Here is a 54768-nt window from a genome sequence, read left to right as displayed (position 1 = left end):
CACTGGGAAAAACCTGAAATGTTCAGTGGAAAATTGAGATGAAAATGGATCTCCCCCCTCCCCCAACACCTGTTTTCCAGCATGAGGATTAACGTCCCTCACACCAACCTGCAGCAAGCCCAGAGCAGGAAACCTCCTCACATCTCCCCCCGGGCACCCCTCTCCGTCCTCTTACAAACACAGAGCGGTTGTCACAGATCTACTCGGGGGTTCGATGCCCCAGCCTTTCGCAAAGCTGCGCCTAGGGCTTGGCTAATAACAGACGCGCTCCCAAGAGACTGCGCATACGCTGAGGCATCAGACCCCCGTTGGATCCGTAGCACCCACGTCAGCGCCATCAAAGTCAACGGAAGTCAGGCCAATTTGCGTCAGCTGTGGGGGGCCTGGGCCTGCCCCACCACCTCTGAGGTCCGGTGGATGGGCTCACGTTCCTCATCCCTCAGCTGGCCGTGGTTGCCAGGACGGAAGAACCCTGGATCGGGGATAAGGAAAGGGAGGGCGGATCTGTTGCATTGTTGTCATAGGCAAATACAAAGACACTGGGGCAGCAGCCCAAGAGATCTGCCTCTCCCCATAACCTCCCACCCTATTTATCTATGACATCAATGTGACCACTTGGGGGGGGGGGGGGAGGAGAGAGGAGCCATAGGTGGGCGGAGTCTGTTATCTAGCAAGAGCAGCTGCTGGACTGCGGGGGCGGAGTCTCGGTCAGGGCCCCATTCTTGCTGTTGCTGACGAGGGTGGAGTTGGTGTCCAGGCTCTCGTTCATCTTCTCGCAGATAATGTCCACCAGGCGCTCAAAGACCTGCTTGACGTTGATGTTGTCCTTGGCGCTGGCTTCGAAGAATTCAAACCCTGGGGGGAGGGGAGGGGAGGGAAGGGGGAGAAAGGAGGGAATGAGAAAGAACAGAAGGAGGAGAAAATCGTGTGTTGGTGACTGAAAGTACACACAACGCACAGTCAACCTGTGGAACTCCTTGCCAGAGGATGTTGTGAAGGCCAAGACTATAACAGGGTTCAAAAAAGAACTAGATAAGTTCATGGAGGATAGGTCCATCAATGGCTATTAGCCAGGATGGGCAGGGATGGTGTCCCTAGCCTCTGTTTGCCAGAAGCTGGGAATGGGCGACAGGGCATGGATCACTTGATGATTCCCTGTTCTGTTCATTCCCGCTAGGGCACCTGGCATCAGAAGAGAGGGTGGGCTAGATGAACCCTTGTTCTGACCAAATATGGCCATTCTTATGGTGGATCCAGCAGGAGGATTTGAACCCTTAGCCTTCAGCATGAAAACCCCAGTCCCTTAACACCTGAGCTAACAGAGCAATAACCTGATCACCCTCTACAACTACCTACAGTTCTCTGGCCTGTGTGATGCAAGAGGTCAGACTAGCTGATCACAATGGTGCCTTCTACCTTTCAGAGTAGCAGCCGTGTTAGTCTGTATCCGCAAAAAGAACAGGAGTACTTGTGGCACCTTAGAGACTAACACATTTATTAGAGCATAAGCTTTCGTGGGCTACAACCCACTTCTTCGGATATATATATATATATGCATCCGAAGAAGTGGGTTGTAGCCCACGAAAGCTTATGCTCTAATAAATTTGTTAGTCTCTAAGGTGCCACAAGTACTCCTGTTCCTTCTACCTTTGACTATATGGGCTAGCAGTAGTAGAGCTTTTATCTGTTGACATTGACCACTAGGGGGCGAGGTGACACAAAAAACAAGAGTTTTAAGGGCGGAGAGATGATTGGGAGAGGCCCCTTCTGTTCATGGAGAAGTTTGTGATTGCAGATAAAACGTTAGCCAAGTGCCTGAGGCCTCCAGCCTTATTTAGGTGCCTACCGACTGCTGATTTTAACGGGAATTTGTTCTATCAAATTGTTGCAGTTGGAGGGGAAGAAAACCCAAACCAAAAAACAAACAAAAGAACCCCCCAACAAAACAAAAGAAAGAATTGTTTTTTAAATCAACACATTTTAGTTTTTCCGTCTCAAAATTTCCTTCAATTGTGTTCTTTAAAATTAAACAAAAGAGGTTAAAAATGCTCAAAACGTCTGCCTCAAGTCGAAACGAAATAGTTTTCAACTTGCTGAACCTTTTGAAAAACGTTGACCCCCCCCCACGAAAGTTCAGTCCTGGGGTTTTGGAATTGTCGACAAACGGAAAAATCCGTTCCAGGTTCTCCAGCCGCTGCGGGGCTGGAGGGCACCTACCTAGCTCATCAGCCAGCCGCTTGCCATCCTCCGTGGCCACCACTCGGTCGTCCTCGAGGTCACACTTGTTCCCCACCAGGATCACCTGGGCGTTATCCCACGAGTAGGTCTTGATCTGGGTCGCCCTACGGAGCGGGGGTGGGAATTGAACTCGGGTCTTGCTTACAAGCCGTGCCCATGCAGCTGTCAATCACCTGCACCCCACCCCACTCTGACTCCTCCCCCCCTTATAAAAGAGCACGGTTACAAATCCAATGTGTCTTTTATCGCTGGGGTCCCTGCACCGCCCCGTCTTAAAGGAACATAAGTCCCACACCAGCCAGGAATTTGCACTATATATAGGTTCTTCCATGGGAGGGATTGAACGCATCCTTCCCCCCTCCTCCCTACCCTCCCAACTCACATTGTTTACTATCCTTTTGAGGTCAGGACTCCTGGGTTCTATCCCCAGCTCTGGGAGGGCTTTGGGGTCTAGTGGTTCGAGCTGTGGGGCTGGGAGCGAGGTCTCCGAGGGTCTATCTATGCCCAGGCTTAGGAGGGGAGAGAGGCCTAGTGGGTAGAGCGGAGGGGGGGTGGAAAAGATGACTACTTTGGGTGTCTCTGCTACCTTGTGCCTTCACTACCTTGTGCCTCAGTTTCCCCTTCTGTGAAAGAGGGATAATAATAAATACCGACCCGTTTGTAAAGCACTCGGAGATCTTTGGAGGGAAAGTGCATCGGTCAGTGCTCAGCGGCGTTAAACTCAGTCCCAGGAAGAAACGGCATCCGGTGGACTTTGTGTGAGTGACAGCAGCCGTCCGAGGGCTCCCCTCCCAGAACAGAATCTCGGAGCCCTGACTCCCAATCCCCTACTCTAACCACTAGACCCCACCCTCCTTCCAGACCCAGGGCTAGAACCTCGGAGTCCTGACTGCCAACCTCCCGCTCTAACCACTAGACCCCACCCTCCTTCCAGAGCCAAGGAGAGGACCCAGGAGTCCTGGCTTCCACTATATCCCCGGGCTAAACCCCTTCCCTGTTCAGCCTCCTCCTCCCTAAACCCGGTGACTCACTGTCAATCTGACTCATGGGTGGCCCCAGCAGATTTGTGCCTCTCCCTGCCTGAGGCTGCAACTGGGCGCGGGGGTGATGACAAACAGCCCCCAGAGAGGGGTGAAGCCAGGAATAGGGAGCAGTGAAAAGTGGGGGGGGGCAGAGCCCCATCTCCGAGGTCCTCCCCTGACCCCACCCCGGTTTTCCCCATAGTTCAGTGCAGTGACCTGCCTCTTCCATCCCCGACACTGCCCCGCCCCCCATAAAAGATCTTAAAAATCCAATGAGTCTTTACGGATGGGCCCCCTCCCCACCACGCCATGTCTTTAAGAAACATGAGCGCTGCAACCTTATCAGGAGTTTCCAATAGAGGCAGGGCCTTCCCCGGGGCGGGAGAGATTGAGGGGGCTATATCCCCTCCCCCACTCACACACGGTTTGCTTTCTGCTTGGCTGCATCAGTTACACGCAGCGCAGCTGCCCTCTCTCAGGCGGACGGGCTCAGGCTCTCAGCAGACTCAGGCAGGGTCGCTGCGTCAGGCAACTCCACCCTCTTTTGAGCTATCAGCTCAGGCTCTCGGCAGACTCAGGCAGACGTCCGTTTTGCTCGGCTCAAGCTTTTCTTCACCACCAGCACCAGTCAGAGAGCTCATTTTCCCCCACGGAGATCTTGACCTCAATCCCTGTGACCCCCAGGGAGCCAGGAGCCCTAAACAGGGGCCCCCTAGTGCCTGTAACTTCACTCAGCCCTGGACACAACTGGCTCTCATGGTACAACGCAAGGGAACATGGGGTCTCTTACCAGTCCTGCACGGCGTTGAAGGAATCCTGGTTGGCGATGTCGTACATCAGCAGAAAGCCCATGGCTCCTCGGTAATAAGCCGTCGTGATCGTCCTGTATCTCTCCTGCCCTGCGGTGTCCTTTAAACAATCCCGTCCCCCCAACACACACAAATAAGAGCCGCTTCTTTGCAAGAGCCCCAGCTGCGCAGGGGCAGATTTCAACCCGGAGGTAGCGCTGCGGGAGGCTTGGGGGTTAATGCTCCCCCTCATTACCCGCCAGAGACTCCCTCCCCCCGTGCCTCAGTTTCCCCCTCTGTAAAACAAGGGATAACCCCAAGCTCCCTGGGGCAGGGCCCCTCTCTCCCCAGGTGTCCACAGGGCTGCTTCAGTTCGGGGCCGTGACTCAAGTGAAGCGATGCATTGTGGGAGGGTGAGAAATGTCAGCTGGTCCCTATCTGCTTGGCCTTGTACGGCTCTTATCTACTCTCTGGAGCGCGCGGAGACCAGCGATGGGCCTGTTACTGTGGAGACCAGGGAGCGCACAGAGGGCCGTGACAGAAGGATCTTTTAATTAAAAGGCCTGGAAGCATCAGGCTGGTACCAGGAACTGGAGCTAGTTTCCATGACAGCTCAGATGCACGTAAGATGCACTGTTTGCATGTAATTAAAAAAAAAAATCGATTAATAAGGGAGCGGAATGGGCTGCTGTTAAAAATAAAACACAGGCAAGCCGGACGATCCCATTTCTGGGGGCTTGTCTGGATGGGGTGGTCAAGGAGGGGACGCGTGGAGGGGTGCGGGATAGGGAAGAGACAGGGTGGGATTCTAGTCAGCCCGCTGCAGAAGGCAGGATGCGGGATGGGTAGGAAAGGGAGCGGATTGAGGCCCGATCTCTCTGCAGAGTGCTTTGCCGGCGAAGCTACAGCCATACACAAAGGGCTTCTCGCGGGGACCCGGCTTATCCCAGGAAAGCCGTGCGCTCCGCCAGGATCGCTCATTCCACCCCACCCGACCGAAATCAACGAGCGCAGCAAAAGCAACGTCGCGTCTCCGTTAGGGTTTCTGCTGGGTCGGCCAGACGTCACCCGTCCACAGGGCACGGAGTAGCAGAGCTCTGCCGGCGGACATCCGGAATGGAGAGTTGGCCTTAGAGCTGATGGGACATCGCAGGTTTTAACCTGTGGAACTCATTGCTAGGTGATGGGATCAACGCTAGGCCTTAAACTAATCTCAGTTAAATTAGTCGAATTTAGAGGCTCAGCGCCCTGGGGCAGGGACTGTCTTTTTGTTCTGTGTTCGTGCAGCGCCCAGCGCAATGGGATTATGGGCCATGGCTGGGCACCTAGGTGCTACCGTAATACACCTAATAATGTACAGTGCCCAGCACAATGGGGTTCTTGGCCATGGCTGAGGCTCCTAGGTGCTACCATAATACACCTAATAATGTACAACACCTTGTGCAATGGAGTTATGGGCCACACGACTGGGGCTCCTAGGTTCTACCGTAATACACCTAACAAATAATGTACAGCACCTACCATAATTGGGTCCCAGTCCATGGCTGGGGCTACTAGGTGCTACCGTAATACACCTAATAAATAACGTATAGTGCTCGGCCCTATGGGATCTTGGGCCATGGCTGGACTCTTAGGCACTACCATAATACACCTAATAATGTACAGCACCCAGCGCAGTGGAGTCCTGGGCAATCACTGGGGCTGCTAGGTGCTATCATAATACACCTATTTATTGACCTCTCTCTTTTTTGGAGGGTCAGGCAGAGTCTGCAGAGAGGCGGAGACACTTCCACTGATCCTTTTGGGAGGTGGCAGGAAGGCATCTGTCCATCCTCATTTCAATGAACCCCTCTCCATTCAGCTGTGTCCCCTTAAAGCAAAGCACAGGCTTAAATACTTATTTATGAGGTGGATTGTGGTAGTGCCTCAGCGTCGAGGCCCAGGAACCCATGCGCCAGGTGCTGTACATCTGCAGAACAAACAGATGGACCCTGCCCCAAAGAGCTTCAGATCTAATTAAGCAGGGGAGTGACTCCAGCAAAGCCAAGCCAACGGGTTAACCACGTGCTACCATAATGTCGCTCCTACACGTGCTCCTGATCTAAATCGCCCATCCCTCCTAGTGGTCAGGTCAGCGCCCAGAGAGGGCTTCCATTCGCTAACGCTGCTCCTCTGGGTCTCTCCCGCCCACCACAGTGGGGCAAGAGGTTGCAGTGGAAAAAAAATACACTGGGCCAAATTCCCTGCTGGCTGGAGTCTGTGGAGTTACGGCCTGCAAAGATTCAAGCCACAGCATGTGCAGAGACCGCTCAGCCTTATAGAAATCCCCAGAGCAGGGCTCCGGCTGGCCAGGCAGCCTTTCTCCAAAAGCGGCATCTTGTGGCAGTGAGTTCCACAGGCTAACTGCATTGACAGAGGGTAAATGAGGAGGCAGACATAGTTCAGGGGTGGCATTAGGAGGCCGGTGAAGTTCCCACCTTGGAAAAATCAGTGGCAATAAGTTCCACAGGCCAAAACAGAATAAAAAAAGGGGGACAGATTGGGTCTCTCGGTCCCCAGGCTGGCAGGGGAGACCCCAGAGGATTTGGGGGCAGGGGGGAAAGAATCATTTTTGGGTGGAGAGTTTGCATGATGGTGCCCAGTGGCATTTACCGGCATCAAGGTAACACCAGCTGCTGCCCGAGCCAAAGCGCACGCAGGCTGGTGCCATTACCATGGTGACTGCCAGAGGCCTTCAGCAGACTCTGACCCCCCTCCCTCCCCGCAAAAGCCAGTGACAGCTGCAGCTGCCGCATGGGGAGGGGAGGGATGTTTACCCTCAGCACCGGGGGATCCGGCTGCACTTAGGGACTTCGCCACAGCTGCCGGCCATGGAGATAACAGGAAAAGAACGCGCTGATCCGGTCCCGCCAGCTGGGACCGTGGGACAGGGGGGCCACTGGGGCCTCAGCATGACGTGGGCCCGATCCCCACTCGGCCATAGAGCCAGTGGAGTCAACGGGCCAGATCCCCGGCCGGTGTGAAGTGACCTAATGCCACTGACTCCAATAGAGCGAGGCTGAGTCACACCGGCTGGGGGCCAGGGCCACGTTGCATTCGAGAAATAAAGAGTCTTAAAAAGTGTCACTCTCCACAGAATGGGTCACGGGGCCTTTCCCCTCTAGGGGGCGCCAGTTCTGGGCTGGGCCCAGGGCAGGGGACTGGCTGGTTCAGGGGGGCTGGGAATGGGGCACGGGCCCTTTCCCCTCTAGGGGGTGTTGGCTCTGATCCGGCCCCAGGGGACTGGGGAGACTGGCTGGCTCAGGGGGGTGGGAAATGGGGCATGGGGCCTTTCCCCTCCAGGGGGTGCTGGCTCTGATCCGGCCCCGGCCTCGGGGGAAATGGGGGGATTGGCTGGCTCAGCGGGGGTGGGAAATGGGTCACAGGGCCTTTTCCCCTCCAGGGGGTGCCGGCTCTGATCTAACCCCAGGGCAGGGGACTGGCTGGCTCAGGGTGGGGCCTCTTCCCTATATGGCCGCAGCACTGCACAGAATGGCTTCCTCCAACAGAAGAGGGAATGAAGTTTTAAAAAGGAAGCGTTGCAGTACTCCAGTGATTACGGTAACAGCCCCCTCCCTGTGGGTGGGAAGCGTGGCTATTTCACGCCCATTTGCTACACACAAGTGCTGGGAGCCGCCAAGTTCTGATCCACTCCCTGCGGGGGAGCTGGCCCAACACCCCACCACGCAGGGCAGAGCCTCTCCAACTGCCAGGCCTCTAAACCGCCGCCTCCTGGGCAGTGGTGGCTCAGGGCTGGGGGCTGGCTGCAGGGGGGCTGTACAGAACGGGTGTTGGGGGAAGGAGTGCGCCCCACATGGGGCCAGAAGTCCCAGGAATCTGGTATTGAAGGGTCGGCACCTGGCGAGGATTGAAAGGAAAAGGGCCGTCAACCCTCATGCTTCAGGGCACAGGCCGATCCCCAGCTCGGGGTCAGGAGGAATTCACCTGCGATATAGTATTGGACGTCTCTCTCTCTCTCTCTCTCTCTCTCTCTCCAGTGTCTGGTGCTGATGCCAGAACATACAGGGTGCTGGATCTCTTCTGGCCTGAGGCCCCTGATCGATAAGCGCGGGGCCGCCTGGGCCATAACTTATCCTCATCAGCTACTATCAGTATTACGGTAACATTGGGCATCCCAGCCGTGGCCCAGGACCCCATTGCGCTAGATGCTGTACAAAACACAGCACAAAGAGACAGTCCTGCCCCCCAAGAGATAAACCGTCCCGCTGGGATCCCTCAGGCCTCCATCCCTCCCCCCCCAGGGTCCCACTTCCCTCCCCTCCTAGGCGCTCACCCAGATCTGCAGCTTGACCCTCTTCTCGTTCCTATAGACCGTCTTGACCTTGAAGTCGATGCCCACGGTGCTGACGAAGGCCGAGGTGAAGGAGTCGTCGGCGTAGCGGAACAGGAAGGACGTCTTCCCCACGCTGCTGTTCCCGATGATCAACAGCTTGAACATGTAGTCGAAGTTCTGGTCGGCGGCATCTTTCTGGGCCTGCCGGGTGTCGTTGGCGGAGGCCATCTGGGGGGCAGAGAGGGGGCGTCAGCATCAGCAAGGCAGAGGGGTTCTACTCCCAGGTCCGGGTGGGGAGTGGGGGTCTAGTGGTTGGGGCAGGCTGGGAGCCAGGACTCCTGGGTTCTCTCCTGGCTCTGGGAGGGGAATGGGGGCTAGTGGTTAGAGTTGGGGGGCTGGGAGCCAGGACTCCTGGGTTCTCTCCTGGCTCTGGGAGGGGAGTGGGGGCTAGTGGTTAGAGTTGGGGGGGCTGGGAGCCAGGACTGCTGGGTCTCATTCCCAGCTTTGCCAAGGACTTTACTCTGTGTCTTTGAACAAGCCATTCTGCCTTGCTTTCCAGCAAAGAAAAGCCCCACAAGCATTCCTCTCCCAGGCCGGCTGGACATGCAGCATTTGTGAGGTTTCCAAAAGCGAGGATGTGACCCCGATTATGGGTGTTTGAGGGGATCCCAGTTCCTTCTCCTTTGGAGAGCTCTTTCTGGGAGCAGCCAATCCCCGGCGATCGGCAGAGATCCCAGCCCAGAAGAATCATTTACCACCAGTAACACACAGATCATCACCGGATCTTTGGAGGAGTAGATTGTCAAGCCCTTGGGGCGGGGCCAGTCTCTCTGTTCTGGGTTTGTACAGCGCCGAGGGCAATGGGGTCCTGGCCTCTGACCGAGGCGCTACCATAATACACCTAATAAATAACGACTCCCAGGTTCTAGTCCCAGCTCAGACCTGCTGAGTGACCTTGGGCAAGTCACTTCCCTCCTCCGTGCCTCAGTTTCCCCTCACACCCGTTGTCTCATATGTCGAGTGCTCTCACAACGCAAATAAGAGCCCCAGCCATGGCCCAGGACCCCCACTGTGCCAGGTGCTGTACGTTATTTATTAGGTGTTTTGCAGTAGCACCCAAGAACCCCAGCCATGGTCCAGGACCCCATTGTGCCAGGCGCTGTACATTGTTTATTAGGTGTATTACGGTAGCACCCAAGAGCCCCAGTGTCTCAGGTCCTGCACAAAGACATAAGAGGCTAATTAGCTCGCTATGGGGTTGTATTCCTGTAGCAACCAGCACAATAGGACCCTGACCTTGCTTGGCGGCTTCTAAGCCCTACTGTAGAAGGATGCAAATGCAGCTCTCCCAAGCTAGCAACAGCGCCGTATTATTGCCTAGGCAGACAAGGCCTAGGCCTAGGGCGGCAAATTTGCAGGGGCGGAAGCTCCCCTCCGCGCCCCGCCCCCCTGCTCCAGCTCACCTCCGCCTCCTCTGCAAGCGCGCCGCCGCGTCCTATTTCTCTCCCCTCCCAGCGCTTGCGCCGCGAAACAGCTGTTTTGCGGGGCAGGGAGGGAGGGGGGAGGAGGGGGAACGCCGCGCGCTGCTGGGGGAAGAGGCGGGGCCGGGGGCGGGGATTTGTGGAAGGGATCCAATAGGGGAAGGGAGGGGGCGGAGTTGGGGTGGGGACTTTGGGGAGGGGGTCGGAATGGGGGCGGGAAAAGGGCAGAGTCGGGGCGGCAATTATTTCCCGGCCTAAGGGCGGCAAAATTATTAATCCGCCACTGGCTAGCACACTAACCACTGAGCCATCCTGTCTCCCATTGCAGTGACCTTGTCCGAGCTCTGGCATAGCCCAGGCCGGAGAATTTCACCCAGCTGCTCGGGGACTTGCTCAGGTCCCCGTTTCCTGTTGCGCCCTGCGTGCCCTTCTCCTCTGGCAGAGACAATGCTTCTGTACCGGGCGGGATCGGGCTGGGATGCGTCACACCTGACCGGGGCGGGGTGTGCGTAGGAGGCTAAGCTCAAACATGGCTGTTTGCTAACTGGGAAGTGGCAGGAACTGTGGCTTTTGCTTCTCACCCCTACTTCAAACCAAACCAAAACCAAAACCAAAACCTGTTTACCTAGAGGGAGAAGGGAAGAAATCCACACCCGGAGGCAGAGGGGGGGCTGGCTCTGAGAAAAGAACGGCGGGCGTGGGGTGAAGGTGCTGGGCTGCAGGAGATCTGGGTTCGAATCCTGCTTCTGCCACTGGGTGAGACCAGGGGCGAGTTGCTGGTATTTTTCAGAGCTGGCCAAGGTGGGGGCTGAGTGGGGCCGGTTGAATATTATCCACCCAAGCTGTTTTCTGAGGGGAAATGGAGTTTTTCGACGAAATGAAATCTGTCCAGAAAAGCCTCTGCTTCCTGCAGAAAAACTGGATTTTTCCACCGCAAACCAGAAGGCCCGAAGCCCAAGAGACGTCTGTTGACAAACGCCAGCGCGCTGCCTCAGGGGAGCTGTAGTGCAAGTGCCTCCTGCCCCAGTTCTACCCCGGGGCCCAGGTCATCACTTGGACGACATCGCCCATGATGCACCAGGACCGGGCACTCCCATGATGCATCACCTCTGCTCGCTAAGAGGGTTACCGGGCTGCTTCATGGGAGTTGTAATCTCTGACGACCAGGCAATGGAGTTAAGTTCACGGCTCCCACAGCAGACGTGTGTTCAGCCCCCAGCATGCGCTGGGGGGCCCGATCCCAGCTGGGGGCCCGATCCTGGGGGGGGGGTCCGCACGGCCCCCACGCTCAGTTAGGGTCTCTCAGTGCTACCGCAATGCCCGTCCCTGCTTAGGATTCTCATTCGGCCGCAGCGCTCTGGCGGTGGCCTCACCCGACGCACAGAGGGAAGCGAAATGCCCCAGGCCTGCCAGAGCTTGCAGACGGGGTTAAAAGCTGCCAGGCGGGAGCCAGCAGGACTGGCTTTGTAACGGCTCTTGCCAGGGTTGAGTGAGTCACGCTCCCCGCCCCCGCCCCAGCAGGCTAGAACAGCTGCCTCTTCGCCAGGGCCTCCAACCCAACCAGCCCGACCAGTTCGGATCCCTGCGGCTCCGGGCCAGGCAAGCGAAGTAACCGCTCCGGTTCCCCAGCTTGTGCTCACAGCCACTGGGCTCTGCCCTCCGAGAGCTGCCGCATAGTGCCGTGGAGAGGACACCAGGCTGAGGCCCAGGGCAGCTGGGCTCTATTCCCAGCTCTGCCAAGGACCTGGGGCGAGGCACGTCCCCTTTCCGTGCCTCAGTTTCCCCTCTTGTCCTTTCCTTGTTTAGACAGCGAACTCTTTGGGACAAGGACTGTCTGGCTAAGTGTCTGTGCAGCGCCCGGCACCAGGGGTGCTGATTTCGGTCAGGGTCTATATAGTGCCCAGGACAATAATTTGCCCTTGAAGCTGGGATCCGACTCTCTTCATTTCATATGAAAAAAACCCAGTGTATCCTCCCTAAACCAGGGCCACCCAGAGGAGGGGGCAAGTGGGGCAATTTGCCCCAGGCCCCGGGCCCCGCAGGGGCCCCCATGAGAATATAGTATTCTATAGTATTGCAAGTGGTTTGAGCATTGGCCTGCTAAACCCAGGGTTGTGAGTTCAATCCGTGAGGGGGCCATTTAGGGATATGGGGCAAAAATCTGTTGGCTGATTTAATTGGGGATTGGTCCTGCTTTGAGCAGGGGGTTGGACTAGATGACCTCCTGAGGTCCCTTCCAACCCTGAGATTCTATGATCTCAACTTTTTTTTTTATGGAAGGGGCCCCCGAAATTGCTTTGCCCCAGGCCCCCTGAATCCTCTGGGCGGCCCTGCCCTAAACGTACAGCCCTCACTCTCCCAGGGCAGAGCGAACTGGCTGAGAATTCACAAGGAAATTGATTAACTACTTTAGGAGCTAGAATTAATCTAAAACTGGGTCCTCAGTGATCTTAACCCCTGGATAACGCAGAGCCCTCGAACTTCCCATCCTGGGAGCTTGTGCCCAGGCTGTACCTGAAGCAATTAGGTTGCAATTAAGCAACGTTGTTAATCGTTGCATGTAATAACGCTCATCATAACAGGCTCGGCGGGGCCGTTATGACGTCAGAGGTAGCTTAACCAATCCCCGCCCTTCTTCTACCGCTAATTTGCATGACACAGTGTCACGGGTTGGAGGGAGATTGGCGGCAAGAGTTCTCATTGGTAGATTGCTTGCCCAATCACTGCCGTTTAAAGACCCTGGCTTCATGCTAGTGGGGCATCATGGGACGGTTGTCTCCATCCTGCTGTGCGTGGAGGCAATGCTGCCGGGGAAACTGAGGCAGGGGGCGCCCTGAGATCATAGAGCCACTCGGACTCACCACCGAGCTCTTTCCATCTGGAGCGATGAAATATCCCACAGTAGCGCTCTCCTCGGGGTTGTGTCAGGGGTGGGAGCTGGCATGGAAGGGTGGAGGGAGGAGGGATGCAGGAGGGAGTGGAGGGGTATCGGGTGGATGGGCAGGGCAGATGGGCACTGGCATGGAGCAGCCCACGGAGGGGTATGCGCTGGATGGGCACTGGCACGCAGCAGTGCAAGGGAGGGATGGCATTGCTTAGGGGCCGGCAGGCAGCAGCGACTGGCGGGGTGGCATTGCCGGGAGTTGGCACGCAGCCATACCGCGCCAAGGCATGGGCACGGCCAGGGCAGACGCAAGCCAGGAATCTTGTGCCGACGACCCGAGCAAACCGGCCTCGGTGCAGGGCCCAGACTCACAGCCTGGGCTCTCTGCCCTGCCAGGTGGAGACACTGGGGCAAGAACTAACAGGGAGGGGATCGGGGGGGGGGGCACTCAGCCCAGAGCTGCACAGTCCCTCTCTCCCCTCGCCCGGTCTCACATCAGGCCATGCAGCCTCTAGGCCAGACCCCCAGCTGGTGTAGACCAGCGTTGCGCCACTGGAGTCAGCACAGCTGGGCCCGTTTACACCAGCCGGGATCTGGCCCTTTATAAATGTTGATTTTGCAAAGCGAAGGGCTTGTTTATTTACGGCTCTAATAGGGGCCGCTCCCTGCAATTTACAGCCAGAGGGAGCCCAGGCAGAGCGAAGACAAACTGCTGGGGCCAGCTGCCCCACTGGCATAACCTGGCATCAGCCGGTGACTCCAGAGGAAGGGGCCGATTCCCCTTTAAGGCCCTGCATGGCCGATCCTTGCCTGAAGTACCACCTCTTACGCGTGATCGAGTCACCCGGCGGAGCTGGCCGGCCTCGGTCCAACGCACCGTTGTGCATGGCGCAGATTCTCTGCAATGATCTGCAAGGCCGCCCCACGATCCTGCTTCCCGCTCGCCTCGCACTATTAGGTGTATTACGGTAACAGCGAGACACACCCTGCCCCCAGATAGAGATCGAGGGCCCCATCTGCATGGACTCAGAGAAGCAGCCCCTGGGAGGGGGCAGGATCCCTGTACGAACAGCCCCAACACACCACCCCAGAGGCGGCTGCATCTCCGTACCAGGTGAGGGACCCCTCTCCCACCACAGAAGGGGTGGAGGGCAATGGCAGATGTTTATACAGGGATCCTTCACCCGGCGACAAGATGCAGCCACTTCTGGGGTGAGGCACGGGGGCTGCTTCACCCAGAGTCCCTGCGCAAAGGGGTGATTCTAGCAGGGGCTTTCCCCCCCCCCCCCTGCACAGCCTAGAGGGGCCAGAACATGACTGAGAATAGGAGAGAGCAGCTTGAAGGGGTTAAAGTGGCAGGGCCCGGGATGCTGGGGGCAACAGAACATGGCAGGGCAGCTCTGGGGTGGGCACAGCGGCTGGGAAATGAAGCCCAGGCCAGACAAGCTGAAAACCCAAGAAAACAACCAACCAAAACCCGGCCGCGGAGACACAACGCAGACAGGAAGGGGCTGGGGGCCATCACAGCTCGAATTAGCCACCTGCCGCCAGGGGCAGGGTTGTCATGACAGCTGGTAGTAAGAGGGTGTGACTGGAAGGTACCATGTAGGGCCGAAGAGCTTAGCCATGCCTTGCTGATGATAGACAAGGATCTCACCTGGTGCTGAAATGCAGCTGCCTCTGGGGTGGGGTGTGGCAGCTGTTTATATAGGGATCCCTCACCTAGAGCCACCATGCAGCCGCCTTGGGGTAGGGCACAGTGACTGTTTATACAGGGATGCCTCACCCTGCACTGAGATGCAGCTGCCTCTGGGGTGGGGCGCGGCAGCTGTTTAGACAGGGATCCTACACCCAGGACTGAGTGACTGGGTCTGGGGTGTGGTGTGGGGCACAGCGACTGTTTATCCAGGGTTCCCTCACCCTGCACTGAGATGCAGCAGCCTCTGGGGTGGAGCACGGCGGCTGTTTCACAACGCACAGCAACACCGCACAAGAAGCGAGGATACCGTATCCAATCGAAGCGCTGTGTGCGCGGGGGGGGGGGCATTTTAAGGGGGCACCAGCAGCTGGAGTTCATGGGGGGGGGGGCGGAGATCCCAGCAAGACCGCGGCTCCTGCCTGCGGAGAGGTGAGCCTGACCGGAGGGGAAGGCTGGAGGGACACGTGGCAGAGTCTTCAAGGCAGGAGATGTTTTAACTCTGGGGGGGGGTCTATCCAGGCCCTGATGGATTCTCATCCCCCATCCCTCATCCCCCATCCCCATCCCTTCCTCCCCCATGGATTTTCAGGGGGCTCCAGGGGCCCCCCACTCTGGGAAGGAGGCACTTGCTAGGCACCAGACATTTGCAGATCAGCCCAGACCAATACACCGACCAATGCCCGTGATTATCCCCCATCAGCTCAGCTCCCCTCTGTGGAGACACGCCAGAGACTAGAACTGGCCCAGGGCCACAAAACCTACAAGAGCCTCCCAGCTCGGGGGAGCCCTTGGGGGGTTTAGCCTCCGACACAGACCCTCTTTAGCATCCGTTCTGCTGTTGCCACCAAGGAAACACTCGGCCTGTTTCCTAGCCAGACACACAGCACCAGCGAGAGAAGGCCTCAGACGTACACTCCTTGCAGCATCTGGGTGACCAGACAGCAAGTGTGAAAAATCGGGACGGGGGGGGGGGGGGGGTAATAGGAGCCTATATAAGAAAAAGACCCCAAAATCGGGGCATCTGGTCACCCTACCTCAGGATCTCAGCTCCCTGCGTCGCTACCCTCGATGCTACCCCGAGCGTAGGCATGATTTGCACCCAGGAAGCAGCAGCTACCTACCCCTGTGACCCCTCCGCTGCCCCAGTGCCTCTCTGGGGCTGCTGGCTCCTTCCCCGGGATCTCGGCTTTCACTGATAGGAACAAGCCCCTGGCCAGCTGCGCTGGGGGGGGGGGGAACCTCAGAAAGGGGAATCCCTCACAGGGGCGAGTCTGGCAGGAGCGCACACGGGGTGCGAAGGGCGCCGCTGCCTCGGATGCCCCCGCGATGGCTGGCTGACGGCCGCCATCAGTAACGTCCCTCCTGTGAGAACGGGGGCTGGGAGGTGCACGGAGGCAGGATGGCCCAGTAGTTAGTGCACTAGCCTGTCTTGGGAAAGCCGAGGTCACTTCCCTGCTCTGTCACAGATGGCCGGGGTGACCTTGGGCAAGTCACCGCTCTGTGCCTCAGTTTCCCCATCTGGAACATGAGGACAGTAGCGCTGCCCTGCCTCACAGAGCGGGCTGGGAAGATACATACAGTAAAGATTGGGAGGCGCCCAGATACCGCAGTGATGGGGGCCAGGTAATCACCTTGACTAGCTAGACCTGTGCAAGCCACGGTTCACATTGGTGCCACACGGGGATGGAGTTTGGGAGGGGCCACCCCTTAATTCCCCCCCCCCCAATCAAAGAACTGAGCCCATGGGCCACGCTGCTCCCCCACCCCACCCTGAACGGATCATGGCCCCAGAGACCCAGCGGGCAACAGGATCAAACCCGGAACCACAGCGCCATCCACTGTGGGTGGCAGCTCATGTGGGCGGGACTTAGTTTGTGGGCGGGGCATGGAAAGGCCCCTCCCTCCAGTCTGATACTGGTGGAAGTGGGCATCTGGCTGCAGGTGTGAGGGCGGTGTGATCTGTGCCCCGTCACCATGAGGGGCAGGCAGCTACCCCGCCGGGAGAAATCCCCGGCAAGGGAAGGCCTCAATTCTGCGAGAGATTGGAGCCGCCCTGCCAGGCCAATGCCCTGGCCATTATCAACATCCTGTCCCCGCCCCTTTCCTTCTCCAAATGGCTCCTGTTTCGTGACAGGGAATCCCCGCCCCCGCCCCTACGAGTGAACGGTGCACGTGGACCATGCGTTCCCTGGGGCTCTACGCTCCCTTTGCCAGTATTCTGGGCCCTGCCCCTGGTGTCAGTGAGAGCAGCCTCAGGGCTGCTCCAGTGCTGCTCCGCCCCTGGGAAGCGGAGAACAGCGTAGGGCATGCTGGCCATGCCCCCATCGGCCCCCTACACCAGAAGCAGGGTCGGTGCAGGGTCCTTAGGGGTCAGAGACACCCCTCCTGCAATGGGGGAGGGGAAGGGGGAATCTGAGTGTAGAACCAGACCCCATCGCTTTCCACTTGCCACAGAGGCCGTGGGTGAACGAGAACCCAGCCAGGCCCACAGATCCAGGCTGGTCACCCAGAGATCCTCAGACCCAATGTGAAATGCCCTGGAGACACACAGCCGCCCCTGAGGTGTACCCAGGAACTGGGGGTGCCCCTGGCTCGGGGAACCTCCTGAATCAAGTCTCGGGAGAGCAGCCATTCCCCTCTGGTTCCCCTGCTGCTGATCCCTGACTGGAAAGCAGGCAACTGCTTCCTGCCAGCCTCCGAGCTGTCACCCGGGCTGCTTTATTGCTAGCTTCCTGCAGTCTTATCAATCGAAACTGACTTGGCAAAGTCCCTGTGACTCACCCAGGCATCTTCCGAATCAGAATTCGGTTCAGTGCCCCCCACTACCTGCAGCACCCCCTCAGGGCCAGGAGTTTCCACAAGCGCTCAGCGGTGGGTGGAACGGCCCCAGGAACAGCTGAGTGACCCCAATTTACGCCCACGGAGGATCTAGCCCGTTATCATTTCTCTGACAGCAGCACCTGGAAGTCTCAACGGAGATAGGGGCCCCCTCATGCCAGAAGGAGAAGCTGCCCAGACCCCGACCGGGATCGGGGCCCCCCGTCCTGCCGGGCGCTGCCCAGACCCCGACCGGGATCGGGGCCCCCCGTCCTGCCGGGCGCTGCCCAGACCCCGACCGGGATCGGGGCCCCCCCGTCCTGCCGGGCGCTGCCCAGACCCCGACCGGAATCGGGGCCCCCCCGTCCTGCCGGGCGCTGCCCAGACCCCGACCGGGATCGGGGCCCCCATGGTGCCAGGAGCTGCCCAGACCCCGACCGGGATCGGGGCCCCCATGGTGCCAGGCGCTGCCCAGACCCCGACCGGGATCGGGGCCCCCCGTCCTGCCGGGCGCTGCCCAGACCCCGACCGGGATCGGGGCCCCCCGTCCTGCCGGGCGCTGCCCAGACCCCGACCGGGATCGGGGCCCCCCGTCCTGCCGGGCGCTGCCCAGACCCCGACCGGGATCGGGGCCCCCCCGTCCTGCCGGGCGCTGCCCAGACCCCGACCGGGATCGGGGCCCCCATGGTGCCAGGCGCTGCCCAGACCCCGACCGGGATCGGGGCCCCCATGGTGCCAGGCGCTGCCCAGACCCCGACCGGGATCGGGGCCCCCCGTCCTGCCGGGCGCTGCCCAGACCCCGACCGGGATCGGGGCCCCCCGTCCTGCCGGGCGCTGCCCAGACCCCGACCGGGATCGGGGCCCCCATGGTGCCAGGCGCTGCCCAGACCCCGACCGGGATCGGGGCCCCCATGGTGCCAGGCGCTGCCCAGACCCCGACCGGGATCGGGGCCCCCATGGTGCCAGGCGCTGCCCAGACCCCGACCGGGATCGGGGCCCCCCGTCCTGCCGGGCGCTGCCCAGACCCCGACCGGGATCGGGGCCCCCCCGTCCAGCCGGGCGCTGCCCAGACCCCGACCGGGATCGGGGCCCCCCCGTCCAGCCGGGCGCTGCCCAGACCCCGACCGGGATCGGGGCCCCCCCGTCCTGCCGGGCGCTGCCCAGACCCCGACCGGGATCGGGGCCCCCATGGTGCCAGGCGCTGCCCAGACCTTACCTAGGGCCCCCGTGGTGCCGAGCAGGGAGTTGCTGGTCCCTGACCCCGCCCTGCTAATCACCCCCCCGCGAACGCGCAGAGCCCCGGGGAATCCGCCCCCCCCCCGGCTCCTGCCATGTTACCTTCCAAGGTGCGCGCGGATCCCCCACTCGCGCGCCGCTGGGGGCTGGTTCCCCCTTGTCTGCTGCACCCGGATCTGCGGCGCTGGGGCCGGAGGAAGGTGTGTCTCTCCCAGACCTCAGCAATCGACTTCCCGCATCTGATCGGCCTCCCTGGGCTGATGTGGCTGCACCGGGGGAAGCCTGGCGCAGGCCCCCCCCCGCGATCCGGCGTGACGAGCGGAGCGGGGGCGGGTTTGCAAACAGGAGTCACCGGCCCCACCTGCGGGCGGTCCGGGGCGCCGGGCACGGCGCTGCAGGGGGGTGGAGCCGGTGCACGGGGCTGGATCGCGGGGGGCCCGATCCCCCGCTGGTGTCAATCAGCATCGCTCCATTGGAGTCAATGGGGCCAGATCCCCCGCTGGTGTAAATCAGCATCGCTCCATTGGAGTCAATGGGGTCAGATCCCCCGCTGGTGTAAATCAGCATCGCTCCATTGGAGTCAGTGGGGTCAGATCCCCCGCTGGTGTAAATCAGCATCGCTCCATTGGAGACAATGGGGCCAGATCCCCCGCTGGTGTAAATCAGCATCGCTCCATTGGAGTCGATGGGGCCAGATCCCCCGCTGGTGTAAATCAGCGTCGCTCCATTGGAGTCAATGGGGCCAGATCCCCCGCTGGTGTAAATCAGCATCGCTCCATTGGAGTCAATGGGGTCAGATCCCCCGCTGGTGTAAATCAGCATCGCTCCATTGGAGTCAATGGGGCCAGATCCCCCGCTGGTGTAAATCAGCGTCGCTCCATTGGAGTCGATGGGGCCAGATCCCCAGCTGGTGTAAATCAGCGTCGCTCCATTGGAGTCGATGGGGCCAGATCCCCAGCTGGTGTAAATCAGCGTCGCTCCATTGGAGTCGATGGGGCCAGATCCCCAGCTGGTGTAAATCAGCGTCGCTCCATTGGAGTCGATGGGGCCAGATCCCCCGCTGGTGTAAATCAGCATCGCTCCATTGTAGTCGATGGGGCCAGATCCCCTGCTGGTGTAAATCAGCGTCGCTCCATTGGAGACAATGGGGCCAGATCCCCCGCTGGTGTAAATCAGCATTGCTCCATTGGAGTGAGGCCGATTTGCTCCACCTGAGGATCTAGCCCATTGTTCCAGTAGCCACTCAACACCTGTCAGAGCTGGAGGCTCCCTTCCTGCCCAACCACAGTAAGGGACAATTTTCGCTCCGTTAGGTTTGTTTGTTTTAATCTCATTCCCACTTGGGACAGCTGGAAATTTCAAAACACCTGGATTTCCAGCCGAAGATCCTGAGTTCAGATCCGCTTTGGGGGAAAAAGCCATTTTCCCTCTAAATACATTTTTAAAAAAGTTTTGAACCCACTTTTTTCCCACCGGCTCTGATGGTTATTGTTATGTTCCTGGCGTACAGATAGAGAAGTTAGACAAAAGCATAAAATCCTTTCACAGGGCTGTTGCAATATAACACGGCTTTATTTCTCAGCATTCAGAATGACAACACACAAGAACCAAAAAAAAGAGAGAGACAAAACAGGCTGCTCCCTGCAGCCCCGCTTACCCCTTATTCTAAACCGGATCTCTGCAGACTGACAGCTATGACCAAAATTCCACACTTCCCTACAGAGCCCCAGTCTGCCAGCAGGACCAGGAAGCCCCTCACCCCCAAATTTAAAGTGCTAGCTTAACATTTGAAACCTGTTTCAATACACTGCGGTTATTAGCCTCAGCGAAAGGAGCTCTTGTGTCAACAACATGCAATGAAGGGGGAAGAGAGGCTTGCTCTCGGAACAAGCAATGAGGAATTACAAACCCTTGCATCAGAACTGACCTTGCACAATGCAAAGGAGCGAGCGAGCGCAAAGCTAGAACGCAGGGGCCTTATTGGCCATGTAGTTTGCAAGCTGCCCTCTCTCCCCTGGATCTCCCCAGCTCCCAATCCCTGCAAAACCCTGCCAATGACCCACCCTACCTCTAACTTCCTTCCAGCTATTCTAAAGGGCTGGCCATCTGCCTGCCTATTCCTCAGTTCAACTGGATCCTGGTAGGAGAAATTCTCACCCCAGAGGCAGAACGCGCTAATGGATCCAGTCCATGGGTCCCCAGATGCTCCATGCATTGCATGGCCTGTCTAAGTCCTGGAGGGCAGGGAACGGCTGTTCAGCGGAGGTGAGCGGGAGTTTTTCCACAAAAGTTTGTGCCCAATTCAAGTTCACCGAAACTCCTTGCAGGAAACGGATGCATTTTTGGGATTGACAAAGTTTGGAGGAAAACGACGCTTTGAAATGGGCAAAACATCCTGTTGGGGCATTTTCCCCCCAAGAATTCTGGTTTCCTGGTTGAGAACGACGGCTGGATTTGAAATTGAAGCGCAGCAGGGTACGAAGAAATGAAAACGGTCAACGTCAAAGTGCTGTGAAACGATCCGCGTGAAACTGGCGGATGGGCCCGACACAATTTTCCTTCCCAGCTTCTGTGAAACTTTTGGAGATTTAAACTTTTGCTCCTGATTTGGGACGGGAAAATTATCCGCTCTCGTGAAAGTGTTTGCAAGACAGGAAATCTCTTTCCAGCCCAGCTCCTCTGCTCCGACTGACTGGTAGGGAGGTCTCCGGGACCAACACCAAATGATGTAGAGGCCCCTTTCCAACGCCCCACACACTTCTGCGGCCTGTGCAGGAGCCCTCCCCAGCTGGTGTGGAACTGGCTTGTGGGGTGGCCAAAGCTGTTGTCAGCTCCTGGGGGTTATGGGAGTGGAAAGCATGAGTTAGAGCAGCCCCAAGGCTGCTGTTGCTGAGAATACAGATCAGACAGGACCCAGCACACAGATAACAGCAAGGTGGCTCAAAGCTCCGGCTGCCTCCAACCACTTCTGGGCATGTCCCAAACACGGGGAGCAGTTAGGGGAGAATTAGGTCTCCCAGGCCAATCCCCCCTTCTCGAGCCACTGGCTCCAACTTCCCTCCCAGAGCTGGGGTGAGAACCCAACAATCCTGGCACCCCTGAGCTCTGCACTAATCACCAGACCCCCCTCTCCTCCCAGAGCCAGGGGTACAACCCAGGAGATCTGACTGCTGCGTCACTGCTCCATGCTGCCTCTCGGCAGCAGGGTTGTTTGCCTGGCACGTTTCACCAACGCTTGGCTCACACGCTTGTGTACATGTGCCAGCTAATGGGCCCTCCCCCAGCACCGTTGCAGGGAAGGAGGGGAAGGGGCTATGCGTGAGTGAGTTCCTCCTTCGTAACCGCCTTCCCCAGGGTCAGCTGCCGCATCCTGTTTCTGCAGAGGTCCCCAGTGAATTGGAAAGGAGCCGTGGGTTCATGCCCCTGATGGCTTGGGTGAGTCACGTTATTGTGTTGGGCCTCAGTTTCCCCATTTGTGAAACAGGGATGATACTTGCTTTGTCTATTTGTCCCCTTGGGCAGGGACTGTCCCTCATTCTGTCTGTGTGATGGCCCAACGGGGGCCCCGATCTCAGCTGGCACCTGTGCAGCGCCCAGCCCAGCGGGGCCCCGATCTCAGTCAAGGTCTGTGCCGTGCCCTGTTCTCCAGTGTTGCCATAATAAGTAGTAAGTGACTTGCCCAAGGCGACTCAGAGAGGCTGCTTCAGAGAGAAAGGATGGCCCAGTGGATAGAGCACTCACCTGGGACTTGGGAGAACTGGGTCCAAGTCCCTGCTCCTCCCCTCACTCCTTGTGTGACCTTGGGGAAGTCACTTAGCCTCTCCGTGCCTCAGTTTCCCCATGCGTACAATGGGGATAATCACCCTCAGCCATGCGGAGTTACGCCAGCTGGGGGTCCAGCCCAGTGACCCCTAATGGAGCTGTGCCCATTTACACCAGGATCTGGCCTCAGTGACCCCCCCACAGTACAACCCCCTTTGCACCAGCTGGGGATCGGGCCCCCGCTTTCCGAGCACGCAGCCCCTCCACTGAGGCTGCCAGCGCTGCTTCCAGCAGGTTCAACCTCTGCAGCGTCTCTTCTCCAGCGCAAGCAGCCGGCAGCTCTGCCAGGGAGGATGAGGGATTGCTGAGCCGTCTCTCTGCGCCAGCCCTGCAGTGCAGCCACTCCCACGCCCTGGCTGCCCGGGCAAGGCTCGCCTCGCGCTGCCTGAAGGCAGGGTGCTGGAGAACTCAAGGCCCTGGGTTGCCCAGGGGCAGGGGCAGAATGAAAGCCCCATCCTCGGAGCCAGGCCCCCGGCGGGTGGAAATGGGCGATGCTCCATTGGAGCGCAGGCAGCTATGCCACTTGGCCTCACCGGGCATAGAGTTGCCAGGTAGCCGAACACCCAGTTGAAAAGGGACCCTCCCCAGCCCGGTGAACATGAGCGAGTGAGTGAGGGTGGGGGGAAGCGAGCGACGGAGGGAGGGGGGATGGAGTGAGCGGGGCAGGGCGGGGCCTCAGAGAAGGGGCGGGGCAAGGGTGTTCTGTTTTGTTCGGTCAGAAAGTTGGCAACCCTGGGCAACCAGCCCCCCCTCTCCCCCGGGAGGGGTCTGATGCTGAGCTGGCTGCAGGATTCGCCTCCTTCAGATACATCCCCATATGCTCCGCTACCACTGGGGCGGGGCCGCAGGACGCGCCTCAGCCCTGGTGCTTCTGGGCAACCTACAACCCAGCCCCCTGGGCAAAGCACCGCCCAGGGCGTCTCTGCTCTTGCTGGGCTCTTTGACGCCTCTGTCCCTGGTGGTAGTAACCCAGGCTCCCGCAGGCAGGTCCTGCTTAGTGAAATCCTCCAGCAGGGGGCAGTGCAGGAAGGCAGCGGCCTGGGCAGCAGAGGGTTACTGCCGCAGGCCAGCCAGCTACAGGGGGGTTAAGTGCAGCTCTCTGCCTTCCCTGTGGGCCCTGGGGGGCAGAGAATAGCCACAGTGTAGGGAGCCCCAACCATGCCCCTGATCTGCCCCTCTGCCCCCAGACAGAGGCTGGGACCAAGGGGAGGGCAGGGCCCTTAGCCAGCCCCACACCAGCCGGTGGCCATGGGAATCGAACCGGGGAGTGCCACCCCTTAAAGTGCCTGAACTAAAAGAGCCTGCTGCTAGCCCTCAACCTCCAGCCCCCACTAGAGGGGGACAGAGCACCACAAAGTGGGCGTGGCACACACCGAATGGGCGTGGCTCACACCCAACCAATTGCAGGACTGTTGCCCCGGCACACCAAAGCGCTAGCGCCACTCCCTTCCTCACTGGAGATCAAAGGGGGATATTTTCCCCCCACTGCAAATTTCTTCTCGTCCTTGAAATTTTCCCTCCCCCCCCAAAAAAACTGGATGATAGAAAAAAAATCTAGTCTCTCCCCCATTATCAAGCCCACCCCTGTGTTTTTAAACAACGAAAGGGAAGAACTCAAACCCTCTGAGAAACACCTCCGTGAAAAATCCTTCCTTTGGGGAATCGGCCGCGAGAACGCGACTTCCCACCTTTTCCACCCAGCGATTCCTCTCACGCCCCTTTTCCAAGCATCTCTAGGGACTGCGGATCAATATTTTAGGGGCCGGGTGCTTCTTTGTAAATGATATGCCTGAGCTCAGCCAGAAACTATGGTGGATTTCCCCCCCACACACACCCTGGACGTGTATAAACTTTTAAGCAGCGACCAACCCTAGATGATCACGTATAAGGCCGGAAGGAACCACTGTGCTGCGCCTGGCCTCTTGGATAACTGGATTTCTGATCGTCCCTTCCGGCCATAAAATCCGTCAGTCCTTCTTGGAAGAACAAAACCCCAACGGTTTGGCCGCCGTCAGTGATCCAATCGGAGCCGGTTCTCCAGGCTGCTGCAGCCAAAATCAGTCTCAGCGGCACCAGGGGGCGCTGCACCTTGAGGTGCCGGGGCAGGGGAGAACAAGTGGTGGGGCCCTGCTATTAATCCAGCAATGTCCAATGGAGGGGCCCCAGGCGTTCTTCACATGCTCAATTCTTGAAGACTTCCAGCAGGCTGGGTAATGCTCAGACAACCCACGCCACCTTGTGGCCAAATGAGCACAGCCCTTGCCCTTAGCAGGTGCCAAGCTGGCCCATCGGCTGGCCTGCAGTAGTGGAGGGGAATAGGAGACATTCTTCTCACCAGAATGTTTGCCACACCAACGGGGGGGGGGGGAATACACCAACCAGGGGGGTATCATTAAAGACCCCAGAACATTTTAACTATGATGTCCCCCCCAAATTCCAGTTCAAGTTACACCTTACCCCCCTCGATCCCCACGCACCAAGGTTCGGTCGCGTTGCTGTGCGCCGCCGTGACACGCTGCCCCCCAGAGGCAGTTGCAGTTCAGGGAAGACACATGGACAGCTTGCAAGGTTGCTCACAGGAAGCCTGGAGGTCCAAAGAAGTCCAGTTCAGGATGCGATGGGTTGGATCACAGAAACCCCCCTGGGAGCTGCCAACTGATGTGCCAAGACTACCTCCGCTCCTGTTTTCCCTGCCAGCTCAGGATTCCAGCACCCTGTTTTGCTGAGCCAGACACTCCCGTCTGCTCCAACAAAGACCCAGGGTCTGAATTACTTGCCCCAAAGCTGCAGCTTACCTGAAAACAGCTCACAGAAGTGTGCTTGTCTTTAGCACTCAGATGCCCAACTCCCAATGGGGTCTAAACCCAAATCAATCTGTTTTACCCTGTATAAAGCTTATACAGGGTAAATTCATAAATTGTTCGCCCTCTATAACACTGATAGAGAGCTATGCACAGCTGTTTGCTCCCCCAGGTATTAATACATACTCTGAGTTAATTAATAAGTAAAAAGTGATTTTATTAAATACAGAAAGTAGGATTTAAGTGGTTCCAAGTAGTAACAGACAGAACAAAGTAAGTCACCAGGCAAAATAAAATAAAATGCGCAAATCTATGTCTAATCAAACTGAATATGGATAATCTCACCCTCAGAGATGCTTCAGTAAGTTTTTTCCTCAGTCTGGACCCCTTCCAGGCCTGGGGGCACAATTCTTTCCCCTGGTACAGCTCTTGTTCCAGCTCAGGTGGTAGCTAGGGGATTCTTCATGATGGCTGTCCCTTCTCTCTGTTCCACCCACTTATATATCTTTTGCATAAGGCCGGAATCCTTTGTCCCTCTGGGTTCCCCCCCCCACACACACTTCTCAATGGAAAAGCACCAGGTTAAAGATGGATTCCAGTTCATGTGACATGATCACGTCACTGTAAGATCCCAAGCCTTCATTCCTCCCAGCCTGACTCCCAGGAAGGCTGCCTGCAAACAGAGCCATCCACAGTCAATTGTCCTGGTTGATGGGAGCCATTAAGATTCCAAACCACCATTAATGGCCCACACTTTGCATAATTACAATAGGCCCTCAGAGTTCTATTTCATATTTCTAGTTTCAGATACAAGAGTGGTACATTTATACAAATAGGATGACCGCACTCAGTAGATTATAAGCTTTGTAATGATACAAGAGACCTTTTGCATGAAGCATATTCCAGTTACATTATATTCACTCATTACCATATTTTTATAAAACCATATAGACTGCATAACGGCACACAGGATCCACCGTCCAGGCCTGGATTTTTATCATTTGTATTACAGCAATGCCTAGGCACTGCATTCTTGGCCCAGGGCCCCCATTGTGCCAGGCGCTGCGCATGCACCATGAAAAGAGACGGTCCCTCCCCCAGAGAGCTAGTCATCTAAGTAGGACTGGCTGAGGTTTTTTTGTTCATACCTTTCTTTCCACCCCCATGACAAAAAATGGCTAGTTTTGTCAACACACAAATGTCTGTTTCCAACAACCTTTTGCAGGCGTTTTGTTGAAACCAACTCCAAAAACTGCCAGTGGTTTGGGGAAAGACTTTCAGTAAAAAAACCCCAACATTTTAAAAAACAATTCGTTTTCCACCAAGGGAAAAAAATATATAGAAAAAATCCAATGAAACATAAATTCTTTCCCCCCCGGTCTAATTCCTCCTCCGAAAGGGGAAATAGCCAAATTCCCCGAGCAGCGTTGGAAAAGTTCTAGCCCAGGTCACAACATAGAAATCTGGACGCTATTTCTTTCGGTGGGTTTGTAAATACATCCTTTATTAATGGAAAACTTTAGAACAGAAAAGCAGCTCAGAGAATACGATTCTTTATTTCTATTGCAATAGCATCTGGGAGCCACAGTCATAGACTATTACCCTTGTGTGCACGGTGCTGTACAGACACAAACGAGCGATTTATTTCCCTCCAAAGCACCCCACTGGAAGGTGACTTTCATTTGGAGTTTTTCCCCCCTGATCAGTACAAACTGGAATAAAAAGCAGGGCGAAGAGCCCGTGGAACGTGCTCAATCTCTGCCTGCCAAGGCTCAGCAAGGAAACGGAGGGCAGCGAGAACAGAACAGGAAGCACGAAATAGACAAGAGGACGCCGGAGCGGAGCGCTCCGTAGAGCCAGCCCAAGCACTGCGAGTAAATCCCACAGAGGTTCTGATAAGGGGCAGCGTTGCCTAGTCGAGCATGACTCAGGAGCCCTGGGTTCTATTCCCCGGCTCTGCCACTGCCAGCTGGGCGACCTTGGGCATGTCACATGCCCTCTCTGTGCCTCAGTTTCCCCTCCTATATTTTGCCTGTTTCAACTAAGGTCTTGTCTAGTTGCCGTGCCATGGGGTCCCAACACAGCTGCTGCTGCCGCCGCCATAGAGCTAAGAACAATGAGCTCTCAGAGAGAGTGGGCATCCGTCTCCCACAGTGCCCTTTGAAAGAGCCTGGTGTGAATGAGGCCTGGGGACCTCAGCACAGGGCAAATTTCAGTCCCCAGCTGGTTCGATGGCACATGTTAGCAGAGGCAGCTTTTTAGCTGGCTCTGAGATTTTATTTTAATTTACAAAAAATAAAGAGATCTAGTTTATCCCCCTGCTCTGGGGCACTAGACCCCACTCCCCTCCCCCAGCTGGGTATAGAACCCAGGAGTCCTGGCTCCGGCCTCCCCCCCCACTGCTCTAACCCACTAGACCCCACTCCCCTCCCACAGCTGGGGATAGAACCCAGGAGTCCTGGCTCCCGCCCCCACCCCCCCACTGCTCTAACCCACTAGACCCCACTCCCCTCCCACAGCTGGGGATAGAACCCAGGAGTCCTGGCTCCCAGCCCCCCCACTGCTCTAACCCACTAGACCCCACTCCCCTCCCAGAGCAGGGGATAGAACCCAGGGAAAAGCACTGCTGAGTCACCAAGTTGGTTGCATCCCGTCCCACCCCCCCCCGCCCCACCCAGCCCAACACATAAACTTCCAGCTGGTGCCAGACGTGGGATACAGGCTTAGAAAGAGACACCAATCAGACCCCGGTGGGGGCATGGACTTCCAAGCCCCTCGCTCAATCAAGTCCCACCTAGTGGGTGGGCCCCCCCCGAGGACAATGCCGCCACCCCCTCCTACAGGCTGCTGAGGTGGAGCGCCATGCACAGCAGGTTGACTCCGTTGCAGGCGAGGCAGACGAGGTTGCAGAGGGACGACAACCCGTGGCGTCTGAAGAACGTCTGCCGCGCGGCCTGGTACTTGGGGTCCCTCTCCCGCAGCTGCTGGTACGTCTCACGCCGGGCTGCCAGCCCCACCTCCCCGCCCAGGCCGTGCTCCCGCTCGATGGCCTGCAACCGGAACATGGCCGCCGTAGTGGCCGGGGACAAGCCCAGGGCATTAACACTGGCCAGGAGGAGGCAGACGAAGTAGAGAGCACCCTGGGGGAGGGAAGAGACAGATTGTTGGGATGGTGGCATGGGACACTGGGCGGCAGGACACCTGGGTTCTGTCCCCAGCTCTGGGAGGAGAATGGGGTCTGGCAGACTGAACGGACGAAGCTGGAGATAGAACCCAGGCGTCCTGACACCCAGCTCCCCCCTGCTCTAACCACTAGACCCCCACTCCACTCCCAGAGCCAGTGTTACCTAGCAGCTCTGTGTTCTTGGGGAACCAGGGCGCAGTACCCAGCCTGTCTGACACACAAAAGACCTTCCCCTCCCACCCCACCTCTGCTTGAGCCAAAACCCATCAGAAGAAAGACTTACAAAGAGCATTGACAAGGCCGTGGGAGACACCCCTAAACCCCTGGGATAAGGGGGACAGGATTAAGGAAAGTCCCCGAGCCTCATTTGCATCGAAGATGGGGCAAGGAGGCACCTCCATGAGCATACAGAACGGAGAACAGAGATTCCAGGGCAAGAACCGCAGGGAACTCTGGGACCAGAGAAGCAGGGAACCACTGCATCATGGGGGATCTCTGCTCCAGATGTTAATGGACCCACGCCTGCACCCCCCCAGCTCAGCAGTGATCAGACCAATTCTAGTCATGAATCCTTGATTGGTATCCAAACTAGTGAAACTCCTTAATTGCATTGTGAGCTCCCTCCAAGGAACATCACCCATAGCCAGGAATGAGCAGCTCCCATGTCTAGCCTGAACAAAGCGACTTTGGTATTCTTCCTTGTTCACACACATCTAGTGTCTCCCTTGAACCATGGTTGTTTCCCTACAAAACCCCCTACCCACGCTCACGTAAGTGTTCTGATGCCTTGATCCAAACTCTGCATCAGTTCCACTGGGATTTCATCTTCTCCTGACTGACTGTGCTGGGGGCTCTGCCTGTCTCCAGCACTGCGGACCCTCAAGTACCACCTGGGACCCCCGATCGATTCAAGCGTCATGGAGTGGTGAGACCCCAGCTCTCTCTCTCTAGGTATAACCAAGGTAGCTCCCTTGGGAGGTGACTTGCAGCAGGGAGAAGTAGAGCTCCATATGAAAACACAAGTGACACATTGATAGAATTACAGAACCCCCCCCACCCCAGAAGAGTGACCCTAATAAATGAGCGTACCCCAAAGTAACAGGCAAAGCCAATAACATCAGGAATAGAACCCAGGCGTCCTGACACCAAGCCCCCCACTGCTCTAACCACTAGACCCCACTCCCCTCCCAGAACCCAGGCGTCCTGCACTTTAACCGCTTTCCCATTCTCAGCTAACCCTGGAAGTCACCGATGGCAGGGAGCGGACGTGAAGGGGTGCAACCCCCCCGCCCGGGGGTGGCCGGCTCGCGAGGGGCCGGCCGGCTCGCGAGGGGCCGGGGCTGTGCCTGGCCCCTCAATGGTACCTGCAGGGTCTCCCCAGTGCTCAGCAGCTCTCGGGGGTGGTAGCAGGCGAAGATGGAGAGGTTGAGGACGGCGCAGGCCACCAGGGTGTAGAAGTAGAAGGGGAAAAGCTTGCTCTGGACCAGACCGAAGGTGTGTCGGCTCACGCTCCGGATCAGCACAAACCCTAAGCCAAGGAGAGAGGAGGAAATCAAGGCATGCAGAGAGCATTAGGGCCATGGGGCTGGGAGCCAGGACGCCTGGGTTCTACCCCGGCTCTGGGAGGGGAGTGGGGTCTAGTGGTTAGAGCAGGGAGCCAGGACTCCTGGTTCTAAGAAGGGAGTACGGTCTAATGGTTACGGGAGGGGAGGGGCTGGGTGTCAGACTCCTGGGTTCTATTCCCAGCTCTGAGAGCCAGGGGGTCCCTTCCCAGAGACCCAGGCAGCACGTCCCACCTGAGATGAAGGTGACCCATATCTGCATCCCCCAGGCCAGAGACAGGATGAAGAGCTGAGCGACTTTGGCCAGACTGCTGGGCTCCCCTTCCATCGGCATCTCTGCTGCGTTTACAGACCTGGAGGCAGAGAGGTGGGGGAGACCCCACAATGAGCTCTGGGGGGCAGGGACGGCCGCTCCCAGCGCTCTCTGGGTCACTGCGGAGTAATGAGACCAGGCATAGGTGAGGTATCCTGGGCAGGCCCCTGAGGCTGATCCTGGCTGAGATCAAGAGCTGATCCCTGCCCCTAAGAGCTCAGTCTAAATAGACAAATAATAAAACAATCCTGAGCTCTTCCCAGCCAGAGCTCTCAAAGCACGTCACCATTATCCCCATATCCCACATGGGGAAACCGAGGCACAGAGCAGGGAAGTTCCCAGCTCTGCCACTGGTCTGCTGGGAGAACGGAACCCAGGTCGTCCCAGTCCCGGGCACTAGCTGCTAGACCACACTCCCCTCCCAGCAAGGTCATCACACCCAATTTAAAGGTGGGGAAACTGAGGCACGGAGCAATAAAACGACTTACAAAACCGACCCGAGAGGGGGTGAAGATGGCCGAGCAGCCAGGGGCTAGACCAGCAGGGAGGCCGGGCTCACTCAGCGCTAGTACAGGAGAGCACCGGGGCTGGCAAGTGGAGATAAGGGCGGGGGGGGGGGGCAGGGAGGGCTGTAGGGGGATGGGCAGAAGCCTGGTGTGGGATCATGGCTCCCACAGCCAATGGCCCAGATAGAGAAACGCTGCCCCGCCCTGCCCCCTAGAATCGCCGGGGGGGGGGGGGGGCGTAGCACGACAGACAGATCTATGGAGACCCATCGTGGGGGCCTCAGGACGCCTGGGTTCTCTTCCTGCTTCTGCCACTGATTCCAGGGCTAAGGTCACTTGGCGAGCCATCCACAGAGCTGGGCAGGGAACCCAGGAGTCCTGCCCCCCTCCCCCCTCCGGCCAGGGCTGGGAGCAGCGCCCGGGAGCGTGGGGTCGGGCACCGGGAGGTTCCCAGCCTTACACATGATCGCCGGGGGGGCGAGAGGGGGGCAAAGTCCCTGCCCAGCCTCAGGGCCCCACGAGAGCCAACCCGGCAAGCCAGGGACCTATGGGAGCCCCCCTCTGCGTGGCTGCTCCCCCGGCCCCACACGTGCTCCTTGCCCCACTCCTGCCTTTCCCGCCCCGTGCACAGATCGGGGCTGGGGGTCCGGTCCCTACCTCCCACGCCCGCGGGCTGCTCCGGCCCGGGCTCAGCTGTAGTGTCGCTCTGATCCCGCCCCCTTGCCCTCAAGGCTCCACCCCCTTCCTGGCTCCTGCCCAATCACCTCGCAAGGGGAGCTCCAGGCCAATAGGGACTGAGGGGGGGAATGAGATCATGCAGGGGGTGGGGCTAGAAAGCCACGCCCCTTGGCCTTTGTGATTGTTTTTGTTACATGGGGGGTGTGGCGGCCTGGGTGGGTCAAACCCCGCCCCGCGCTTTGGGGTCCACGTGGGCCACTGGCAGCGGGGCAGAGACCCGGGGGCGATGGATGCGCTCAAGGGGCAGGTCCTGACCACCAAGGTACCAGGGCAGCTGGGCTGAGCCCTGACCCAGCTCATCACCCCGGCCCCAGGCGGGCACCGCTGGCCCTCGCACAGACCCGGGGCTCAGACCCACCCCTGCCCAGATCCGGGGGGAACAGGGATCGCTGCACTGGAGCAGAGCAGGGGCCCATCGACCCTGGTATCCTGCCCACTGGAGGCGCATCAACCCCAATATCCCACCCCCTGGGGGCCCATCGACCCTGGTATCCTGCCCACTGGGGGAGCATCAACCCCAATATCCCACCCCCTGGGGGCCCCATCGACCCTGGTATCCCGCCCACTGGGGCGCATCAACCCCAATATCCCACCCCCTGGGGGCCCATCGACCCTGGTATCCTGCCCACTGGGGGAGCATCAACTCCAATATCCCACCCCCTGGGGGCCCATCGACCCTGGTATCCTGCCCACTGGGGGAGCATCAACTCCAATATCCCACCCCCTGAGCGCCCATCGACCCTAGTATCCCATCTCCTAGCCCCAGGTCAGACCAGGACCCATCGACCCTGGTATCCCGCCCACCAGCTCTGCCGGTACCCCCCCTGCTATTCCAGTCTAGGCCCTTGGCAGGTTGTATAATGGTGTGTTGATTTTGCAAGGCAGAGGTCACTGCAAGAAGGCAGGTTGCCGAGCAGCATCCCCTTTCCATTGCCAAACCGAGCAGATACCCCTCCCCTTTTCCGGGGGAGGGGCAGACGGGGGTATGTGGGTAGCTGAATTCTTCCCCTTTGTTTCCAGGAGACCACTCTGATCACAGTCTCCAAGGAGGACAAGAATAGGGGTAATGCACCCAGCTGCTACTTATCCAGGGCCTGCAGCAATGCAGGGCTGGTAAGTGACTCCGCGCTGCTTGGGACGGAAAGCGAAACCTGGTCCTTGCCCCATCGTGCCAGGGCTCTGAGTCTGCCTGGCTGCCCATCACCCCACTCCCTAGTTTGGGGCTCAGACAGAGGGTGATGGCTCTAACCCTCTTTGCGCTGCTCTTCTTCCTGTCTCCAGTGACATCGAGAGCCGCCTCGAGGCTGCTCTAATTCGTGCCCTGCCCAGGGAGCAGGGAAATGGCCAAGCTCTGGGCCTGCCCCCGATCCCGCCCCCCTTACTCTGCTTTCACACCAGCCGGGAGGCCCCTTGCCAAGAGGGATAGTCCAGGGGGCCTCTTCCCACCCCCTTTGTGGGGTCTAGTGCCCCAGAGCAGGGGGATAAACTAGATCTCTTTATTTTTTGTAAATTAAAATAAAATAAAATCTCAGAGCCAGCTAAAAAGCTTGAGCGTCAATGAGAATGGGGTCCCTGTCCCCGTCCCCCCCCAAAGGACACAGAATTCACCCCATACATACCTGAGCCACTCCCAGCCTCCTCCCCATGGGCTGAGTCCATCACTCAGACCCCTAGACAATCATCCCTGCCCCCCCCAAGCTCTCAGGGGCTAACGGGGAGAGCGGTGCTGTGGGTACAGGTTGACGGCCCCCTCTGATCCCCTCCCTGTAGAGCCAGCTGGAGACGGAGGCCTTCGAGACAAATGGTGAGAGGCGATCCCATCTCTGTGGTGGGGCGGGGGCCAGACCTGGTTGATCCTTTGTGGGGACCTGGAGGGCAGCGAGTGGGCGTGGCCAGCCAAGACACACCCCCTCCTCAGCAGGCAGTGGGGTGGGATGCCTTCTGGAGAGGGGGCCTGGCTCCCTGGCCCTGATTGAGGGGTGGTAGGAGGAGCCAGGGTGGACCCCATTAGGGGGCAGATGAGCTGGCTTTGGGTTGGCCCCGCCTGGGGTCAGGCTGAGGGGCAGTGTCCCAAGCCGGGTGGGGAGGAGGGCACGGTGTGGGATTGAGGGGGGACCTGGTCAAGACACCAGTGTTAGGGAGAGCAGCCTTGGGGCTGCTCTAACTCATGCTTGGCCCCGTCCATGGGCCCCTGGGGAGCAGAGAACAACCACAGCGCAGTGTACCCCAATCTGCCCCCTAGGCCAGTGCAGAGCCAGGGTGGCACAGAGAAGCAGGCTCGGCATGTTTTTAAGTCCTTCCTCGGGCTCCATCCCCATGCTCCCCACTCACCCCCAGCCGCCTTTGCTCTGTGGCAGGGATGATCCAGGCGATGCTCCCAGATTCCCAGAAGATCCTGAAAAACGAGCTGCAGATCATCAAAAGCCAACTCCATGCCCAGGCAAAGGTAACCACAGCAGGGAGAGGGGATTTGTTATGTGCATTATGGTAGTGCCTAGGGTTCCCCACTGGGCTGCACAGACCTCGACCAGGATCAGGGCCCCATTGGGCCGGGTGCTGCCCAGACACCTAATGCGAGCCAGTCCCTGCTCCAGCTTACAATGTAAACACACAAAAGGTGGAAAGGGAAACTGAGGCACATAGCAGCAAAGCGATTTGCCGAAGGCCACCCAGCAAGTTCAGTCCAGAGCTAGGACTAGAACCGTGGTGTCCTGTCGCCCAGCCGGGTGCCCCATGCGCTAAACCCCACTGCCTCTCCAGCCCAGCTCCCTTTCCATCTACACTCAGAGGCCCTGGGAAATAACCAGAGGCAGCAGGGCTGGGTGTCAGGGCTCGGTCCATGAACCCCCTCTGTTGCGTGTCTCTGTGACAGGCCTTCGAAGCCCTGAGCCACTCGGTCTCCCTGCTGGAGCAGGAGAGCAGCCTGCAGCAGCGAAAGATTCAGCAGCTGGAAGGTGAGACACTGCTCAGTCCCCGTCCGAGCCAGCTCTCCCAGCAGAGGGCTCTGCAGAGCAGGGGATTATCTCCAGTCATTGGATGATGGCGTCTCCATTGTGCTGGGCGCTGCATAGACACCCCCCGGACCGAGATCGGGGCCTCCGTGGCGCCAGGCGCTGCACAGTTCCCTGCCCCCGACCGAGAACGGGGCCCTGCCCAGTCATAGAGCAAGCAACAGGGCCTGCACTGAATATTTCACCATAGAGAGAGAGAAAGGAAAGAGCGTTATCTCCATTGTAGAAATGGGGAAACCGAGGCACGGGGAGGGACAGTAACTCACCCAAGGTCACACAGGGAGTCAGTGGCAGAGCTGGGAGTTGAACCTGGAACTCCTGAGTCCCAGCCTGGGGCCTCAACCACCGGCCCAGCCTGCATCATTTCCCAGAAGGGCTGGGATTGTCAAAGGCACCAAGGGCCGCTGGGCTCCTAATTCCCCTTTAAAACCTCCGCCTAGTACGTTTTCAGTAGCTCCTCCCCAAATAGCCCCTCTAGCTCCTCCCTTCTCTGTAGCTCCTCCCCCAAATAGCCCCTCCCTCATCAAGAGCCCCTCCTTCCTCTATAGCTCCTCCCCCATCCGTAGGTCCTCCCCTCAAATCCACATGGTAATGTTTGAGTGGGTGTAAAGCGCCCCCCTCTGCTCTCCACAGAGGAGTTGAGCCGAGCCTGCGGCCCAACCCAGGGGGAGATGTTCGAGCGGCTGGTGGACGGGAAGATCTTGGAGGTCTGGGCTGCCATGGCCAAGGAGGTGGAAGGGCTGCAGGAGTCTCTGCTGGAACGCTCCGACCACCGCATGATCCAGCGGGGGGACTCGCTGGAGAACCTGTCCTTGGACATCCTGGAGAGGTTAGACCGGGCATGGGGGGGCTGATTCCACAGCAAGGGGGGGCTCCCAGATCTGCTGCCCCCGGGATCCCAATACCCCTCCCCCGACTGGATCGGGGCCCTGTGCAGTCATAGAGCAAGAGACAGGCCCCGCACTGAAGAGTGTACCCTCTAGACAGACAAAGGAAAGCTCATTATCCCCATTGGAGAGATGGGGAAACTGAGGCACAGGGCGGGGCAGTGACTCGCCCAAGGTCACACAGGGAGTCAGTGGCAGAGCTGGGAGTTGAACGTGGATCTTCTGAGTCCTAGTCCAGGGCCTGAACCGCCAGCACCTGCCCCTCTCCCAGCAGCCCCATGCACCCATCGCCCGCCCGTGCATGGTCCCTGTGGGGCCAGGCATGGCACAGACACCTGGTGAGTGACAGTCTTTGCCCCAAAACTAACTAGATAAAAGCTGGGAGGGGAAACTGAGGCACGGAGGGGTCCCAGCTGCAGGGCTGGGAATAGAACCCAGGCATCCAGAGTTTCAGGCTGGGTCCCAAGTCGCTGGACCCTGCCTGCCCCCTGTGATGTTACCACATTGAGCGTCACGGAGCTTCCAGCCGCAACCGGTGGTGGTGGTTTCAGAGCAGAAAGGGGTGAAATCTTGGCCTCACGGGGCGCCTAATTCCTGTGTGGCCTTTAAAAATCTCCCCCAAGAACATTTTCAATGGTAGCCCCTCCCTCTTCAATAGCTCCTCCCCCAAGTAGCTCCTCCCTCCTCAGTAGCTCCTCCCCCCAGATTGACTGCCCTGGGCCCAGGATATCACCCAAGGGGGTACCCAGACCATGCAGCTTCTCCAAGCCCCTGTGGTGGTGGGAGCCCCCCGCTCTGCGGATTTCCCCAGCCCTACCTGGGGCAATGGTGCCGGGAGCCTGTGGCTTTCAGACAACTTTCCTCTTCCTGTAGCAAGAAATTCCTCTGGGAGGAGCTGGAGTCAGTGCAAGGTGAGATGAGGAGGATCCATCAGAAATTGAGTAGGTACCCAGCAGAATATCCCTTTCTTTGCCCCCAGCCCTCAGGTGTGCTATGGGTAAAAATCCCCCGGGTGGGTGCATGGCACAATCCGCCCTCCAGAGCACTCTCCAGCCCTGGACCTCCCAGCTGGGTCAGCTTGTCCGGAGGGGAAACCGAGGCACGGAAGGGCCTGGCACAAAGTTCAGGCCATGAGCCTGTGACAGAGCTGGGGATGGAACCCAGGAGTCCTGGCTCCTCGTCCAACCCCTCCTCCCCCATCCTAACTATTACACCACACTCTCTCAAGGAACCAAACCCAGATCTCTGCCTCCCAGGCCCAATGCCTTAACCCCGGGGTCACCTGTCCTCTCTGCCTTGTAGCCCTGCTGGGAGGCAGGTCTGCGTCATCAGCCCCGTTTTCCAGGTGGGAAAACTGAGGCCCAGAGGCGCCGAGCGCTCTGCTGAGGGCCCCACTGCAAGTCGAGGGGCTGGAGCAGCGCTGGGCTCCAGCGATTCCAGGCGGCAGGGCCACATGTGCCACTAGGAGCATCTGGTTAGCTGTGAAGCCCGTTCTGGGAGGGTCTGGGTGGGGTACGGGGAACCCTGAACTGGGGGCTCTGGTTTTTCTCTTCCACAGAAGATCAGGAGGACGATATAACCAAGAACCTCGTCAGCATAAAGAAAATGCAGGAGAATCAAGTGAAATGCAGGAAGGTGAGACATGGGGGCGGGGAGGAAGAGGAAAGGGGGTGGGGCTACACGATGCTCCTCCCCCTTTGCAGTCCATTCACAAAGCAGGCACTTTGCATCGTACGTCACCCAGGCACACACTGCTGCTACGAGAGAGCGCCCCCTATCGAGCCCCTGCCGCACTCCCTGCAGGACAGCACCCCCTAGTGCCGCACTGGGGCTAGCACTGGCTGCCAGAGGAGAGCGCTGCCTACTGAGCCCCCCCACCCTGCTTCCTGCAGGACAGCGCCCCCTAGCGCCACACTGGGGCATTGGGGTCAGCACTGACTGTGAGGGGAGAGCGCCCCCTGCTGAGCCCCCCCAAGCCGCATAGCAGATCTCTGTGCCCCAGTGTTTGCTAGAACAGCCCCCCTCTCTCCCCAGATCCTGTTGCAGCTGAAGGGCAAAGGGCCGGGCGCAGAGGGGGCCCCAGAGTCCGTGGGCAGAGGCAGAGATGGCAGGCCGGTCAAAGAGGAGCTGAATGATATATGGTAAGGGTGGCCAGGCCGGAGCTTGCTGCTGGGGAAGGGGCTGCCGTCCCCCAGCCCCTCTCCATGCTGATCTGTACTGGAGCCCCCCATCTGTCCTGTGCCCCCACCCCACACCTCTCTGGGCTCTCATTGCAGCCACTAGGGGGCAGCAGTGACTGCCAAGGCAGAGCGCCCCCTACTGAGCCCCTGCCCCGCTCCCTGCAGCACAGCGCCCCCTAGCGCTCTCTGCATCGCCTCCCTTTGCCCAGTGCTGAGGTGAACGTGGCACCACCCTGCCTGCGTCCAGATTTGAACCCTGGGCCCTGCAGGGCTATAGGCCAGAGCTAAAGGAGCAGCTCTGTGAGCAGGCAGCAGTAGTAGGTTGTTATGTTCTTTCACACATCAGTCACTAGAAGGCGCTGAAGAGAAGCCCAGGCTGGTCTTGGCTCAGGGGTCCCTGCGTAACTGGGGTATCCCAGCCCTTGCAGTCTGTTTGCACCATCACCTCAGCACCCCCCGGCCTAGTGGGAGGATGTGTTAACGGGGTCTCCCCGTACAGGTCGGCCGTCAACACCCTGCGGAACTCCATGGCCCACTGCAGCCTTCGGGGCAACGGCCAGGCGCCGGTGAGAGTCACAGGTGAGCGGGCTGGGAACCGGGCTGGGTGTGAGGTGAGGGTCGGGGGGCTGGGTGTGGGATTGGGGGCAGGGAAGTGGAAGGGGCTGGGTGTGAGGGGACGGGTGAAATGGGGGAGGGGCAGGGGGCTGGGTGTGAGATGTGGGGGACTGGGGATGTCAGTAGGGAGCTTCAGGGGGTGTATGTGTGGGACTGGGGTAAATCCGCATGGCTCCACTGGAGTCGAGGAGGGTCAGTTCTCAGCAGCTGGGGATCCGGCCCCTCTGTGTCGAAGCTCCCTTGGGCAGAGCCCCCCGCCCGAGTGCCCCCCCCGGACTGAGCACCCCCCGCCCCTCTTGCCCCGCCAGGCCGTCGGAGCCGTCGGCACCGCGTGTCCAGCTCGGCCAACCCGCCGGCCCCTGCCGCGGAGCCAGCCCTGCGCCTGTGCCAGGAGGAGAGCAGCTCAGACCACAGCTCCTGCGAGGGCCCCTGCCCCTAGGGGGGGCCGTGCCGGTAAGACCCCCTCTTCCCCGCCCTCCCTGCTGCCGGTCCTGGGCTCTGCTGGGCCAACCGGGCCAAACCCCTCACGGAAACGCGCCTGCACGGGGACTTGTGCCTGAAGCCCCCCGTGGGATGAGGCCCTGGGCAGCGGACCATGGCTGAGAACACAGGCGTCCGGCCACCCAATCCCGATCTCTGCAACCCCTCTCCCACTGTGGGGGAAGGCTGAGAACCCAGGCGTCCGGCCACCCCCTTCCAAAGGCTGCTGCCCCCTCCCCTGGGTCTCTGCAGCTGAGGGACAGTTGCTCATTTGCCCTCCTCTCTTTCCCGCAGGCTAAGAGCAGAGAGTGCCTGGGGTCTGCCGGGGCCTGGCCTATGGATGAGACAGAATTAAACAGCTGTTTGGGAGTGACTGGGCCTGGGGGCCTTCCGTGGTGCCACGCTCCTTAAGGCCAGATCGGAGGAACTCGGGGGCCCAACCCAGGGGATGGTTGCCTGGCCAGACACTGGATCCCCTGTCCCTGGTGGGCACCGTTCATGGCCTCCCTGTGTGATGCCCAGTGGAGGTGGAATCCCCTCCTCTTCTCTCACAGCCCTGGGGGTGAACCCGGGGTCCTGGCTCCCAGCCCCCCCTGCTCTAACCACTAGACCCCATTCCTCTCAGGGAGCTGGGAACCCAGGAGTCCTAGTTCCCAGGCCTTCCTGCTCGAATCACCAGACCCCACATCCCTGCCAGAGCCAGGGAGAGAACCCACGCGTCCTGGCCGGGCAGTTTGCTCTGTGTGAAGAAACCCCTCCCCCCCCGCCCCACCCCCGTACGGAAGGCGCGTCCAACGCCATGAACTGGGTGTGGAGAGTTTGTGGCTCTCGGCAGCTGCCGTTTCCTGACCAAAGGATTCAGAGGTGAGGGTTGCAGCCGCGCTGGGAGAAAGGAGGGTGTGAAAGCCCCTGCAGCCGATGCCTGTCCCAGCCCTGCGGGCTCTCCTGGCAGCCACTAGGGGCCAGCACTGACCGGGAGGGGACAGCGCCCCCTGCTGAGCCCCCACCCTCTCCCTGCAGCCCAGCGCCCCCTAGTGCCACCCTGGGGCAATGGGGCCAGCACTGACTGCCAGGGAACAGCGCCCGCTGCTGAGCCCCCGCCCTGCTCCCTGCAGCACAGCGCCCCCTAGTGTCACCCTGGGGCAATGGGGCCAGCCCTGCCTGCCAGGGGAGAGCGCCCCCTGCTGAGCCCCCACCCTGCTCCCTGCAGCCCAGCGCCCCCTAGCCCTGCACTGGGTCAGCACTGGCTGCCAGGGGAGAGCGCCCCCTGCTGAGCCCCTGCCCTGCTCCCTGCAGCACAGCGCCCCCTAGTGCCATCCTGGGACAATGGGGCCAGCACTGACTGCTAGGTTTCTTGCACCTTCTCCTATGGCAGCTGGTACCGTCCACCTTGACGGACGGGGATGCCCTTCTGCAGTGAATGAACAGAGTTGAACACAAGACGGGTCCATCAGATCTAATCTGACCTCCCTGGGGGGAGGGGGGGGGGAACGGACACCCTGCACATACAGGGCTGGGAGGATAGGAGGGGGAGTGAGGGGAGGCGGTGAGAGGTGGGGATGGGGGGAAGCCGGCTCCAGGCTGGGAAGGAGGGTCCTGGGGGTTCCTACTGTGGCCGTTCCAGCCCCTCTCGCCTCCACGCCTGCCCCGCCCTGTGGATCCCGGGCCGGAGAATTGCGTCCACCGGTTCCTGGACCCAGCTCCGAGTTGGAGCGTCTTTTAGAAAGTTCCACTGATCTCCAAGTTGTGAGACTCCACCACTGCCCTGGGTCAGTTCTCGGATGTTTCATTCCCCGCCCTCTTCAAAACGGGCCCCTTATTTGTCATCTGAACGTGTCTCGCTCTGGCTCCCAGCCGCTGGATCTCGCCGGACCCTTTTCTGCTGGATCCCAGAGCCCGCGAGGATCCGAAATCTCCTCCCCAGGCAGCTACCTGGAGCCGGGATTGAGTCACCGCTTAACCTTCGCTTGGCTCCGCTTCTTGAGTCTCATGAAGGGGGCGACGCGTTCTCATAGCCCCTGTGTGAAGCCATCTCAGTGGCCTTTTTGGAAGCGCGCACCCCAGAACGGGGCGCAGCACCCCAGTAACTGGCTCGCCTTAGGGCCCAATTGCCTCAACGACTCCATCAATGTTCAAAACCTTCCCGGCTGCCGGAACGAGAGGTCTCTATTTTCCAGGGGTGCTGGACCGCTTCAGCCCCCGTGCGTGACCCATTCCCGGCCCCAGCTGCAACAGATTTCACCATGCTGCCTTGCAAGCCTCTTGGCTAGTCCCTGGTTATTTCATAGCGATCGCTCATCTCCCCAGTCCTCCGTTTCCATCCCGTATCCTGCGGAGTTATTGATCGGAATCTACCTCCCGAAATGATCCCACGATCCTGGGTATATTCTTGACATTTGAGATGTTACAGCTGCTTCACTGGGGCATTTTCTGCTCTCCTGACTGGGGTTTTTCCCTCTCGGGGTGGGGTTTATTGGCTCTCACACTTCCCTTTTCCCATGCACTCCTAGATCCAAACTAGCCTCTTGCTAATTAGTATTTTTATTTTAGAAGCCCCAGCTGAGATCAGGACCCTGTTGTGCCAGTCCCTGCTCCCTGCTGAGATCAGGGCCCCCGTGCCAGGTGCTGCACACAGCTCCAAAGAGCTCACAATCAAAGGAGACACAGCAGGGATCATTAGCCCCATTGCACAGATGGGGAAACTGAGGCCCAGCAAGTCTGTGGCAAAGTTGGGAATTGGACCCAGGCATCCTGGCCCAGCGCCTAAGGCCCAAGGCCGCCCTGCTACACTTGCAAGCCTGCTCAGGCCAAGAAGCCATGGACAAGGAGCTTCCATTTCCCTCCGAGTTGGGGGTCCCACCAGGGCCAGGCCAGTCTGTTGCTAGGAGCTTCCCCTGCCAGCCTGGACCTGCTGTAGGGAGGGAGAGGAATTGCTCAGCCGCTGTGGGGCTGTAGATCCCTCTGAGCAGTGCTGGGGGTCAGGGAAGGTTCCCAGGTGTTCGCTCCTCCATGGGGCAGCTGTAGGGGGCGTGAGGGCGGGTTAGCCTCTGTGTTCCCTTCATGCAATGTAGGATTTAGCGCTGAACTGGGGGGCACGGGATCCACAGAGCTGGGCCTTCCAGCTGCTTGGATGCATCCAAGAAGCAGCAGATATTGCACAAGAAGCTGCGCTGGACCGTGCTGCGTTTCACACGAGCACTTGTGAACGGAACGTGCCATGTTTCTCACCAGCGTGCGGAAGTGGAACCTGCAGCGTCTTGCACAGGTGCATGGGAATGGACGCCCTTGTGTTTTACATGTGGGAATGGAGCAGACTGTTTTGCACAAGCACTTGGGAATGGTATCTGTTGTGATTTCCACAAGCACGTGTGAATGGAGTGGACTGTTTCCCACGAGCGTTCACGTTGTCCTTTTCTGTTCTCCTTGGCTTTTTCCAACCAGTTCTTCCCTCCCTGGATCCCCGTTAGCTCACACCTGCCTGAGAGAAAGCTGCCCTTACTCACACACTCCGTGCACACCCCGGGACACTTTCGGGGCTACCCAAGGGGTGTAGGGTGAGTCACAGCTGCCTGCTCACAGCTTGCCTTGTCTGTACCCAGTGGGGGAAACACCCCAAACTATGAGCTGCTGGCTCCGCAAACCCAGCTTTTCCCCTCTGCCGGCTCCCTAGGTGAGTGCTTGGATCAGAGCAGAGATAATCTGTGGCCAGCTCCATGGCCGGCATCACAGGTCCCTCCAGCCTGTCCATGCACCCTGCTGCGTTACACTCAAGCGCCCGGTCCCTCAACATCGGGACACCCGAAATGCAGGCGGATGTGTGCCTCTCTGGAAGCAGCCCCCCCCTTCAACACGCACGTAGCCCTGTGTATAGTCGTTACATCATGATGTGAGAACTTCAGTAACTCCGTCAGAGGTTACGGGGATATTCCAGGGGGGTGCAGGGGAAGGGGAGGTCCTGGGATGTGCAGCAGGTCAGACTAGATCAAGGGTCGGCAACCTTTCAGAAGTGGTGTGCCGAGTCTTCATTTATTCACTCTTATTTAAGGTTTCGCGTGCCAGTCATACATTTTAATGTTTTTAGAAGGTCTCTTTCTATAAGTCTATAATATATAACTAAACTATTTTGTATGTAAAGTAAATAAGGTTTTTAAAAACTTTAAGAAGCTTCATTTAAAATTAAATTAAAATGCAGAGCCCCCCGGACCGGTGGCCAGGATCCAGGCACTGTGAGTGCCACTGAAAATCAGCTCACGTGCCGCCTTCGGCACGCGTGCCATAGGTTGCCTACCCCTGGACTAGATCATCGTGATAGTCCCTTCTGGCTCTAAAGTCTACGAGTGTAAACCAGGGGTGGGCAAAGTTTTTGGCGTGAGGGCCATGTCGAGGTATGGAAATTGTATGGCGGGCCATGAATGCTCACAAAATTGGGAGTCAGGGTGCGGGGTGGGCTCTGGGGGGGGGGGCTGAGGATGAGGGGTTTGGGGTTTGGAGGGCGGGAGGGGGATCAGGGCTGTGGCAGGGGATTGGGGCACAGGGTGGGCTCAGGGGTGCAGGCCCCGGGCGGCACTTACCACAAGCAGCTCCCAGAAGTATGTCCCCGCTGTGGTGCCAAAGCGGGGCCAGGCGGCTCTGCGTGCTGTCCCATCTGCAGGCGCCACCCCTGCAGCTCCCATTGGCCGGGAACCGCGATGGGAGTCCTGGGGGCGGTGCCTGCGGACGGGGCAGCGCGCAGAGCCTCCTGGCCACGCCTCCGTGTACTACATAGGAGCTGGAGGGGAGTCATGCTGGCTACTTCCTGGGAGCCGCACGGTATGGGGCAAGCCCCCGACCCTGCTCCCCAGCGGGAGCTGAGGGCCAGATTAAATGGGCCGATGGGCCGGATGTGGCCCGCGGGCCGTAGTTTGCCCACCCCTGGTCTAAACCCGCCAGACGGTAATTTGACCCAGCTTAAGGGAAAGATTCAGACAGAAGCTGTTTCATGGACACACAGGCCCCGGGCTCACTCGGCCCCTGGGAGGGACCTTCCATGTGACAGCCCCCCGGGAGGGTTGCAGTCTCTCCATGGGGTTCGGTCCTCTGGCCCCGCCGTCCCCCTAGGACCTTTCCCCTAGGCCTGTCTCTCCCCCTCAGGGAGTCCACTCGCTCTGGACCCCAGGCCCCCACCCCGGAGGGACCAACGCCACCCTGATCTCTAGCCCGCAGCGACTCGCAGGGCAGCCAGCGTAACAGAGGGTTTATTGAACGTCTGGACTCAGCACAGGGGTTCTCAGGGCCCCGGGCCGAGCAACCCTCAGCCCAGTTCATCTAGGTCTATCCCACATCCAGGTGGACTCAGGCTGCTCTCTGCTCCCAGGCCCCCTCCATCCTACAGCCCCTCCTCCCTCCTTTGTCTTCGGTCCCAAGCAGATAGGTCACCTGGGCCCTCCCTCTTCTGTCCTTTGTTCCCACACTGGCTGGTCAGGTCACCTGTGTCCCACTGGCCAGAGCCGGCTGGCTCCCAAGATGGGGCGGGCCTCCCGGTCACCAGTTGCTAGGGTCCCCAATCTCCAATCCGTTGTCTGGGGTCCCGGCTGCTAGGTGCGGTCACCCCTGGGCCTCTGCAACAACAAACACTCTCTGCACCACCAGGTTAAACATGCAGCACCCCAGGGAAACGGAGATCCACACCGTGTTATGCAAAACACTGAGAGCCCCCAACTGGGTCACAAGCACCACGGTACAGGGCTTGGAAACATGGTTACGGCTAAAAGACAAATATAAACCACAGCCTGGCGCCTCTAGGGATTGACAAGGGCCTTCTCTGTATAATAAGGGTGTACCGGGGGCCCATTTTGAAGCTTTCGCCACAACCACGAGGGTGAGAAACTTCCTTTTGCTTTAAGACCGAAGGCTGAAATCATCCCATATCCACTGACTCCAGAACCTGGGGCTTTAAGGAAGCCAACAATGATCATGAGACTCACGAGCGTTGGCCACACTGGACGTCTCACCCAATGGTAAGTCTCCCAGCCCTGGTCCGCACACGAGAGCTGGGATCCTCTTTTCGTGAGACCCCCCGTCCCGGCCGAGTGTCACCTCCATAATGGCCCCCCATCTTGTCCCTTTCTTGCGCTTGTTATACAGCTCCAGAGCTTTTGTCCCTTTTCGTAACCAAGGTGTTTTATTCACGGCAATTGGCCGCAACGGGCTGTCACGGGGTCCCCGGGCGATGCTCTGGAACTGTTCCCCACAGAGCCAGTCAGGACTCTGGGGAGCCTCCTCTCCTTCGGAGCAGACCGTCTTCAGGGCAAGAAGCTCACACGTCTTCACCTCCTGGGTCTGACCTCGGAGCATTCAGCATATGCCCCTCCGTGCGCTTCCCACAGCGAGTCCGCCCAGGCGGGGTCCTAGGGAAGCCAGAGGGTCCTGCACCCCCACTTTGCAGTCAGACGTGACTCTCAGCCAGCCAGTAAAACAGAGGTTTATTGGATGACAGGAACACGGTCTAAAACAGAGCTTGTAGGTACAGCGGCGAACGGGACCCCTCGGCCAGGTCCATTATGGGGTTCAGAGAGCCAGACAACCCGTCTGCCCTCCCTCCCCGGCCCCAGCGAGCACCCAACTGAAAACCCCCTCCAGCCCCTCCTTCTCTGGGCTTTGTCTCTTCCCCGGGGCCAGGAGGTCACCTTTAGCTATTTCCTTGCAGGGGGGAAGGGCCCCGGCCATTTGTTGCCAGGGAGACAGAGTGTCAGTGATTTATGCACACTGGCCTTTATCCCACCACCTAGAGCCTTAAGAAAGGCATAGGGGAAACTGAGGCACCCACACAGTATTCAGAGGAAACATTAAGAACAGTCCCACTTCTTCACACAGGCCCCTAGCTAAGGGTTTGACTTGGGGTCTGTAAAGGTCCAAGCCTCTAGAGTCACCACTAGGCTGGGGTGAAAGATATCAATTGTTCTCACGCTCTGCGACTTGCCCGGCCCAGGTGCCCCGTCTCACCCCCGGCAGCTTGGGAACATGCTATTCTACACGCCCCAGAACGTTTCTGAAGGCCCTATCCCACAATAACCATGACTACCAGCTCTCAGCCGAGACCACGCTCATGGAAACAGCGTCAAGGTGGCACTCACTGGGCAAACACGGACCCTGGGTATAGGCTCATAACTGGGTCCTGGCCCTCTGTTGCCAATATGGGGCACTGCGGGGGGGCACGCTTCCCCGGCACACCTGTGACACACTCACAAAAGTGCTCTTGATGGGGCACGAGCATTGCAACCCCTGCTTGTGCAAGACACTGGGTGTGCCCCAGTTGAATGAGTGGGTACAGCAGGGGGGCTGGGAGTCAGGACTCCTGGGTTCTCTCCTGGCTCTGGGAGGGGTGTGGGGTCTAGTGGTTAGAGTGGGGGAGCTGGAAGTCAGGACTCCTGAGTTCTATAACCAGCTCTGGGAGGGGAGTGGGGTCTAGTGATTAGAGTGGGGGAGCTGGGAATCAGGACGCCTGGGTTCTATCCCCAGTTCTGGCAGCGGAGTGGGGTCTAGTGGTAATAGTAATGGGAGCTGAGAATCAGGCGTCCCAGTGCCCCAGTCCATAACTGGCAATGCTCATGGAGTGACCAAGGAGGAGGTGACGGTGCGACTAGAACCCAGGAAAGACGGCTGGGACGGCGCATACACAGCCTCAGGCCCGGAGAGAACGGCAGGGGGGTTCGACAGGGAGGTTAGCAGCGTGATCCCCAGCCATGCGCCCTCTCAGCTCAGGCAGCTGCCCAAAGCCCGGCCTGCACTGTGTGTGGGGTGTGCACAACCACCCCTCCCCCGAGCCAGAGGGATGGTCACCCCGGGACCAGTGTCAGCCAGGCCGACTGTGGGCCACAGAAACCCAGGGTCTCTCCCGGCCGGCGGATCCACCCCCCCCAGCAGCAATACCAGCCCTCAATGAATGAGGGCCAAGTATCGGGGAGGTAGCCGTGTTAGTCTGTATCCACAAACACAACGAGGAGTCCGGTGGCACCTTAAAGACTAACAGGTTTATTTGGGCCTAAGCTTTCATGGGTAAAAAAGCCACTTCAGACGCAACAAATGAGGGTGTCTGTTAGATACTCTCTAGGGAGAGCTGGGGATAGAACCCAGGAGTCCTGCCCCCCCCCCCTGCTCTAACCACTAGACCCCACTCCCCTCCCAGAGCTGGGGAGAGAACCCAGGAGTCCTGCCTCCCAGCCCCCCTGCCCCCCCCCCGCTCTAACCACTAGACCCCACTCCCCTCCTGGAGCTGGGGATAGAACCCAGGAGTCCTGGCTCCCTGCCCCCCACCATTATTCTGTTCTCTTCCCAGCTCTAGGAGGGGAGTGGGGTCTAGTGGTTGGAGCAGCAGGGCTGGGGGTCAGTGGCTTAGGGTTCTAGCCCTGCTCTGACTCTCTCAGTCACTAGGGCAAAGCCCCCCAGAGGGGGATAACCCCCCCCCGGTGGTGTGTGTGGAGTTGGGGGGGCACTTTAAGCCCTGTCCCACCCAAACTGCTCCCCCCAGATTATGTTCGACCCACACACACATTTTTTCAGCCCCCCTTAAGCACGGGGGAGAGGGCAATGCAAACCCCAAAAAGCAAAGGAACAATCCACCTGCAAAGGGGGGCGGCACGGGGGGGGCACGGCCCCTTCTCCCCGCCTGGACCCCCCCCGCGCGCAGGGGGCACATGCCTCATGTTAATGACGCCAGCTGATCACCCCCCCCCCCACACACGCTTCCACCCCCGCCCCTGCGCCGCCCCCTCGCTCCGGAGAAGCCGCAGCTGCGGAGCGGCTCCGGAACCGGGCGATCCAGCGCGATGGAGCCAGGCCGGCGGCCGGCGGAGCAGTGACCGGCCGGCGACGAGCCGCGGGGGCCTGGCTGGGGGGGCAGCGATGGCTGCTGCCTAGAGAGGGGCGGTGAGAGGGGCCGGGGGGCTCGGCAGGCCCCAGCGCCAGGCAGCGGGGGCCAGCGAGAGGCGCGGGGGGGTTAGATGGACAAATGCGTGTGTCGGGGCTGGATGGAGGGGCTATATATACTGGGGTGTATGGGGCTGGATGGATAGAGGGGGAGGGGCTGTATATACTGGGGTGTATGGGGCTGGATGGAGGGGGGGAGGGGCTGTATATACTGGGGTGTATGGGGCTGGATGGAGGGGGGGAGGGGCTGTATATACTGGGGTGTATGGGGCTGGATGGATAGAGGGGGAGGGGCTGTATATACTGGGGTGTATGGGGCTGGCTGGATAGAGGGGGAGGGGCTGTATATACTGGGGTGTATGGGGCTGGATGGATAGAGGGGGAGGGGCTGTATATACTGGGGTGTATGGGGCTGGCTGGATGGGGGGTGGATAGAGGAGGGTGAATATGGATGGATAGATAGATAGACAGGGGTGTTTGTGGGGATGGATGGATAGAGGGAGGAGGGGTGGGCTATATAAAAGGGGGTACATGGGGATGGCTGGATAGAGGGGGTGTATATGGATGGATAGAGGGAGAGGGGCGGTATAAAAAGGGGTGTATGGCGATGGCTGGATAGAGGGGGTGTATATGGATGATAGAGGGGGAGGAGTGGGGATATATAAAGGGGGTGCATGGGGATGATTGGATGGCTAGAGGAGGGTGTATGGAGATAGATAGATAGATAGACAGGGGTGTACATGGATGGATAGAGGGGGAGGGGCTGTATAAAGGGGGTTGTAAGGGGATGGATGGATAGATAGTGGGGGAAGTGCATTGGGATGTATACAGGGGGTGTATGGGGCTGGATGGATAGAGGGGGTGTATATGGATGGATAGAGGAGGGTGTATGGGGCTGGATGGATGCGGGGTGTATATGGATGGACAGAGAGGGGGAGGGGTGGGGATGTATAAAGGGGGCGTATGGGGATGATTGGATGGATAGAGGGGGGTGTATGGAGATGGATGGGTAGATAGACGGGGTGTTTGTGGGGATGGATGGATAGAGGGAGGAGGGGTGGGGATGTATAAAGGGGGTGTATGGGGATGGCTGGATAGAGGGGGTGTATATGGATGGATAGAGAGAGGGGGAGGGGGTGTATAAAAGGGGGTGTATGGGGATGGATAGCGAGAGGGAGAGGGGGTGTATAAAAGGGGGTATATGGGGATGGCTAGAGAGAGGGAGAGGGGGGCTGTATAAAAGGGGGTGTATGGGGATGGCTAGAGAGAGGGGGAGGGGCTGTATAAAAGGGGGTGTGTATGGAGGAATAGAGAGAGGGGGAGGGGGGCTCTATAAAAGGGGTATATGGGGATGGATAGAGAGGGGGGCTGTATAAAAGGGGGCGTATGGTATACAGAGATTTACAGCCCCCAGCCTGGCTCAGTCTCGGTGCCACTCTGTAGCCGGTACCGGTGCGATCCCTGGCCCGGGAGCCAGGCTCCTGGGTGACTCATGAGAGCGAGGGGCGAGTTGCTAGTGAACCAGGCTGGTGGCGACTCAGGCAGGGCGATGGAGCCGTGGCCCTGGCAGAGCTGGACGGGCAGGGGGCGGATCAGAGCCCGACTCTGCGCAGAAAAGGGGGGGCTCGGCAGGTGTGATGCCAGCTGTGGACCTGGACAGCGGGGCTGGGGTTGAGAGCTGGATCGGTAGCAGGGACCGTGTGGGGTTATCCGTGGGGGCTGGGAAATACGTGTGTGTTTGCGGGGGGGGGAATAATCTCTATGGATCTCTGCCTGCGGCCAGGGCAGCCGAACTGGGGTGTGAAATGGACAGGATAAGTGGGGGGGGGGGTATTCGCCCCGGGATCAGCTAGCTCGCCCTTCCCGGGAGGTGGGGGGTCCCACCCATCCGGAAAAGAACTGGGTGAAGCGGGGTCTCAGTTCAATGTAACTGAAGGTGTGTGTGGGGGGGGAGTCTGGAATGGAGCGACACCCCTCCCCCATTCCCCAAACACACAGGGCAGAGAGCAAGAAGGCTGAGATGAATTCAAATTGTTGACTGTATTTATGGTAGGGTCTCGCACCCGAGCGCGATCAGGGCCCCGTTGTGCTGGGCGCTGCGCACTGAGAGACGGTCCCTGCCCCAAGGGGCTTACAATCTACATAGACACAGAGTGGGAGGGGAAACTGAGGCACACAGGGGGCAGTGAGGTCACCCAGCAGGTCAGAGGCAGAACAGGGAACAGAACCCAGGAGTCCTGAGTCCCAGTCAGCCCCCAGGAGCGGGTGCTTGCTGGGTGCAGGCAGCTGGGGGCAGCACTGCCAGGCTGGCTCTGGGGAGAGGGAACGGGTCACTCAGCAGCGGCTGTTGCCCTCTCTCGGGTGTGTGGGCTGGGGGTAGATTGTACAGGTCATGCTGCTGCCTCATCCATGCTCTGTCCTCCTCCGCCGGGACTACTTCCAACCTCCCAGCCAATCAGCACCTCCCAGTGCAGCCCCTTCACCCAGGCAATGCCCTCCTGTCCACCTCCGCCGGGACTACTTCCAGCCACCCCACCAATCAGCACCTCCCAATGCAGCCCCTTCACCCATGTGCTGTCCACCTCCGCCAGGACTACTTCCAGCCACCCCACCAATCAGCACCTCCCACTGCAGCTCCTTCACCCAGGCAGTGCCCCCCTGTCCACCTCTGCTGGGACTACTTCTAGCCACCCCACCAATCAGCACCTCCCAATGCAGCCCCTTCACCCATGTGCTGTCCACCTCCGCCAGGACTACTTCCAGCCACCCCACCAATCAGCACCTCCCACTGCAGCTCCTTCACCCAGGCAGTGCCCCCCTGTCCACCTCTGCTGGGACTACTTCTAGCCACCCCACCAATCAGCGCCTCCCAATGTAGCCCCTTCACCCATGTGCTGTCCACCTCTGCCGGGACTACTTCCAGCCACCCCACCAATCAGCACCTCCCAGTGCAGCCCCTTCACCCATGTGCTGTCCACCTCCGCTGGGACTACTTTCAGGCTTTAGGTTTTAGTACCTTTACCCTGCAGGTGGAGGGATACGTAAAATAGACCCACCTCTATTTACCAATGTTTCTAAGCCAGAGTTTCTAGAAATCACGGGGGCAGCAGAGATCACCCCGTGGGGTGGGAGAAAGGCTCCTACCTTGGCTGATCCACACCTGGATCTCATCACACCCCCACGGTGGCTTGGCTCACATGCCCCATTTCAAGGGCGACCAAGCGCTTCCTGCAGGGAAACTCTGCTGGCACAAAACTCCGAAAGTGTGTCTGGTGCCCGCCCCCTCTCGCACTAGTGTGTCTGGTGCCTGCTCCCTCTCGCACTAGTGTGTCTGGTGCCTGCTCCCTCTCGCACTAGTGTGTCTGGGACCCACCCCCTCTCGCACTAGTGTGTCTGGTGCCTGCTCCCTCTCGCACTAGTGTGTCTGGTGCCTGCTCCCTCTCGCACTAGTGTGTCTGGTGCCCGCCCCCTCTCGCACTAGTGTGTCTGGTGCCCGCCCCCTCTCGCACTAGTGTGTCTGGTGCCTGCTCCCTCTCGCACTAGTGTGTCTGGTGCCCGCCCCCTCTCGCACTAGTGTGGCTGGTGCCTGCTCCCTCTCGCACTAGTGTGTCTGGTGCCCGCCCCCTCTCGCACTAGTGTGTCTGGTGCCCGCCCCCTCTCGCACTAGTGTGTCTGGTGCCTGCTCCCTCTCGCACTCGTGTGTCTGGTGCCTGCTCCCTCTCGCACTCGTGTGTCTGGTGCCTGCCCCCTCTCGCACTAGTGTGTCTGGTGCCCGCCCCCTCTCGCACTAGTGTGTCTGGTGCCCGCCCCCTCTCGCACTAGTGTGTCTGGTGCCCGCTCCCTCTCGCACTAGTGTGTCTGGTGCCCGCCCCCTCTCGCACTAGTGTGTCTGGTGCCCGCCCCCTCTCGCACTAGTGTGTCTGGTGCCCGCCCCCTCTCGCACTAGTGTGTCTGGGACCCACCCCCTCTTGCACTAGTGTGTCTGGGCCCTGCCCCCTCTTGCACAATGCACGTGGCTGGAATTCATTGCCTCTCGCAAAGGTAGGATTCCCCATCTCTCGCACGGGCAGACGGGATCAGATGATCCAACTGGTGGCCCATTTAACGGTTCTGTCCAGCCCCGAACGCATCTGCCCCCCCAGTTCTACAACACGGCGTCCTCCAGATGGCGTGCTCTGGTACATACGGGGTGGCGAGGAGATGCCGCACGGAGGATGCCGCTTGGTAGTGCCCGCGTTTCAGTATGTCACCCGCGGAGGTGCCACCCAGCTAGCACCCGGCCTGCGGCCCCGAATGGGGCCCAGAACCCGCCCAGTGCAGTGGCCAGAAGCAATTTTGGCAGCGGTGTTTCCTGTCAGAAAAGGCCATTTTGTCACAACTGAAAGGTGGATTTCCACCTCCTTTTTGACAGAAAAATTTGGAAACTGATCAAAATGGAGCCAGTCCTTCTGCTGCATACGATTTCTCATCCTCTTAAACTTTCACACTATATTACACTCTGTTTGATACATTTACATTATATATTCCATTATACTCTGATCTTATAAGATTTATTATTCTATTACCCTCGATCTTATTATTCTACTATATAGACTTTAGATTATGTTACATTTGATAGAGCTATAATCTAAATAGAGAAAATAGAATCTAATATCAAAGTGTAATAGAACCTAAATATAGAAAAAATAATCGATTCTATTTTATGAGTATATTTTCTCTATTTAGATTGTACTTCTATGCAAGTGTAAGAGAATCTAAACAGAGAAAAAGAATCGATGACACTTTGATATTAGATTCTATTTTCTCTGGTTAGATTCTATTAAACAATTTCTCATTCACCGCAGCAGATCTTGTGTTTTTGCTGTTTTACATTCCTCTCGCTTTCCCGTCGGATGCTGAGATCTCTCCTAGCTCCTGTTTTCGGTCCTGTTCGAACGCGTCAAACGTATCGAAACAGAGCGTCCGGCTGCTCCCGACCGTCCGGCGTTGTCCCGGAACTTCCGTTCCGCCAACATTCCAAAATCTCGACGTGTCGTCCCGCTTCAGGGCAATTTGTCGGATTGTCCCGACGCCCCAAAGGAGCAGGGACAGGAGGCCGAGTGGCAGGATGGCAGCTGGATCAGGAACCCATGGGGGGCCTCAGCTGAGGGGGGGGCAGCAAGATCTCAGCCTGGAAGATGAATCGGGGGGGGGGGAGGCAGTTGGACCATGCTAGATGCTGCTTGCGGGAGGGACCTGGGGTCTCTGTTCACACCATGCGTGGGCAGGGGGCTGTGTAGGGATGTACTGACCCCTCTGCCTTTGGGTTTCCTTTGCCAGGTGCCCCCTCCCCACGGAGGGACCCCCTCTCTCCCACGCCCGGAGTGGGCATCATGGCTGGCGGGAAGCAGGAGCTGAAGAGAAGCGTTTCCATCATCCCCTGCTTTGTGTTCGTGGAGGTAAGGCATTGGGCCTTAGGGCGGTGGGGCTGGGCGCCTGGGTTCCCTCCCTGGCTATGGGAGGGGAGTGGGGTGTAGTGGTTAGAGAAGAGGGGCCTGGAAGCCAGGACTCCTGGGTTCTGTTCCCCACTCAGCTCAGCGAGAGAATCCAAAATTAACCAACATACCTTAAAACAGGGACCTGGCGCTGTGAGCTTCCCTGTGGCAGTTTCATGGATCCATAGGCCTGGTGCTCTCGCACGGCCCTGGGAGGACCCCTTCAGTGTGTCAGCCCCCTCAGGGTCCCACTGGGGTCAGCCCCTCGGCTTCCCCGCCTCCTGGGACCGAACCTCCGAACCGTCAGCACCCCTGGGTCACGCCGTGAGCTCCCGGCGGCGAGTCCACGAGACTTGCACCCCCAAAGGGAGCCCTGCCCCCCGACTTCCTGACTCCAGAGTGATGCCCCTCCGAGCAGGAGGGTTTATTAGTTTCTGGAACCCAGCGGCGCAAGCCCTTGGTTACCAGAGAGAACAGAAAGCTCCAGCCTGGTCCAGCTGGGTCATCCACGCTCCGTAGTCGCTAGGTACCAAATGTCCGGGCATTTGGCGTGGTCCTTGTTTCCTGGGAGTCTCCAGGGCCCTGGGGTCCAGGTGTCAGTCACACCTGGACTTCTGCAAAGAGTAAACAACCTCCACCCCCATGCAGCACATAGGGGAAACTGAGGCACACACCGTATTCATACAAAACATTATGAAAAATTCCCACTTTCTCCCAGGCAGTGCCCAGGCCAGGGGGACTCCAGCGCTGCGAGCTTCTCTGCAGCAGTGCCCAGCCTGGGGAGAGGAGGGGACTCCGGCACTGCAAGTTCCCCACAATAGTGCTCCAGGCCAGGGGCGGGGGGAGAGGAAGGCAGTGCTGCGAGCTTCCCTGCAGCAGTGCCCTACCAACCCCCCTTCCTCATGCCCTAGCACCAGCCCCTCCTGCCGTGACTCCTCCAGAGGTTAGACACAGGGGTTTTGCCTGTCTTAAACGGCAAGTGTGGGGGGAGGTCGTGCTGGGGAGGGGGGGGCTAAACAACGCCCCTCCAGCTCAGGAGCACAAAGCCAGGGTCATGAGTCAGAGAAATGAAATTTACCATCTGTCGCTTCGCTTCATAAAACCCTGGCCCTGACCCCTTGAGGGGCTGGGGGGTCCGAGGCAAATCCCCAGCCCCCGCTCCCTTGCTTACCGGATCCTTCATCACTTCCTTCCTGTTCCAAACAGCCCCCAGGCCCCACCCCAGAGGTGGCTGCATCTCAGCACCGAGCAAGGGGTCCCTGTATAAACAGCCCCTGCACCCCACCCCAGAGACAGCTGCATCTCACCGCTGGGCGAGGGGGCCTTGAAAAGGCACAGAGTGGTGTGTGTGTGGCGGGGGTTGGATTTATTTGGTTGCTCCGGCTGAAGAAGGGGCAGGTGAGGGGGGTGGGGAAGCCCTGGGGGGAGGCGAGGGGTGGGGAAGCAGGCGTCTGCCCCAGTTTGGCTGAGGCGGGCGCCTCTGCCCTCAGCCGTGATGTGATGTGGAGCTACAGCAGGCACCGAAGCGTGAACGGGAGTGCACGAGGGAGCTTGCACGGAGCCGGGGGGGGAGGGGAGGGCGGGACGGATGGTTCCTGGGCTCCCCCCACTCCCACCCCGCGACTCTGCCCCCCTCGCTGCGCTCAGTCCGGGCCGGGCCGAGGCCGGGGCCGGGCGCTGAGCTGCCATGTTCTATTTCCAGCTGGTGATCATGGCGGGCACGGTGCTGCTGGCGTATCACTTCGAATACACCGACACCTTCCCCGTCCACATCCAGGGCTTCTTCTGCCACG

General features: G+C 59.0%; 3 protein-coding genes across 4 annotated transcripts; 1 reads left to right on the top strand and 2 right to left on the bottom strand.

Annotated features, from left to right (window-relative positions):
• Positions 1-667: 667 nt before the first annotated feature.
• On the bottom strand, positions 668-8609 carry RAB3D (RAB3D, member RAS oncogene family). Its single transcript, XM_065419256.1, has 4 exons — positions 8382-8609; positions 4051-4169; positions 2218-2342; positions 668-855 (listed from the first exon to the last, which is right to left on the bottom strand). Exons 1-4 carry the CDS (start codon positions 8607-8609, stop codon positions 668-670), a joined length of 660 nt encoding a protein of 219 aa, XP_065275328.1.
• A 19349-nt stretch (positions 8610-27958) lies between these two features.
• Positions 27959-31400, bottom strand: TMEM205 (transmembrane protein 205). Of its 2 annotated transcripts, none has more exons than XM_065419622.1 (4): positions 31344-31400; positions 30102-30220; positions 29670-29833; positions 27959-28261 (listed from the first exon to the last, which is right to left on the bottom strand). In XM_065419622.1, the coding sequence occupies exons 2-4, from the start codon at positions 30199-30201 to the stop codon at positions 27959-27961; spliced, it is 567 nt and encodes a 188-aa protein (XP_065275694.1). In that variant the 5' UTR covers positions 30202-30220; positions 31344-31400. The 2 variants fall into 2 exon arrangements, with proteins under 2 accessions (XP_065275694.1, XP_065275695.1); XM_065419623.1 differs by lacking the exon at positions 31344-31400 and adding an exon at positions 30669-30746.
• A 250-nt stretch (positions 31401-31650) lies between these two features.
• On the top strand, positions 31651-38556 carry CCDC159 (coiled-coil domain containing 159). Its single transcript, XM_065419625.1, has 11 exons — positions 31651-31686; positions 32445-32537; positions 33195-33228; positions 33782-33870; positions 34297-34378; positions 35069-35264; positions 36196-36263; positions 36881-36957; positions 37357-37463; positions 38002-38081; positions 38426-38556. Exons 1-11 carry the CDS (start codon positions 31651-31653, stop codon positions 38554-38556), a joined length of 993 nt encoding a protein of 330 aa, XP_065275697.1.
• The last annotated feature ends 16212 nt before the right edge of the window (positions 38557-54768 follow it).

This window comes from Emys orbicularis, chromosome 19 (genome assembly GCF_028017835.1).
Source record: "Emys orbicularis isolate rEmyOrb1 chromosome 19, rEmyOrb1.hap1, whole genome shotgun sequence".
In the NCBI taxonomy this organism is placed as follows: Eukaryota; Metazoa; Chordata; order Testudines; family Emydidae; genus Emys; species Emys orbicularis.
This window is presented reverse-complemented; position numbering and strand designations above follow the sequence as displayed.

Coding starts and splice junctions, on each gene's coding strand:
- RAB3D (XM_065419256.1), bottom strand. CDS start 8,609: ATGGCCTCCGCCAACGACACCCGGCAGGCCCAGAAAGATGCCGCCGAC. Junction 2,343..4,050: donor TTCAACGCCGTGCAGGACTG/GTAAGAGACCCC, acceptor CCCGCTCCGTAG/GGCGACCCAGATCAAGACCT. Junction 856..2,217: donor GCGGCTGGCTGATGAGCTAG/GTAGGTGCCCTC, acceptor CCCTCCCCCCAG/GGTTTGAATTCTTCGAAGCC.
- CCDC159 (XM_065419625.1), top strand. CDS start 31,651: ATGGATGCGCTCAAGGGGCAGGTCCTGACCACCAAG. Junction 34,379..35,068: donor AAAGATTCAGCAGCTGGAAG/GTGAGACACTGC, acceptor TGCTCTCCACAG/AGGAGTTGAGCCGAGCCTGC. Junction 36,958..37,356: donor ATCAAGTGAAATGCAGGAAG/GTGAGACATGGG, acceptor CTCTCTCCCCAG/ATCCTGTTGCAGCTGAAGGG.
- TMEM205 (XM_065419622.1), bottom strand. CDS start 30,201: ATGCCGATGGAAGGGGAGCCCAGCAGTCTGGCCAAAGTCGCTCAGCTC. Junction 29,834..30,101: donor ATGGGTCACCTTCATCTCAG/GTGGGACGTGCT, acceptor TCCTTGGCTTAG/GGTTTGTGCTGATCCGGAGC. Junction 28,262..29,669: donor GCACTGGGGAGACCCTGCAG/GTACCATTGAGG, acceptor TCCCTCCCCCAG/GGTGCTCTCTACTTCGTCTG.